At 31.7% G+C, this 71,651-nt stretch overlaps 8 protein-coding genes across 11 annotated transcripts in view; 1 reads left to right on the top strand and 7 right to left on the bottom strand.

The window, feature by feature from the left end:
* Positions 1–4,446, bottom strand: part of LOC112755942 (carbon catabolite repressor protein 4 homolog 1) — a 4,842-nt gene extending 396 nt beyond the window's left edge. Inside the window, exons 1-11 of the mRNA XM_025804293.3 lie at positions 3,821–4,446; positions 2,857–3,601; positions 2,665–2,751; positions 2,497–2,580; positions 2,335–2,421; positions 2,157–2,243; positions 1,301–1,354; positions 1,121–1,212; positions 901–1,015; positions 633–777; positions 392–548 (exon numbers count right to left, since the gene is read on the bottom strand). Of these exons, the coding sequence (XP_025660078.1) occupies positions 400–548; positions 633–777; positions 901–1,015; positions 1,121–1,212; positions 1,301–1,354; positions 2,157–2,243; positions 2,335–2,421; positions 2,497–2,580; positions 2,665–2,751; positions 2,857–3,601; positions 3,821–3,978 (1,803 nt within the window). The 5' untranslated portion in view covers positions 3,979–4,446 and the 3' untranslated portion in view covers positions 392–399. The remainder of the gene's footprint in view (positions 1–391; positions 549–632; positions 778–900; positions 1,016–1,120; positions 1,213–1,300; positions 1,355–2,156; positions 2,244–2,334; positions 2,422–2,496; positions 2,581–2,664; positions 2,752–2,856; positions 3,602–3,820) is intronic.
* Positions 4,447–8,753: 4,307 nt separating this feature from the next.
* Positions 8,754–9,734, bottom strand: LOC112757871 (F-box/kelch-repeat protein At3g06240-like). The gene has a single exon (XM_025806421.1). It carries the CDS (start codon positions 9,732–9,734, stop codon positions 8,754–8,756), a length of 981 nt encoding a protein of 326 aa, XP_025662206.1.
* A 16,476-nt stretch (positions 9,735–26,210) lies between these two features.
* On the top strand, positions 26,211–31,319 carry LOC112755946 (uncharacterized). Its single transcript, XM_025804297.2, has 15 exons — positions 26,211–26,395; positions 26,586–26,767; positions 27,239–27,312; positions 27,394–27,529; positions 27,626–27,714; positions 27,799–27,928; positions 28,022–28,224; positions 28,398–28,570; positions 28,689–28,784; positions 29,165–29,286; positions 29,759–29,860; positions 30,088–30,197; positions 30,291–30,378; positions 30,478–30,683; positions 30,796–31,319. Exons 2-15 carry the CDS (start codon positions 26,657–26,659, stop codon positions 31,010–31,012), a joined length of 1,857 nt encoding a protein of 618 aa, XP_025660082.1. The 5' UTR covers positions 26,211–26,395; positions 26,586–26,656; the 3' UTR covers positions 31,013–31,319.
* Positions 31,320–31,344: 25 nt separating this feature from the next.
* Positions 31,345–33,616, bottom strand: LOC112755945 (pentatricopeptide repeat-containing protein At5g06540-like). Its single transcript, XM_025804296.3, has one exon. It carries the CDS (start codon positions 33,305–33,307, stop codon positions 31,448–31,450), a length of 1,860 nt encoding a protein of 619 aa, XP_025660081.1. The 5' UTR covers positions 33,308–33,616; the 3' UTR covers positions 31,345–31,447.
* Positions 33,617–33,706: 90 nt separating this feature from the next.
* On the bottom strand, positions 33,707–35,950 carry LOC112755947 (arginine-specific demethylase JMJ22). Its single transcript, XM_025804299.3, has 2 exons — positions 34,478–35,950; positions 33,707–34,187 (listed from the first exon to the last, which is right to left on the bottom strand). The coding sequence occupies exons 1-2, from the start codon at positions 35,809–35,811 to the stop codon at positions 33,947–33,949; spliced, it is 1,575 nt and encodes a 524-aa protein (XP_025660084.1). The 5' UTR covers positions 35,812–35,950; the 3' UTR covers positions 33,707–33,946.
* Positions 35,951–36,448: 498 nt separating this feature from the next.
* On the bottom strand, positions 36,449–38,547 carry LOC112755948 (myosin-binding protein 7-like). The gene is made up of 3 exons (XM_025804300.3): positions 37,144–38,547; positions 36,980–37,026; positions 36,449–36,804 (listed from the first exon to the last, which is right to left on the bottom strand). The coding sequence occupies exons 1-3, from the start codon at positions 38,398–38,400 to the stop codon at positions 36,696–36,698; spliced, it is 1,413 nt and encodes a 470-aa protein (XP_025660085.1). The 5' UTR covers positions 38,401–38,547; the 3' UTR covers positions 36,449–36,695.
* A 12,106-nt stretch (positions 38,548–50,653) lies between these two features.
* On the bottom strand, positions 50,654–56,101 carry LOC112755949 (strigolactones hydrolase CXE15-like). The gene is made up of 2 exons (XM_025804301.3): positions 55,367–56,101; positions 50,654–51,261 (listed from the first exon to the last, which is right to left on the bottom strand). The coding sequence occupies exons 1-2, from the start codon at positions 56,035–56,037 to the stop codon at positions 50,958–50,960; spliced, it is 975 nt and encodes a 324-aa protein (XP_025660086.1). The 5' UTR covers positions 56,038–56,101; the 3' UTR covers positions 50,654–50,957.
* An 8,578-nt stretch (positions 56,102–64,679) lies between these two features.
* The window catches only part of LOC112755950 (D-lactate dehydrogenase [cytochrome], mitochondrial), a 7,685-nt gene continuing 713 nt past the window's right edge, over positions 64,680–71,651 (bottom strand). The window contains exons 2-18 of one of the 4 annotated variants that reach the window (XR_011862710.1): positions 71,530–71,623; positions 71,101–71,201; positions 70,705–70,753; positions 70,468–70,560; positions 68,452–68,566; positions 68,297–68,357; positions 67,966–68,002; positions 67,828–67,889; positions 67,205–67,301; positions 66,815–66,889; positions 66,634–66,709; positions 66,355–66,464; positions 66,074–66,136; positions 65,733–65,768; positions 65,500–65,630; positions 65,292–65,335; positions 64,680–65,033 (exon numbers count right to left, since the gene is read on the bottom strand). Coding sequence is in view for 2 of the 4 variants with exons in the window: in XM_025804302.3 (XP_025660087.1) it covers positions 64,914–65,033; positions 65,292–65,335; positions 65,500–65,630; positions 65,733–65,812; positions 66,074–66,136; positions 66,355–66,464; positions 66,634–66,742; positions 66,815–66,889; positions 67,205–67,301; positions 67,828–67,889; positions 67,966–68,002; positions 68,297–68,357; positions 68,452–68,566; positions 70,468–70,560; positions 70,705–70,753; positions 71,101–71,201; positions 71,530–71,623 (1,441 nt within the window). In the remaining 2 variants the exon portion in view is untranslated. Of the gene's footprint in view, positions 65,034–65,291; positions 65,336–65,499; positions 65,631–65,732; positions 65,813–66,073; positions 66,137–66,354; positions 66,465–66,633; positions 66,743–66,814; positions 66,890–67,204; positions 67,302–67,827; positions 67,890–67,965; positions 68,003–68,296; positions 68,358–68,451; positions 68,567–70,467; positions 70,561–70,704; positions 70,754–71,100; positions 71,202–71,529; positions 71,624–71,651 lie in introns of all 4 variants that reach the window. The other 3 variants (XR_011862709.1, XM_025804303.3, XM_025804302.3) reach the window with 3 other exon arrangements.

The raw sequence follows: 71,651 nt of genomic DNA on the forward strand, positions 1-71,651 counted from the left end.
AAAAAAATATCAATGGCATATAAGATAGGGGAAATCCTTCATCACACCAAGAGATTACTCCAGCTGATAAAAGTCCTTCAACTTTTAAAGAGACTCAAACAAAACTGGTACATACCTATTGGGCTCAGTGTTCATATTTAACAAGAGGAGAAAACTTAAGAGATTGCCAGTCATTAAGGGTCTATCTATGTGGGAATTATGATAAAATGGAAGGAGAAGTTTTAGGTCTATGTCCCCTACTTAGCACGTCTCTCAACATCTAACAAAATTATTATTTTTAAAAAATTATGAATAAAATAAAATATATACACCAACACAAATCAAAACATAAGAGGGTGTAAAGGACAATTCATTTATCAAGGGAATAAGGAGTGATATTAGTAAATAGTACCTTATGAGTCAGCGCCTAGATCTATTTTTGCAGCAGCGGAACTCAGCTAACAGAGCTATATGATCTGAGGACCATTCGGGTGAAGGAAGAGCTGTATCCTTCCTCAAACTTTCCTCGTCCAATAGCTCCAACAACGACTCCACAACCAAGGAATCCGCTGAAAAAACAAATGATGTTACTTCACAAGCAAGAAACCAGGATGTTAGATTTATTAGTAAGATAATATGGCAAGATAGCTTACCTGTGTAGAATATGTAATCTAGAGATCCAATAAAATCTCTAGTGACATTGGTGAATAAAGGTTCATTTGTTGTGCTGTCCAATCTCCGTCTATGCTGCTCATACCCAACACCAATTGTTCTTGCAAAAGATGAATATGCACTGACCTAAAACAGAAAGGATGCCACACCCAAAAAGTTAAAGTTAATAAGAAAAGTTGACAAGGAAATACAGAATTAAAGCGAGAGAGATTATATATAACTTCAAATATACTTGAACGAATGCATTACCAGTGGCAATTGGTGAACCAACTTGGTACGAGGGTGCAATATAGTAAGTGGGTCAACAGCTAAATCAGGATGTGAAGGATCTACCTTTCCCATTGCAAGAAGAGAATGAGGAGCACTGCAGCAAAGTCAGAATAGCCCTTAGGAAAAAAATTACTGACACCGATAAAATGGCCCTTGAAGAACTTTATTGAACATTAAATGTAAAGGGAAGGAACCAAACCTTCCTGGAACTGAGTTAAAGTCTCCACAAACCAACATTGGAATGTCTGCACTGGCAGCGATTTTCTCCAATCCTTTTAAAAGTGTATGCACCTAAAAGAGAGGAAGAAATTATTAAAGATTGAGTTCGAAGTACACACTGTTTCCTATTCAATATGAACAAGTCAAAGCAATTACTAACCTGCCAGAGTTTGACATCCTTTAAACCGTCATGCACATTGACATGTGTATTTGCCTGAACTCCACAAATAAAAACTAAGATTTAGTAATAGCTATTAGATATTAGTTAAAAGAAATGAAGTTGAACATAAACCAACAGTAGTAAAGGTAGGGAAGGGGGAGGAAAAGCATATCTTTAATAAAGATAAATCCAGATAGTGATTTCAATAAAAAAAATTGAAACAAGACAATTATGTTGGTCATTTTTATATGAGGTTTCAGAGTTAATTCACGGGGAAAGAAAAAAAACACTAACACTACTGCGTCTACTGATGACAGACATCGTTTGGCTCACCAATCTTGTAAATTTAATAACCCCAATATGTTGAAAATATCCAAGAACCCATCTTGTTTGGCCAAGCCAAGGATACTATACTAAACCTCTTATTGTTAAGAAAATTTAGGTGAAATAATAACAGACCTTATTATAGAGAATTTCAATACAACTCAACTAGGTGTGACAAGGTGTTACAATGGTTTATTTATATGCTACCCAAATTTTTATTAACAGAGCCAAAATCCACGAGTAAAACAATAAACCATAAGAATAATGATTAAAAGAAAGAGGCCTTAAACATATATCAGGAATGATTAGCCTTAATAATAACTGAATACTAAGAACAAAAAAATGTCCATAGAGAAAAATTCAAAAAACAGCCCAATCATCAATTAAATATTGCAAGCATAACACAGAAATGGAAAACAATAAGAGAAATCCATGCACAATTTGTATAAGTAATATTGGCAACAAGAACCACAAAGGAGGACCCACGTAAGTGAGCAAGGGGGATGACTAAATCAAAGTAAGAAAAGCATACCACACAAAGAAGCTGTCTTTTCCCAGGATTGTCAACAGGCTGATTGTTTACCTTTGCTTCTAGTACAACTATTAGTGCAACATTATCCTAAAAGAAAAATAAAGGAAACTTGTTAAGCAACAGCTCTATTACAGATAATTTATTCATTCAAAGTATCATGTTTCATGCAATAAACAACCTTAACCAGCCGATTCAAGGCAGTTTTCCTCTGAGAGGTTGGAATCATTGCATCTGTTAATGACTGTGCAGCCTTATTAAATTCAACCTGCATGCAAGAAAACACCATTTTAAGTTGTATAGAAACTTAAGAGAAGTCTATACCCATAAAATAACTCCTCACCTCGTATTTTTTCACATGTGAAAATCTGTCTCTACGAAAAAATGTCGCACAACCATCAATTGTATTGGCATTACCAAGGAATACCTGCAAGACCCCCATCATCTCAGCTTAACAACAAAAGAAAAAACTTAAAATTATGTAAATAACGAAGTAAAGTTCAACAACAACCTCATTTGTTTTTTTCTTGTAAAGACCATAATAACCATGTTTATCCAGTTCAGGGGCAAAAAATTCCTCATAATGATCACTTTGAACCTGTGGTTGACATAAAGAGCTATTTACTCAGAACCATTCAACGAATAAAAAGTTTAAAAAACATTAAAAAAAATCATCATCGCATCTAACAGCACATGAACATACCTCCTGAAGACAAATAATATCAGCACGGTAACCAACTATTTCTCGTAACAAATTTTGCCTGCGATAAGGCCACGAAAGAGCCCACGAAGGGCAGTAATTGTATAATTCACTTGAGGCATATGAATCAGACAATATGTTGTATGATAGAACCGTAAAAGATCCTGAAGATGTTATACGCCCTTCTGCATCTAAATGCCCCATCCCATCAACAGGTATCATTCGACGTGGACTAGGCGAAGGAGCAGGAATGACACGGGATGTTAGTAGAGTGCTAGAATGCCCCACGGTAAGTTTTGTCTCTGCATCAACTACAACACACTCGAACTTAAGTACATGACCAATGTCATCAGCAGTAGGGGTGTATGTCTTAGAACGTCCAACTTCAAACCACGTTTCACCACCACTTCGTTGTGTAATTGCTGCCGGATACACAGGTGCAGCTCCATTTGTCAGGCTAGCACTTGAAGCAGAGGCAGATAAGGTGGTATTGGAAGACCCAGAACCAGAATTATTAAATCGCCCAAATAACTCCTCCTCTTCATTTCCGTTGTCATTAACTGCGCTTGCAGCACGGTCATGTAAGACACGATGATGCTGCCATGCATCTGAAAAACACTTTGGAGTGCAATGGTAACTTTTGGCAACAGGTATTTTAGCCTTAACACAACCTAGGCACTGCAGTGTGGCCTGCTCGGATGGATGTATGCTACAAACAGCAACTTTTTTATCACTTTGTACACGATACCTGCCAAAAGGAAGGTCCAAATGGTGATCTCAAATAGCAGACACTAAAAGATTCAAGTTTAATACACCAAAATAGCTAAATGAGCTAAAACCTAACAGCAAAAACTACATACACCCACTTCTAAGAAACAAGAAACACAATTCAAGATCATCAAGAAAGATAAATAATTCTTTCACAATAGGGTAAAAAGAAGATGCGAATAGAGGGAAGTGCACTAACCACTTGTAACGCAAGAAATGGCCATCTAAGGGGTTGATCTCGGAAACATCATCGGTGGTAACGGTCCTGTCAGGGCGGCGGAGGAGCACATAAGGTGTTAACTCACATCCTACGATGGGAATATCGGAAGGGAGGTGCACTCGCACCACGCTCAGCATGCTTCACTCTTCGCAATCTTCACAGCTCTCTGACCCTATCAACACCACTCTTCTCCTTCTGCTGCTGCTTCTGCTTCCTATGCTACCGCCCGTAACTGTATCTATAACTGTAACACAACGCTTGCAGGGGCGGATTGTTGGCGGATCCGCCATTTACATGACCCGGGTAGCCGCCAGCCTTGACGGAATTTCAATCAGAACAAACCCTAGGAGGAAAATTGGTGGCGCAATAGGAAAGCTTAGCGATTGGGGAGCGGGGATTTGATGGGCGAAGCGATCTGGAGGATCGGATATTAGGGTTTTAGAGAGAGGAAGAGGAGAGCGATCGAAGATTAGGGTTTTTACTACTGAGGATGTGAAAAAATGGTTTCTTTCTTTCTTTCTTTCTTTCTTGGCGTATGGTTTCTTTCTTGGCGTCTGTGTGTGAAAGTGAGTGTAAATTGGGGGGAAGACAAGATACGATTATTTAATCTTGTTTTGTTTTTCATTTTCCTTTTTGTTTCTTTTCTTTGTATTTTGTCTTCGTGTCCTTAGCTGAATTTACTTTACTTTTTTTATTTTTTGTCACTAATTTACTTTAGTTAAAGAGATATTATATTTACATTATATAGTTTGTGCGTGTGAATAAAATAATCACTAAGAAAGGGTAATTCACTAAACTTTTTTTCTTATAACACATCAAACAATCGCTTGTTATTTTTTATGTGGGAGAGAGAGAAGTGTATAACAAGAAGCTGTGAGCAGAAGTGTGTTTCACATTGGTATGGGATGTACAAATCGATTTGTTTGTTTTATTTTTTTTTTTCAAACAAACAATCACAAATCGGACCGTCCGATTTGTGAATTCGAAAATAAAAAAATTTTTAATGTTAAAATCGGACCGTCCGATTTTTATTTTAAAAAATAAAAAAAATAAAAAATGCAAAACGGACCCTCCAATTTGTAGCTTATTTTTTTCTCCAAACAAATCGGACCCTCTGATTTGTAATTTATTTTTCTCTTCAAACAAATCGGACCGTCCGATTTGAATAAAACACCATATCAAAAAAAAATACCTAATCTTCCAATAATGATGTATTACACATATATTTAAACAATATAAAAAAAAATTAGCCTCAAACAATCCACTTCATTTTTTATAATAGGTTAAGTGCGGAATTTTTTTTTAAATAAATAAAATAAACATTTTAATTACTAAAATATGTTATTTTTAGAGTTTTTTTTGTGTCTTATCTTTTTACAGTATAAACGAGATAAGACACAAACACGTGTCATCACAGCATTTCTGGTCCCATCTTCTTCTCTCATTTATCTCATTTTTCTCTTTTTCACAATATTTTTTTGATATTTATTAATTTTCCAGACGTTATGGCACATAACACTGACATCAATCGCCTAAACACTAGTTGGTACATTGCGGGAGTTATGAACTTTGAGGTTAGTGTATTTTTTATCGTTTAAATTAATAAGTTTATGCGATTTTAAGTAGAAAACTTTTATAGAACTAATGTTTTAACACATGAGTAAATTGGATGATGTTTAGATATCACAGAGTAGGTTAGTTGTCAAGTTATTAATAATTCTTAGGTGTATAATTTATTCACAGTAAAAGTTAAATAGTTAATTACTTTAATTTGATTAGTTACTTAGAAGGTTTGATTATCTTTTTTTTTTTTTCGCAAATATTTTTTTGTATCATTTTTTATGTTGTGATGTTTATATGAGTTGTATTTTATATTTTTTTTTTTAGAAACGATTTTAATATGCTAAAGAACTTAGTACAAAATGGAATCTTCATAAAAAATTTTTTTTTTTTAAAAAGAGATCTCGCCTACTAGGCTGCTACTATCTAGGCGGATTAGTCATACACTTGCCCCATATGCCATTGTCCCTTTTTTGAGACTTGAAGGAAACTGGGTTCAGCGACACATTGCAACTCAGAAATTTTGTATTTGACAACTCTCGAATCACTACATTTGTAGAACGGTGGCGTCTGGAGACCCACACTTTCCACCTGCCATGTGGTGAGTCCACCATCACCCTGCAAGACGTTGCGTACCACTTCAGGTTACGCACAGGGAGCCACTACCACTTGCCCAAAGGAATGAGTCATTTAGCATCAAGTTGATGTGGCTCCGGGACTGAGTCCGGCACATGCCTCTACAGACTACCAATCCAACCACCTTCTGACAGTATCCCAGATGTTACATCATGATGCTGATTGGTGGCTATCTGATAACAAACAAGTCCAACAATAGGCGTAGTTTTTAAGATCGTAGTTTTTTTGTTCAAATAAAAAGTTTATAAATTATATGTATGGTTACTATATGTGACCAAAAATTGTTATATAAATATATTTTTTTACAAATTATGATTTATAAATTTTAGAATCCATTTAATGTCAATTTAGATTTTTTAAATTTATTATATTTTGAGTTCTAATTCATAAAAAAAATTTTTCAAATAGACTTATGGGTTTATCAAGTTTTAAACAGGCCGGATTTAAGCTTGAAAAAAGATATGTGCGAGATAACAGGTCTAGATTTAGGCCGTCTATTTATAACATAGGTCAGGCTTGTCAAAATCAAAGCTCAACTCGGCTCAGCCCATTTTTCTCCTAATTGTAAAATTTATCCTTAAAGTGAAATCGATTCTCTTGTTTTTTACTTTTTCATCAAAGTCAGAACTAGAAAGAACAAATAAATAAAATAAGACCAATAATCCATAGGAACTTGACCTAATATTACTATTTAGAATTCAGAAAACATGGAAATACATCATTTTACATCCCATGTAAAATGTAGCCGCATTATTACATTTATAAAAAGAGAAGTGATAACACATTTAGAGGTTCCCTCAACCTCAACTGTTATTAACAGGCAACAAAATGTTATAAATATTAAATAATTATAAACACGAAACAAGGAGCTTTCTTCAATGGGGACAAATCATTTCTTAAGTGATGATGATAATACACCTTGTTCAAGTTTATATTAGCATTTTGAGGAGGGTCTGTTTCTCTTCCTTCTTGTGCCATCACCATGGCCTCTCATATTACTAGCTGTTACAAGTTTATAGTTAGAAGGAAGCATTTCATTCATCTTGCCAAATCTTTTGGAGCTGTTCAAAGACAGATGTTTAAACAACTTTCATAAAACACCAACAAAACATGAAGATTTTAGATTTGGACATCTTGTTATGTACTAGTATGCTAGGAACTGATAGGGCTCATACTTTTCATAAACTTTTTCAACATCTGTTTGAATTGTTTTCAAGGTAGAATTTCTTGAATGAACCTACTGCAATAATTAACAAACCCCATACATATCAAGATTCAAGATCATTTAGCATACATTAAACAGGAAAAAAAAACAAGAAAACAACACCTGGATAAGCTTGCATCTTTAGAAAGTTCTTCAAGTTGTTTCTTAATAATCATCAACATACTCACATTCTAGTTATTTCTTAACTAAAAACCAAAATAACTAAACACTAAAACCAAATCTAATAATTATTACAACTCACATCAGCATCATCATCAGCATTTTTAATGTACTAATACCACTCTCTAAATTTTTTATTCTCTAGTTGAGCTCATTGAAAATTCCTTGTATAAACTAAATCATATATACCTTGTTGTTCTTTATATCTATCAGCCCAATGAAAAAAATTACAATGAACTTCAAACTACAACAATGCAAAAAAATCCATTGAATCAACAATCACCAAATCATCCCTTTAAACTCGTATCCACTTAATAATTCCATCAAATAGAGAATTTTACCTCATAGTTAGAACACTCATAAAAAGGTCTTCCTAAATTCTCTAGTTTCGCTCGGTACTTCATCACTGTATGCAACCTACAATTGCATAATAATACAATGTTCTTACTCCTAATTTAAATGTCCCTTACTGTAATTTCTTTTATTATAGTTGTTCTTGTTTGAGCTTTCTTGATTTCTATTATCACCACCCATCATGGCTCACTCAAAAGAATGAATTTTTAAAATTTGACAAGAGAATACTATGAACAACAGTAAAGAGAAGTGAAGACAAAGAAAAATATATGATGATGATGAAGATTTGGAAGTTAGAATTTTATAAGTGTGAATGGATCAATTTAAGTATGTTAACCAAATTTTAAATACCAATTTAAATTAAATTCATTGTATATTTATATCAGCGTACAATATCTAGTATTTTTTAGATTAACAAATATTTACTTTTCTTCTGAGAATAAAAATACATTTGGTCATTTAAAAAATCAAAAGGCTTATCTGATGCGTTAATAATTCTATCAATATGATCACAGCTTGCATTCTTTCAAATTAAAAGATAACATACACGTACATTTTTCTAACAATACATGTCATTTACGTGATTAATTAGTAGTATATGGTGGTTTAATTAAGCAAAAGCTAACTTGGCAGAAAAAAGAGGCAGGAGATTCTATTTATTAGTTTTGTGTATCATTTCATATTCCACTAATAACAATTTAACACTGCATGAACTTGAATATTTTTTTTTACAATTATTACCTAATAGTCAACCATATTGCAGCTAATTATATTTTAAATTATAACAGTTTAAAAAAACGAATTTTACTAACAGTTTTGCAAATACCATTGAATAACTAGAGACAATAATTAAGCAACCAAATGAGATGTGAGCATTATAATGTGAATCTAAAATAATTAAACAGAAGTTTTCTATTAATAAAAAAATATCGAAATGAATTTTTTTTTAAAAAAAACTTACAAACAAACATTTGAACCTTAATTTGGATTATCTGGTGAGTAAATATTCTGCACCTCCACATTATCTCCGATAATAATATCTTTCAGTGGGATAAGAGTAGGAACATGGTGAATTATTTGAAACTTGCCATGAGCCTTGAAATCACACCAAGGAGTCACAAAAATCCTAAACTCTTGATTTTTACGATCAAGGGAGCCAATGCAGCTAGGTAATTGAGATGTGGTTATGGAAGAATTAGTATATTGAAAAATAGGTGCCCAAGATTTTCCATCTCCATATCTTTTCATCATCCACATTGTGACGAGTAGATCATTAAAATATATCAAACAGAGAGAACCCCTGAATTCAAATATCCGGACTTTTGTACCTTGATCCTTCGGCGGCATAGAAAAGGATTGGAACCTTTCTGTGTCAAAATTGAAGGCCCATATCGAGTCATTTCCATCAACATCTATACCAATCCAATGAAGTGCTCCATTGAAATAAGCAGAATGATTTAACACATGTATCAAATTTTTGGGATAATCTACCTCAATATTTATCCATGTGGAAGTTCCAACTGTGTGCATTTCAACAACCATACGACGATCATGTTTAAAGATATATATTCTCATTACCTTGTATTGGTTTGTTTTTGGATGAAAACCAAAACCCCAAGATATTTGCTCATAGGGCCTCAGGATTGGAGGTTGTTTTGGAAGTCTTATGAACTCACCTGTTATTGGGTTGCAAACAAGTGAAATGTCTCTATCCATTGAACAACTCAAGTAGAAAAGACCATTACAAGAAAGCACATCAACATAAACTCTTCTACCCTGGATTGATTTGGGATCAGGGATAGGAATCTCAAATTTAGGATCAAGTTTTATGCTGTTACTACTGTTGGGATCCAGGACTTCAAACACACTGCAGCATAATGGATTGTTTCTCCTTTCATGCCACTCGATTCGGTCATATTCAACAAGGTGAAAGATTCCAGAATGCAAGTGTCGGATCATGGTACACGTAGGTGTATAAGTAAAGAGTAATTTGGCAAAGTTTGAATCATAAATAAATGTGTTCCAGTACTTGCAAACACATCTACAAATCAGAACAGACTTCATAGGAAGCCTAACAAAAATTTCGGTAATTACATCGACTGGAAGACTGGCAAAACAAGACTTTCGTTTTTGAAGTTTCCTGACAATTAATTAAGTACAAAATAATTCAGAAAAAAGAGAAAGGAAAAAATTCACGGTGTTGTTTTGTGTTATTCTATAAAAAAATAAACGAGGAGTGCTAGGGGTAAGCAGATTTTATGAGTTGTAGCTATCAATTAGCCATCAATAGTATATTTAATAGTATGAAATTTCATCTAATAATGGAGAATCACTCATTTTTGTTTTGCTAGCTAAATGTTGGCCAGATTTTAACAAATCTGCTAGTCACTAAACTTTTCTAAAACGAAATATGGCTTACCTCATCCGGCATACAAAGAAACATTGGAAGAGGGATCTGATCATTTTAGTCATCACTCTCAAGTAGTAATAATTATGGGGAGAAGACAAACACCGATTATTGAAGCAAGTGAAGTTGTTATTTTTAAGGGTGAAATTTGCTGATTTTATAACAACCATGCTAATTATTTTGATAACAACCATATTAGTGATATTTGAAATCAGTTACGAATATAAATTAAAATATATAATAGTTCATTTTAGGATTTTTTTAAATAAATAAAATATTTATTTTATTTATTTAAAATAATTTGTTAATTTTAATATGTAGATAATATTTTTATTTTTATACATATTATATACACAGGCTCTATTTTTATGTTATTACGAAATAAAAAAAAAGCAAAACACATAAAAAATTGCAATGAGAAAAAATGGATTTTACCGAACAAAAATACTACGAAGATGGTGCATTTTTGAATCTGATTTATATAATTTGTAAATAGACTCTTTAAAAATTCACAAACAATAGCATTCTCACATTATTTTCTGTTTTCAATAATCAAATTACTTCTTAAAAATAAGATTGGACTAACCTTAGGTTAAGGATATATGGCAAAATACTAAAATAAAAAAATAAAGTAAATTAAAATAAAAATAAGATAAAATTAGATAGAAAAAAATCACTTTACCTCATTAAAAAATGATTCATTTAGTTTTATTTGTGCATTGTATATATACTTGGTCACAAATGCTACAATAGTTTGATAGGTAATATTTATAGATTTTATATTAGGTTGAGAGAAAATCTAATCATAAATCTATAAATATAAAATTCAATCCTTTAACTAAATTAAAAATATATTAAATTAAATTAAATATCATAAAAAGAAACTAGCCTAAACTAAAATTAAATATTATAACAAGTAAAAATATAAACTAACCCGAGGCTCACCGAAAAAAAACATGTTAAATAGGGTTGTAAGTTACGCTTGTTTTGATTTTCTTCGATTTTTAAGGGAGTACCACTTCAAGTTAAACTTCAAATTACTTGATTTTGATTTTTTTTATTTTATTTTTAAATTTAATTATTATATAAACTTTTTAAATTTTTAATTTTTCCTAAAAAGGTATAAAAAAATTAAGGAAAAATTATTGTAAAGGACCGTCAAGAAGATTTAATTATTAAAAAGGACTTTTAATATTAAAATTATTAAGAAGGATCAAATCTTTTTATAATATTTAAGAAGAAGAACCAAATCATTCTATAAAGAGACAAATATATCTTTAATTATTTTTTATTTATTTTTTATAATTTTTATATTAACAATTTTTTTTCTAAAATTTTATTAATTTTTATTATTTATTTATTTATTTATTTACTTTTCTTATCTTTTAGCTTTATTTTTCTCGTTGGGTAAAGATCACAAAAATAAAAAAATAAATAAAAATTATTAATAAAAATTATTAAAATTTTAAGAGAAATAAAATTTATCAACATAAAGATTATAACTTTTAGAGACCCTGCATTTTATATTTTCTTTGGGGTATAGCATTCATGTTAATTTTTTTTAAGAGGTCTCTCCATACTCAATTAAGAGGTCGCGGGTTCGAGTCTCCTATCTTTGGTAAAAAAAAAAGCATTCATGTTAATTTAGCCATTGAATTATAATAATAAAACATGATATAAATTCAAAGGTAATTTACGTTAATAAATAGAGATTAAAATTATACAAATGTCCTACATAAAATTATTTGATTACACATATGTTTTAAATATATCTATATAAATTAAATTAGATAAATTTAATTTATTAATAAGATAAAATATCTAAATAAATCGAATTAGGCCATTTCAATTTATTAAAACAAGTGAAAAAATATATCGGCACTAAATACTTTAATATCTAATCAATCCAATTCAATTTATTATTATAGAAAATACAGGATAAATTGAATCAGTTCATAAACTCGATTTACTATAATACATAACACGAAATAAGTATTATTGTATAAGTATTTGAAGAATAATTATTAATTTAAAATTTTAGATGACCAATTTTAGAAAATAATATTTAGTAAAACTGTTATTAAAATTTTATTTTTTATTATTATTTTAGTAATTTTTATTATTTAAGGGAAAATTATAAAAAATAAATAAAAAATAATTAAAGATATATTTGTCTTTTTATAGAAAGATTTGATTCTTCTTTTTAAATATTATAAAAAGATTTAGTCCTTCTTAATAATTTTAATATTAAATGTCCTTTCTAATAATTAAATCTTCCTAACGGTCCTTTACAATAATTTTCCCTAAAACTAACATGAGTTAATACAAGACTAAATAAAAGTAAAAAATCAAGTTTACTCATTTTATGTTCGTATATATAATGCATGAAATAAATGAAACAACTTAATAATAATAACTTAAATCTATTATAGAGTGATAAGAGTATAATAGGTACTTCAATAATAGAAAAAGGTTAAGAGTGGTATCGGATGTTACAAAATAGTTATGAAGCTAGCGAGAGTTTCCTCATATTGCTGCATAGTTTTTTTTATATTGTTGAAATATTGTGATTTTGGTTCTTTAGAGATATTTTATCATAGATTTTAAGTGGATTCTATTCCAATTTCGAGTAAGTTAAGGTAAGAAAGTTCAATCCTTTCGTTATCCATAATTTTAAATAAAAATCCTAGTGTAAATGTTGAGTTAATTATTGTGATTAAATTATATGGATTAGTTTAACTTATTAGATTGAATTGGTATGGCTGCGAAACAATTAGTAGAGGTTTGGAGGATTCAGTTGAGGTTTGAGTATAGTCGAAAAGGAAATTCAAGGGTTTGGAACTATTGTCTAAGAGGTACGGGTTTCGATTTCGGGTAGGCATTATGTAAAGTTATATGAAAACCTAGGTTAATTACCTCTAGAATAGGATTGAATGAAATTGATTGTTGTGGTGATTAATTGGTTGAATGATAGTTTGAATTATGATATGTATATGTATGTATGATTATAAAGGTGTGATTTGGTTTGCCTATAATAGTGATTGTAGAATTTGAGCCAGAGGCTGAGATGGAGTGAGTGATTTTTTTCTATTTGGTAAGTTGAGGTAAGCATTAGTATATTACGTTATAATTTGCTTAGATAGTAATAATGAGTTGGGTGTATGATGATTTTGTGTTGATGCTGTGAATGAATATGCTTGATAGAATGAGTTAAAAGAAACAAAATTTGGGTTGGTTAGGTTTGGAATAGTTGAAAATGGATGATTGGGAGTAGATGATGCTTATAAGTGATTTTGAAATGGTATGGAATTGAAGTGGATTGAAAATTTGTCAAAATGAACATTGTGTAAAATTTGGTAAAAAAGCATAATTTTAGCCAATTTTGACGGATATAACTTGGTTCTCAAACCTTTGAATTTTGTGGAATTTATTTTAAATTAAAATTTGGTTTATCTATTTTGTGGCATTCAAAAAACGGACGAAAAACGATTTTAAACGAAAAAAGTTATAAAAATTTAAAGATTCGGGTTTAAAACTGAATTCTCCAGAAGTTGCAGAAAACTAGGGTCCTGCATACGCATAAAGGGTGTTATAGAATTGAAAGGGTTCCGTGCGTATAACTATGCATACACACGACTTGCATTTTAGAATTGAACCTTTTTCATGCATGTATCCGTGCGTAGACACAAAAGTGAACTCGTGCATACGCAGTCTACGCACAAGGCATGCGTACGCACAACTATCCTATTTTTCAAAAAATGTTGAGCTTTAACTATTTTAGCCATTCCAACTAGCCTTTTCACTTCTGTAACCCCTATTAAGGAACGATAACTAGTTTTTAGGTTTTGAAAGTAGTGCGAGTGTATTGAGTGGATTAAATTGGTAAATTGAAAAGAGGAGTTGGGTTGGAGGATCAAAGTTAATGATGAGTTGGTGAAAGCTTATGGCTAATGAAACTGCTGAGTACAAATTGAGTAAAGGCATGTATAATACTACTGATTGTGAACTGATTTATTGTACTGGCAAGGACAATGGTTAATCTCGCTTGCGTATTGAATTGAGATGTATTCTGGCAAGGACAGTAGTTAATTTTACTTGCATTTTGATTTATGTTTACTCTTGGCAAGGATGTGGTAAGGACAGTGGTGAATCTTGCTTGCGCACTGAGCTAAGTTATGCCAAAACAAGGACGGTGGTTGATTCCGTTTGTTTCATGATTTTCTCTGTGAGCAAGGTGGTAGGGCACTAATCCATGACTCTATATGATATGATCTTATATGGGAAGGTAGTAGAGCACTCTCCTTGAATTTATTCCCCTGATGTATGTCTCCGGGAGAAGGTGGTAGGGCATAATCCCTGGATTATATGCCTCCTGGAGATGCGCAAGCTAAGAGACAATGTCCAGGTTAGCTATCGGATGTGTCGGGTTCTGGCAGTGTAACTGACACGTGAACTCATGGCCAGTAGGACAAGCATGCATAATGTACATTTATGTGTAATTGCTTGAATGTGCATTTTGTACTTGAATTGCCTATGTGTATACCTCTGTTTGACTACTAATTACTTTATATGTTGTAAATGTTCTTAATCATATTTGCATCTTATTACTTGTGTTTGCTTCAGCTGAATATATTATTGAACTGAATGTTGTTGGACTGTTATACTAAAATGACAACAAGATTGAGATGTGTGTTGGAGAACTGAGGACTATGGATCACTGGTATAGCAAAGTATGTAGTATGACTATCCTGTTTGGATTAGTATGACTCTAGGCTTAGATCTTGTTTGTTTGGAGTTTATAATTGCCTAGTGGGTTAGTATAGTTTTATATTGTCTCTATTTGGAACTGTTACCCTATTGGGAATATTTGGTTCTCACCCATTTTAAAAATCTCTGTTTTTCAGATATAGGAAATGAAGCACCTCGCTAAGAGTGTTGGATTCTCTTTGGAAAGTGGAGACTCTTTTGGGCTTATGTTTTGTATTTTAGTTTATGTATACTCTCAACTTTTGTATATGTATCTTATATATCCCTCTTAGATGTTGATTTTGGAGAAACAATATTTATGTTTTGATTTTCTTTTGGACTGTATATATTTTTTAGCCGGCCTTTGCTTCGCAGGTCGAGACTAGTACTTGCTATATGTATCTCTTTTGAAATCTTATACGTATATAATTTAGTTTTCGGTATCGACGTTTTATATTGCTTAACGTTTTTTAGTAAGACGCGATTCTCGTTTTACTTATCTTTTCTTCACAGGCTCCTAGTTAAACTATCTTCCAAATATATATGTATGTACTTTTCGTTTAGGCTATGTTTGGTTGGAATGAAAAAATAAAGAGAAAGGAAATAGAAATGAAAGAAAGAAAAGGAAAGAAATTGAGTGGATTTTTATTTTCATTAGATGTGTTTGGTTGGAAGAAAAATAAGAAGAAAAGAAATATTATAAAAAGATAATTTTATTCTTATATTATAAAATATATTGAAAAAAGTGAAGGAATAATATTGGAAGTATAGAGAAAAATATTTCTTTTCCTTTTTTTTCCATTGGAAAAAAATTATGGTCTCACCTATTTTTTTCCATCATTTTTTCTTCTTTTTTAATTTTCCTGCTCAACCAAACAATAAAAAATAATAATTTTTCTTCCTATTTTCTTCCATTTTCCCTTTAAACAAGTATAACCTTAGAGGTCGTAATCTCTTACTTCGATTTATAACTTAAGCATAAAATTCTGTGTAGTAGGATATTATATATATATATATGAAGTCAGACAAAAAATTCATTTAATTCAACCTACTTTGTCATACATATCATGATACATAAATGATAAATGGAAAAATATTTATAATATAGATATTATGAACTAATACAATATAAAATATTAATTCAACTCTTGTGAAAAAAAAAAATCTCAAAATATGAATTGGGTAACAAACTAAATATTTTTATTAGTTTTGTTATTTTTATTAGTTTTATTTTGTTGTAAAGTGAACAATAAGTAAATTTTGAATTCTTTAATCTCTCTTGTACTTTTTTATTTCTAATATTTAATTATATTTTTATCTTTGTAGTAATAATAATAATAGTAATAGTATTGATTATTGAACACACTACATGTATGTGTTTTTTTAATTATTATTTTTAAAAAATAAACAACACATCTTTAAAGTGCATAAGCCTTAATAATAATGCCAAATAAGTATATAAAAAAATAATAATGTCAGATAACAGCAACTTGTAAGTTGTAACCCTTCCTAATAACTATTACAACCACTTGCTATTTCAATTTTCATCTATCACTAAGTCTTTAATCAAATCTCTTGTCCATGAGAAAATAAATATATGTAATTGGAGAAATAAAATAAAATAAAAACTAAAAAAAAAAAAAGTACTAGTTCAAGTTTAAATATATAAGAGAATACTATGGTGTTTGATGTTTCCATAATAAGGATGAATAGAGGTGAGCACGGGTTGGTTTGGTTTGAGTTCATGGTAAAATTAGAATCGAACCGATCAAAATATAATTAATTCGGTTTGGTTTGGATTTGTATTTTTTTTACATGTATCCGAACCAAACCAAACCGAGTAAGTACGGATTGGTTCGGTTCGGGTAATTAGGTACCCGATGACTTTGAAATTCATTAAAAAAAAATCAAATTTTTATCTTAAAAATTCAACAAGTACAATAAACATGTGACATTAATAAAAATAATTCAAACATGTTAAATACCAAATACACTAGAAACTAAACTCATTAAAATCTAAACATATTAATAGTGAATAACCTTTGTCTAATAGAAAAGTCATATATATATATATTTAATTAATATATGATCGAATTTGTGGGTTGGTTCGGATTCTGCACCCCCAAAATTAATACTCAAACCAATCACTAATAAAGACTATCAATTTGGTTCAAGTAAATCCAATTACCTGTTAATTCCAAGATTAATTTAATTAATTCGATTCGAATTCAGATAAGTAATCGAATATCCGTTATACGTGCCGAGTCTACTCACCCCTAAGGATGAGTAGGAATGACCAAATTCAGTGGCTACACTTAACTTCCGTATTACCGGTGCACACTCAAATTTATGTGAATCACGGACACGTACTAATTAGGGATTGTCCTTACCTATTTTTGTTCTTTTTGCCATTGTTATTTCTGTGTATAACAATATTGCAAGTTTTACTTGAAAAAATGTTTATTAAGTACTTAAACTGCAACGCCTATGGGGACCATTATTTAATAATTTGCCACACAATTTAAACAAATACTTAAACTGTAATTGATGTTGCTTGCTTAATAATATTTAAAAAGAAATCGGTTAAAAATTAAGTATAATTAACATATTGTTGCGATAAGGATAAAAATGGATGACCATGAGCAGATCATATTTTCCATGCTGAATGGCTACATTATCAATGTCCTTATATTTAATGATAGTTGAAAATTATAGCCTCCTTGCATGTATAAATAGACATCCTTAGTGCATGATATGGGCACACAAAAATAAATAAAAAAATACTCTCTTTTTATGTTACAATCAAATACTCTTCTCTTTATATTTCTTCTACAATTCTTTCTCTTCTTTTATTTTATAAGTATTTTAAATTCTATTTCCTATTACTCTTTACATATAATATTAATAGCAATATTAATCATCTTTATTATATTGCATTTGTAATAATAAACAAATGCGATTCTCTCTCTCTTTATTTTTAATACTTCTTTCTATCTTTGTATATATATACACAATACAACATATAATTATTATATATATATAAATTATTATTGAGCTAATTATTTTAATACTAGAGTCTTCTATTTATACATCTTTATTTATATATATCTCTTTTATTTTACAACACGTTATCAGCACGAGACTCTGATCAAATTTTTAGGAAGACTCAGGTAACAAATTTTCATTATGTCGAAGCTCTCTCATCTTGAATTCAATGCTCTCGATATATCTGGAAACAATTATTTATCATGGATACTAGATGCTGAAATCCATCTTGATTCAATGGATCTTGGAGATACCATTAAGGCTGAAAATAATGCATCCCAGAAGGATAAAGCTAAAGCCATGATTTTTCTCCGTCGTCATCTTGACGAAGGATTGAAAAATGAGTATCTTACATTAAAAGATCCTGCAGATCTTTGGAAAGACCTTGAAGAAAGGTATAATCATCAGAAAACGGTGATACTTCCTCAGGCCCGATATGAATGGACGCATTTGCGTTTACAAGATTTTAAATCTATAAATGAATATAATTCTGCAATGTTTCGAATCACCTCACGAATGAAATTGTGTGGGGAAAAAATAACTGATCATGATATGTTGGAGAAAACTTTCTCAACCTTCCATGCTTCGAATGTGCTCCTGCAGCAGCAGTATCGAGAGAAAGGGTTTAAAAAATATTCTGAGTTAATTTCTTGCCTTCTTGTTGCTGAACGCAACAATGAGTTGTTATTAAAAATCATGAAGCGCGCCCAGCTGGCGCCGCCCCATTTCCTGAAGTAAATGCGGCAAATCATTACCCCAGAAGAGGTAAATGGCAAGCTTTTAATAACAAGAAAAATTATGGAAGGAAAAAGAATTATGTTCAAAAGAGAGGATCTCACCAGAAGTGGGACAAAGAAAAGAATATCGGGCAGAATAAATCAACCGAGGAGAAGTGTTTCCGCTGTGGTGGAAAGGGCCATTGGTCACGTACCTGTCGTACCCCAAGGCACCTAGTCGATCTTTACCAGACATCTTTGAAAAAGAACGACAAAGGAAAGGAAACAAATTTTGTTTCAAATGATGCTGAGAACTCCACCACTCATTATGATGTATCTGATTTCTTTGAGGACCCTGAAGGAAATATTGGTCATTTGATCAATGATGGAATAGTTTAATATGTGGGATTGTGAAGTATATATGTAAATAAATAATGTAAAAAAAAAAACTTATTGTTAAGTTTTATTTTCTATGTATTTAAGTTTCAAATGTGATGTACATAAATAATGAAATATTAATGAATTGTGAAATTATTAAATGTGTCAAATTTTAAAATAAAATTTTAGTATATGACATTATTTTATGTACAGTATTTCTTAGAAAAATAATTCTGATCAAGTATTCAATTTAACTGTGCATACTACTCATTTAATTATTATTTGTTTTTGAAGAGAATGGCAAGGATATGTAATGAAGATGTATGCCTTGCGGATAGTGCAAGTTCACACACTATTCTCAAAAGTGATATATATTTTACCCATCTTGTGCCAAAAGAGGAATATGTTAACACTATTATTGGCTCAGGCAATGTGATAGAAGGCTCCGGAAGAGCTATAATTTTGTTTCCTGGAGGAACAAAATTTATAATAAATAATGCACTATTATCTACCAAGTCTCTGAGGAACTTGTTGAGTTTCAAAGATATTCGCCGAAATGGATATCATGTTGAGACGATGAATGAGGGAAATCATGAGTATTTATGTATAACAACTCATGATTCAAATAAGAAAGTTATATTAGAAAAATTACCTTCTCTTTCATCTGGGTTGTATTATACTAAGATTAGTGCAATTGAATCACATGCCACTGTAAACCAGAAGTTTACTAGCCCAAATGAATTCATAACTTGGCACGACCGTTTGGGCCATCCGGGAACAACCATGATGAGAAGAATTATTGAAAACTCTCATGGACATTCACTAAAGGACCAGAAGATTCTTAAAACTAGTGAATTTTGTTGTGCTGCATGTTCTCAAGGGAAGTTAATTTTAAGGCCATCACCAGTAAAGATTGGATTTGAGTCCCCTGAATTCCTAGAAAGGATTCAAGGTGATATATGTGGACCTATTCATCCACCATGTGGATCTTTTAGATATTTTATGGTCCTGATAGACGCATCTTCGAGATGGTCACATGTGTGCTTATTATCTTCTCGCAACCTGGCGTTTGCGAGATTACTAGCTCAAATTATTCGATTAAAAGCACAATTTCCAGAAAACCCAATTAAAGCAATTCGTCTTGATAATGCTGGTGAATTTACTTCCCAAGCTTTTGATGCTTATTGTATGGCTAATGGAATAAGTGTTGAACATCCAGTAGCTTATGTTCACACACAAAATGGGTTAGCAGAATCACTTATTAAGCGTCTCCAATTAATTGCTAGACCCTTGCTTATGAGAACAAATCTCCCAACCTCGGTTTGGGGGCATGCAGTTTTACATGCTGTAGCACTTATTCGTTTGAGGCCAACGAGTTACCATCAGTTCTCTCCTATGCAATTAGCTTTTGGCCAGCAGCCAAATGTTTCCCATTTAAGAATATTTGGGTGTGCGATATATGTTCCCATTGCGCCACCTAATCGCACCAAAATGGGACCCCAAAGAAAATTGGGGATATATGTTGGATATGACTCTCCCTCTATAGTGAGGTATCTTGAGATACAAACTGGTGATGTGTTTAAAGCCCGGTTTGCGGATTGTCATTTTGATGAATCAAAATTTCCAACATTAGGGGGAGAGAATAAGTTTCCTGAAAAGGAACTTAATTGGAATGCATCATCATTGATGCATTTAGATCCTCGATCAGGGCAATGTGAACTGGAAGTTCAAAAGATTATACATTTGCAAAGAATAGCAAATGAATTGCCCGATGCATTTTCCGATACAAAGAGGATAACCAAGTCGTATATACCAGCGGAAAATGCCCCAATTCGAATTGATGTCCCAGTAGGACAAGTAGCCACTGAAGCAAATTCACGCCAGAAGCGTGGCAGGGCGGAAAATGCCCCAATTCGAATTGATGTCCCAGTTGGACAAACTGCCACTGAAGCAAATACACGCCAGAAGCGTGGCAGGCCTGTCGGTTCCAAAGATAAAAATCCTCGAAAGAGAAAAGAGGTAAATACGATTCCTGTTGAAAAAGACATAGTAAAGACACCTGCAGTTGTCCAAAATTTTGATATAACGCCAGAAGACGTTCAGGTACCTGAAAATTGTGAAAATGACGAGATCTCGATAAATTATGTCTTTACAGGAGAGAAATTGGACCGAAATAAGACAATTGTCAATGAAATATTTGCATATAACGTGGCATTAGATATCATGCATGAAAGTAAGGATCTTGAGCCAAGATCAGTTGAAGAATGTCGACAAAGAAATGATTGGCCAAAATAGGAAGCAGCCATGAAGGCTGAATTAGACTCACTTGCAAAACGTGAAGTCTTTGGACCTGTAGTCCGTACACCAGAAGATGTAAAACCTGTTGGATACAAATGGGTATTTGTGAGAAAATGAAATGAGAAAAATGAAGTTGTGCGCTACAAAGCCCGACTTGTGGCACAAGGTTTTTCACAAAGGCCCGGTATAGATTATGAAGAAACGTATTCCCCCGTAGTGGATGCGATAACCTTGCGTTATTTGGTCAGCCTATCTGCATATCATAAACTGCATATGCATTTAATGGATGTGGTAACAGCCTATTTATACGGCTTATTAGATCGTGATATCTATATGAAAGTCCCCGAAGGACTAAAGATATCTAAACCATCCAATGAATATTCGCAAGGGTTATACTCAGTCAAATTGCAAAGATCTTTATATGGTCTAAAGCAATCTGGACGAATGTGGTATAATCGTCTTACTGAGTATCTGGCCAAAAACGGATTCAAGAATGATGATATCTGCCCGTGTGTTTTCATAAAGAAATCTGCATCCGGATTCATTATAATTGCTGTGTACGTTGATGATTTAAATATCATTGGAACTCCTGAAGAGATTCCAACAATTATAAAAATTCTAAAAGAAGAGTTTGAGATGAAAGATCTTGGAAGAACTAAATTTTGTCTCGGCCTGCAGATTGAGCATATAAAAAGTGGGATCTTTATTCATCAAACAACATACACAGAAAAGATCTTGAAAAGATTTTATATGGATAAGTCACATCCATTAAGTACCCCAATGATCGTAAGATCTTTGGATGTGAAAAAGGATCAATTCCGTCCTAAAGAAGAAAATGAAGATATCCTTGGTCCTGAAGTACCATATCTTAGTGCCATTGGAGCGCTAATGTATCTTGCTAATAATACGCGACCCGATATATCATTCGCGGTGAATTTACTAGCAAGGTATAGTTCCTCTCCAACCAGAAGACATTGGAGTGGAATCAAGCAAATCTTTCGATATCTTCATGGAACGGTTGATATGGGATTATTTTATCCCTACGGATCCAAGTCACAACTAGTTGGCTATGCAGATGCTGGATACTTGTCTGATCCACATAAAGGGAGATCTCAAACAGGATACCTGTTCACATATGGTGGTACAGCTATATCATGGAGGTCCACGAAACAGACGATTGCAGCAACCTCCTCTAATCATGCTGAAATACTGGCGATTCATGAAGCTAGTCGTGAATGTTTTTGGCTGAGGAGTCTGATTCAATATATTCTGTCATCATGTGGACTGATTGATCATAAGATAGCTCCAACTGTCCTGTTTGAAGATAATACAGCATGCATTGCTCAACTTAAGGGTGGATACATCAAAGGTGATAGAACAAAGCATATTTCTCCCAAATTCTTCTTCACTCATGACCTTCAAAATCAAGGGACAATTGATGTCCAACAGATCCGTTCAAGTGACAATCTGGCAGATTTATTCACAAAGTCACTCCCGAAATCCTCCTTTGAAAGATTGGTACATGAGATTGGGATGCGCCGATTTCGAGACATTAGATGATGTCGGCAAGAGGGGGAGACTGTACTTTTTTTTTCCTTGGTCAGGTTTTTTCCCATTGGGTTTTTCTTGACAAGGTTTTTAATGAGGCAGTCCCCATCACAAAGGATATTGTACTCTTTTTCCTTCACTGAGGTTTTTCCCACAGGGTTTTCCTTTAGTAAGGTTTTAATGAGGCAATAATCCTTAATGGTCATCCAAGGGGGAGTGTTGCGATAAGGATAAAAATGGATGACCATGAGCAGATCATATTTTCCATGCTGAATGGCTACATTATCAATGTCCTTATATTTAATGATAGTTGAAAATTATAGCCTCCTTGCATGTATAAATAGACATCCTCAGTGCATGATATGGACACACAAGAATAAATAAAAAAATACTCTCTCTTTATGTTACAGTCAAATACTCTTCTCTTTATATTTCTTCTACAATTCTTTCTCTTCTTTTATTTTATAAGTATTTTAAATTCTATTTCCTATTACTCTTTACATATAATATTAATAGCAATATTAATCATCTTTATTATATTGCATTTGTAATAATAAACAAATGCGATTCTCTCTCTCTTTATTTTTAATACTTCTTTCTATCTTTGTATATATATACACAATACAACATATAATTTATTATATATATATAAATTATTATTGAGCTAATTATTTTAATACTAGAGTCTTCTATTTATACATCTTTATTTATATATATCTCTTTTATTTTACAACACATATCATCAAACTAGATATTTATATAGTCACCAAAAAAAAAAAACTAAATATTTATATCGTATGGCTTTTAAATAATAATAAGGGATTAATTGTTTAATGATTTAAAGTAATAATACATAATTGTGTGTGTGTAAAAAATATTTTATATTCAAAATAATTCCTTGAAGAATAATTCTGTTTCTGAAGACTAACGTTAGGGAATCAATATTATAATAGTTAATTTCAACTATTATTATAATAGATTATTAAACAAATTTAATATGAAATTTATTAAATATGACCTTTTGTTAAGTTTAAATTTAAAAATATTTTTTTTAAGGATTAATTTCTACATACAAGTGATTTTGTTATACAAGTCTTACAAGTCCTCTAATTGATATTACGCTCAAACGCACTTGTTATGCACATATGTTTCACGCGCCTCTAACAGATTTTTAATTTTTGAAATGATTCCGTTTCTTTTTTCGAATTTCTTGCCTTCTCTTTCTCCTTCTTCATTTACGTGTTTTTCTCTCCCTGTTCTCTTTCTTTGTTATTCTCGATTTCCATTATTTTTTTGACATCAAGCTTTGAAATCGTTTTTGAAGATAATGGATAATTCAACTTCAGATTGTCAGATGAACCAGTGCGTGAACCTTGCTTGTGAAATTTGCTGTTAATTATTATTTGTTTGAATTGAATCTAATGTACTACTTCTGATTAGAATTAATATAATCTTGTCAATTTTATATCAGACGTTCGGATGTATATCAGAAATATTTGGGTGTATTTTTATAAAAGTTTGGGTGTATTTACAGTTTATGACTTTTCATCTGATGGAGGGTGAATTGTTTTATTCTTTTAGTTGAATTGTTTTAGTTTCTGTTTAGTTACGATTCATGAATCTAGTTTTTGTTATTTTTTATGATGGTTTTATAGTTGTATTTGTATTCTATAGTTTATGCTTGTTTTAATATGGTGTATTTTGGGTGTATTTTGCAGCCTTTATGTGGTGTATTTTGGGTGTATTTTGCCGCCTTTGCTGACTTTAGTAGCTGATTTTAGTGTACACGTAACATAACTCATTTTTTGTATCTGCAGCAAATTTGGATGTAAAAACGAAGATATTTGGGTGTATTTTTATTCTGATGAGTTCTGCATAATTCAGAACTCTTCCTCTTCCTCCTCCTCATCTTCTGCTGATTCTTCTTCTTCATCTTCTTATTTCATATTCTCATAATTCTTTTTGGGAGGAAAAAATCAAACAAAGAAGAAAAAAATACATAATGTTGCAAAATCAGAAGAAGAAGAAGGAGAAACACGACGATGAAGATGAAACACGCGAAGAAAAAGTAGAAGAAACACAAAAAAGGAGGAGAAGAAGAAGGAAGAAGAGGAGGAGGAGAAACACAAAGAAAAATGACAGTTGTGGTTTTCATTGAAGAAGAAGAAGAAGATTCATTCATAATGGTGAGTAGCGCGCTTTGGAAACAGAAAGTGGTTGAGTAACGCGCGTGTATTTACTCTTGAATGTGGGAGTGTAATGCGCGTGTATTTTGTTGGGCTTGTGCCAACTTGTAAGACTTGTAAGCCGAAAAAGCTTGTATGTATAACATACCTGTTTTTGTAATTAATTTTTATATATTTTTATTTTTAAAAAATTTATATGTTTTTTATATTAATCTAGTTCATTTATTTTGTCCTGAAATGATATTTAATTAGTTCCTTTATTTTGTCCTTCCAAAAGTTCACTATTTTTAACTGGCTTTCTTATTCTAGACTACATATTGGATATAAGACAAAAACTATACTCAAATACACATCTAAAATTATTAAAAAGGATTCTTAAGTATTTCATCAACACATCCAAAAGTCATATAAAAAAGACAAAATTCAGTGTTCACATCATAAAGTTAAACATAGAGTTTTGACAAAAAACATTTCTAAAATTGAGGGAACAATATAAACACATCCTAAATTATAATAATCCACGTCGAGGAATGGCGATAACAAAGAGGAACGCAATAACGAAGATAAGCGCCAAGGAGGGAGGCAGCGCGAAAGAATGGCGACGCGAACGCTGAGGATGTTGCGGCGGCACGAAAGAAAAAACCCACAGAAAGCGTGCACCTCTAATTTTAGCCGAGGATGACAGTTGAAATCTGATTTTTTTTAAGATTTTATGTAGTGTGGGTTAATAAATAGAAGTTTTAGGATTTATTTTTGAATTTTACTTAATTTAATTTTTAGATGTGGATTTAATTTTTAAATTGTAATCTATTAATAGTTAAAAATTTTAAAATTTAAAATTTAAATTTAAATTTTATTTACTTTATATTTTAAACGTGTATTTAATTTTAAAAAAAATACTAAATCTATCCAAATGTGTTTGTTTTAATTTTTTTAAAAGTTATTACTTATTACAATAAAAAATTGAATAAAAGACTACTTTTAAATAATACTTACTGTTGAACAGTTGAACTGAACTCGAATTAGGGGAAAGCACAAAACGACAAAACGTTCACTAACGCCGTGACAAACAGGAGGGAAATCAAATTTTCGTTTTAAAATTGTAAACGCACGTCTATTTACCGCAAAAAATTTCCACATTGGTCTCTCGGTTTCATGCGCGGCCCAAACACAACACTCGCAGTCTCGCACTCCGCCCTGCCAGAAACCGATACGACATCGCTCTCCGCTCAATCTCGTCGTTTTGGCTTTCCCCTCCGAAATCCTCTCATCGTCGGAGACGCGAGACCTTCAACGGTACACCATATTCTCCTTCTTCATTTCCCTTCCTCTTTTCTTTTATATTTTGTTTTCATCCGATTCCATTCAGCTCTAGTTACGAATTTGTGCATTCAGGATCACTTGATATTTTGCTCGTTCTTTGATTGTACGAGTTCTGATTTCCTCAAATCTAATTGAAATTCTTGCATTCTTACCAAATCTACAGTCTCTTCGATGCATTTTGGTCGGTGAAGCAGTTGCAGTGGCGCCGGCGGTGGAGTTTCTCTGAAATAAGGGATGGCAAAAGTGGCTACGGCGAGTTCTGTGCCTCCTAGCTCACTTGGAATTGGCTCTGTGCCTTTAAAAGCTGGATCCATGGCTAAAAGAAAGACACCGTCTGAACTTAGGGTAAGTTCCTTCCCAATAACCTCCTCCTCAGCTTACTTTCTGTGCACCTGGATTCTGCATCTCTATTCAAGAGTTCAATAGTGTGATTATAGTAACCTACAATTGAAACCAGATTGTATCCTAATGTTGCCAGTTAGAAATAGTTGGTTATTGTCTAGTTGAACTCACTGCTAAGAGTTATCACTTAGCAGCTATGACAGCTGCTCGGGTTTGATTGTTATAGCAGCTAGTTAGAGTTATCTTCAAACTAAGATGTTAGTTATGCTTATGCTTGTGACTGAAATAGTCTAAGGGTATAAAATATTTGTTATTTTCATATTACTCTAGTTTATTCTGCTATTCTAACACTGCGCAACCGTGTATAGCTGTAGAATAGTTTAAAGTTTCCTAGAATAATTACTTTTCATACCGACAACTAGCATGGAAATGTCTGCGGAGGAAAAAATTCTCACATATATAGATGCATGACAGGGGGAGCAGTTAAAGAGGGCAAGTGTTGTGGATCATACTGATGAATCTTCACAACCCTCCGCAAATTTGACTAAGTAATATTCTTCCACTTATTCTCCTCCTTTCACTATATTCTTCCATAATCTGCTAAGAACTTGCCTTATTTATATTTGCAGCACTGCTGGGGTTGAAAAAAGGCCTAAAAGACTGGGATTGACAGGGGCCCCAAGATATGTGGAGACACGAGTTGATGGAGTATTTCCTGCCAAAAAGTCCAGGTTTAGGGTTGTCTCTGGAAAGGACAATGCAAAGGTTAATAGATTTCCCAAATTAAGATTTATTATGTTATTGTTCCCTGGCTGTTGATGTTGTTGACACTTAACAAAGTAAGCTTGTTTCTGTGTTCAGGAAAGTCCATCTTTGGAGCAAACCAACAACCTGAATAATATTGCAGCTTTTTCTGCATCAGATACCAAGAGACAACAGGGAATTTCATGGTTTGCTTTATGCTTTATGCTTTTTCTTTATCTCCTGCCTGCGGTCAATTTTCCTCCTTTTACTCTATTTCTAATTGTTGTCAGTTTGGAGAATTCTGTTGCTTCGCAAACTTCGCAAGCAAATGAGAAGTGCAGTCAAGGGAAGTTTCTTAATGTTGCCGAGCTTTCATCAGCCGCTGACAGATCTTCTGGCTCTGCAGCAACTATTGACATGGTATATAATGGCAGATGTTGGATGTTTACTTATATTTCAGATCCTGTAGGCTATATCTTAGCTAAGGCTTCACTTTTTTCTTTTCCCCAACAGGGCAAAGCATTAAAAGGACTAGCTGCATTTGAACCTCAGGCATCGAGTGGTTTAGCTGCTAATTCTTCTGAAAAATGTGGTGATCTGTCATCAAACTTCACTGGAAATTTTGTGTCAGAATGCCAAGTACCTGGCCAAAAGGCTCCTCTGGATCTTACTCTAAAAACCAGTATTCGGGTAGTATCCTCTTCTTCAGTGAATTGGTGAGTGCTTAGGATGCACTGGAGTGGAGTGAATAAAAATGATCTTAGACTGGGATTCATGGTTTCAATATTTGGGTCCATAATTACCTGCTTGCTTCAGTTTCAAGTTTCAACCATCATCTATATCCTTTTTTTGTCTTTTTGATTTGGCTATTGTGGCTTTCTAATTTCAGGATACATAGGTCAGCTGTATGCGGTACAATGCCTTTCTTCCAACATTGTTTCTCCACTAATCAAAACATGACAGGTTCCCAGGGCTTTAAAGGTTTACATTCCTGGATGTATCCTCAATCTGTTCTACCACCGTCTCTCATATCAGCCTTGAGCTCATCAACTGCAGATGGAGGTGAACAAGCATCTTTAAACTTATCCCATTTCATGCCTCTTCTTTGTCTTATTCCTTTTCAATTTCCCTTACGTCTCTTTTTTTCCTCATCTTCTCTCCTCTCTTTTCTTGTCAATAGAATTGGACTTCTTAAGTAAACGGCAATCAGCTTGGGAAGAGTCCTTCCGAGATCTCTATTACATGCTTCGAAAAAACATATGTGGCCTTTTTTATGGTAATTAAACATAACTATATCTCTTTGTAGTCTGATGGTGCTTGAATCGAAATTTGTTTATAGTTATGCAATACCATTTTCATTGCTGTTTATCTTCTGAATTCTCTTTTCAGTGTCCATTCTTTTGAAAATGTATTATGTAATCCAAATTGTTTCTGCATTATGATCAATTAACATGATAAAAACTTGCGTCCTTCTACTGATGTAGCTTACTATCTTCCTATGGTTAACTAATGCATAGACTTGAAAGTTTGCCACACTCTGAACTATTCTGATTCATTAAGCATTTTACTTATTTCTTTAAGAACCTTAACATATATCTATATTCATATAGGAATACTGCATGAAACTTTCTCAAGTATTTTTTTCTTGCTTTCTAGTTTGCACTTCCCAGTTTGTGGTGATGTTTATTGGTGGCGATGGCTCGGGTAGCTCCAAATACTCGTGCAATGCATATATGTCTCAGTCAACCAGAGGTTTAAGATCATTGTTGAAAGAGCATGTAAGTTGTACCCATATTATGTACAGTTATTCAGACACACTGATCTCGATTCAACATGGCTGTTTGTTTTTTGAATAGATCATGGGTTGGAAAATAATTGGGGATATTCTAAAACTAAAATTTATTATGAGGCATCTTAGAAAAAAAAAAAAAAAAAACCCTCATGAATTATGCACTTAGTATGCAATACTGCTTTAACTACGTATATTCTCAATTTCACATTTTTCTTTGCTTAGCAATATAGTTCTCTTATTTTCTGGCCCTTAGTGCCTTTTTGGGTCCATAGTTTGACTGAAGCATCCAAGGTTAATCCTGAGTTATGCAGTTTATCTAAAACTACTTAAAACTTTAGGTATTCTTTGTGCTACCAGAGCTTGCTTTTTATCCAAAGGGTTGTTTTAGTAGCTTATTGTACTAGAATTTCCAATTACTATTTATTTTGGTGAATAACCATTATACTTATGGCAACTAGGATGTTTGTTTCTCGATGCCTCTTTGCCGTTCGAAAGTGGAACAAGCTAGTACTGAAGATTTGGTTGAGCTCTCGGAGATAGAGAAGCAAAATCTGGGGCAGGTTTGTATCTATATGCTATTTGTATATAATTTGTCTGTCATTGAACTTGAACGATTTCCTGACATATTGAGTTTATCTCTGCGATTTATGGATAACTTTATACTCATCAATTATTACTGATAGTGTAACAGTACAGTCTCTCAATGGTTCCTAGTTTGTATTTGTCGCAATTAGTCTTGACCTACTTCTGGGTTATTCACTGGTGTAGTTTATTTGAAATAATGCAGACACGACGATTAAGATCGTTCTCTGATGTTGATAACAGCCCAGAATCTTTGCTGGTTTTCAGTGGCAACAATGATGTACATGGTTTATATGACCTTTTACTAAATTACAGGTCAATAATCAATGGGTTCACTTGTTAGATTTCCAGTTCCCGGCATATTTCATTTTTAATATGTTGCTGACTTGAATTGTCTGCACACTGCAGACCTCTCTTGACTTCACTGTCTGCTATGGATGTACCTGTCTTGTGCTCTTCTGTGCCCTTCCAAAACGCTGCTTTGTCCTCCCCTGATGTATGTCATAATTCCGTTTGTTTCAATCAGCAATAGTTGCTTTTATTTTGTTAGCTGTGAAATAACACTTGTTGGAATCGTTACACTTCTGATTTGCAGATCAAATGTATGGAGATGAGAAGAGCTGAACACATTGCTGCTTCTTATAATGGATCTGATTGGAGAGATGGTGATGGTGAGCCTGCACAAGGATCACCAGATGGTCTTAGTTGCAGCCTTGAAATCAGCGACACGTTCCTTCCACCATGGATTATTTGTGGTATATGTGCATTGCTTAGTTCTGAAGGAGGAAGATTTGAGGCTAGGTATGGGTAGCCTTGATAGTACTTGTTATATGGTATCTAATGATTAACCAGTTGCATCATGCATTGCTATTTTAAACAGAAATAATGTCTTGTTTTATCTTGTGTCGTACAGTTTTGTGACGGAACCTAGTTCAATTGGCTTGAATGTTGCTCTTAAATCAATTTGTGAGAAGTTGAAATCTGAAGATGTCAGTAGTGAAAGTATGCAAAACCGCAGTAAGATACTCGGCATCCCAGAAGCTGCGGTCACTTCTTCCTTGTGGTCAAGTTCATTAAAAGGCTTAAAGTACTGTGATGGTTCTTATACAGCTTCTCTATCCCCTGTATGATCCTCAAGAAGGAACTCATCATCATATTGATTGTTAATTTATATTGATTACCTTAACTTCCAGAAAATGAAAAACAGTAGGAATTTTGTAGTCTTTTCCAGTTTGGAGGAGCATATTTCGGACCAAGAACTGTAATATCAAAGTTAATTGTGAAATCTAGCAGTTCGTTTGTCAATCACCTCATTGAAGGGGAGATGAATCAATGACTTCATTATATCTTTAAGCCTAGTCACTTGGACATGGAATTTGCCATTTGGACATGTAATATCTTTTGTTCTGATCACAACATATTTTATCTTTAAGACTACTTAATTTTCTCTTGTTCTATAATAAATTCAAACTACTAAATGTATTTAGGACTATGATAGTCATTAACCTGTAGTTTTTTAAGTGAGTTCACGAACATTTTTCATATGAAACCAGTTATATAGTTCATCACCAGTAATCCATACAAGAACACGTGCCTTCTTTAAAGTGATGGAATCGGTTTCGATCTCTCACAATCAACTCTACTTGGAAAACCTTTGAAATCAACTTTGTAGCAGTGTGACAATCTTCACAAACCCGCAAGTTCTTCACAATCCGAATTGGTGAAGGAGGTCGAATCTTCATAATTCCATATGCAATTGCCAGCTTCTCACTATGCCTGTCAAGTGCATCTTCCTTTTCTTCCTCATCTATGTCAAACAAAGCTTCATCAGTATTTCCAATGTATCCTGCCAGCCTTATTTTTTGCAGTATATCTTCCCACATTCTCTCTATTTTCTCAATTTCTGGGTGTGATTTATCTCCAATTGTAAATTCATGAACTTTTCCATCTACCTCAATGAGACTATACCCAGGAGGCTTTCTTACTCCTTTTTCCTTCATGAGTTCTCTCATAATGGTAACATCTCTCCACTTGTTTGTGCGAGCATATATGTTTGAAAGCAGCACATAGTAACCACTGTGTTCTGGTTGCATCTCTATCAAAATCTTTCCAACTCTCTCCCCAACCTCTGCATTTCTGTGAATCCGGCAAGCTCCTAGCAATGCTCCCCATATCGGAGCATTCGGCTTTATGGGCATTTCAAGAACAAATTTCTCTGCCTCCGCCAACTTCCCTGCACGGCCAAGTAGGTCAACCATACATCCATAATGCTCCAATCTTGGCTCAATTCCATGATCATGTTTCATGCTCTCAAATATTTCTAGGCCCCTATCTACCAATCCTCCATGGCTGCAAGCTGTCAACACCGCCGTAAATGTAACGTCCCACGGAACTAGCCCGGATTTCACCATTTCCGAAAAATACCAAAGCGCTTTCTCTGCATGGCCGTGCATGGCTAGTCCAGCAATCAAAGCTGTCCAACAAAGTGTGTCCTTCTCGGCCAACTGCTCAAAAACCCGAATAGCTTTCGCAATGTTTCCACATCTCGCATACATGTCAACAAGAGCTGTCCCAAGAATCAGATTCAAAGACAAGCCATTCATAACCACATACTCATGAGCTTCCTTCCCCATAGCAAGAGCACCCAGATGAGCACAAGCGGATATCACCCCCACCATGACAGGCTCATTAGCCATCACCCCTTCACTCCGAAGAACATGAAACAGCTCAACAGCCTTATCATACCTATTGTTTCGGGCATACCCACTAATCATAGTGCTCCAAGTCACCAAATTTCTCTCCGGCATTATATCAAACAGTTCGCGTGCAGAGTCAACATCCCCCCCTTTATGGTACCCAGCAATCATGGAAGTCCAAGACACCACATCAAACCCAGAAATCTCTTCAAAAACGCATCTTGCAGACTTTGAATCTTCAACAGTGGCATACATATGAACGAGGGAGTTCTGGGCATAGCAATCGCGTTCAAATCCATGCTTTATGATTTGACCATGTGCTTGCGTGCCCATAATAGCATTCTCAAGTTGAGCACAAGCCTTAACCAGAAACGGGTAAGTGATGTTATCAGGCAAGAGACCAATGCGCTGCGATTGGATGTAATAGCGAAAGGAAGCAGCGGGGTCATCGCTGGTGGAACAACCTCGTATGAGGGCGTTCAAGATGAATAGGTTTGGGTTTTCGATTTGGGGGAATAGCCTTATGGCGTAGTGGAGAAGGTTCTTGTTGGAGTCTGTGCAGAGAGCGATGAGGCGACTGACGGCAAAGACGTCGAAGAAGAAGTGGGTTCGGAGCATGTGGGCGTGGATAATTGTGAGGTCGATCAGGTTGCTGCATGATTCCAAAAGCACCAGCTTTGGATTCTTCAGCCTCAGCGTTTTCAGAACCGAGTTTGAAGCAAACGCCATTTTCCCACCCTCTCATGTTCTCGATTTGGTGGAGACAATCATAATGCAATGCATCTAAACTATAATTTTCAGGAAACTAGCATTGTTACCCAAGTTTAGAATGTCGTTAAATCTGTCCATACAAAATTAAATTTGTTTAGCATTTTAAATTTTCATAGATAAAAATAATAATTTACTATACAAAATTTTATGCCTTCATGCAGAAAGCATGACAAATTTGGAGCTTTCTTCCTTTCCTTATTATTACTGGATGTGTATTTGCTACAATATCTACCCTGTTATCAGACAAGTTTCATAAATCAAAGTTTGAATTTTTTTTTTCCATTTCTAAAATTTGAACTTAAAACCTTGATAAGGAACAAACTTGCTGGGTTGTGAAGACCCCCTACTCACTTCAAGTACCTCAGGAAAAAGAAGTTGGGTTCATAATGACAATTAATTCATGGTTCATCCTCCATCAATATATGGATAGAGGAATCCATGTTTTTTTCAGCTTTGATACTCAATTAGTACAACAGGTAGCCAAAATGGAAGGTTGCCAAGACAATGTAGCACCTAAAACAATTGAAAGAGTACAATCAATGAAAAACCGATCATAATGTCAAAATTGATCGTCGGAATTCAGCAAAATGTATCTCTCTAGAAAGAGAACTTGAAAGCTCCGGCATTGGAATCTGAGACAGAATCCCAGAATGAGAGTTTCTTCTGCTGGATCTTTTTCTCTGCTTCTTTTCTGGCCAGTTCATCCATTTCTCCAGGAAAAGAAGCCTCAATAGCATTCTTAAACTTATCATACAAATTCACACGATCCCTTGTTCCAGACACCAGTGTGCTAGCATTTGGCCTATTAAGAAAATCTAGCACATTTAACAAATTTCTCCTGCAAAAACATTCAATCAACATTTGTGATTGGAATTGGATTATCCAAGGCGCATGCAAAATACAAAGCTAGCCCAAATTTCAAATGGTACATATTCAATTCATAAGTGATTTAGTAATAATATATTACATATAGTACAAGCAAGCTGTTGTTAATAGGATTTGTATTTTCAAGAATAAATCATGCAAGTTACAATCAGCCAATCACATACCTCTATAAAAGTTCAATTAGTACTTTGTTTATCATAGTTCTGAAACCTCCCGAAAGCAATAAAAAATTAAAAAGCTTACCTACTAACATAATTTTGGGTTATGGCAATGGACTCCTCCAGGTTGATCACCAAATGCCACCATCCATTAGGTACGAAGATAACCTCTCCAGCTTTGCATACACACTCAACAGGTTTCTTTTTCCAATTCTTTGTTGCACCGTAGAAGTTCATGAACCACTCAATTATCGAAACTGGCGATGCAACCTCTGCACCATCAGGACTAGGATGAACGCCTGGCGGGATAACATCAGGAGGAAATAGTATCCATTTCTTTGATCCCTTGATCACTGCATTCCAAGCTGAAGTTGAATTCGGATCAACATGAAAAGATGATCCGGACCCGGCAGGACCAATAATGATCCACCTGTAGTCAGGTCTCTCGCTGCCTAATACACCAAACAAATCCTCTCGAAAATACACTGGGACTTCATATTCAGAACCTAATTTCGGAACTTTTTCAGCAAATTTCGGATCAAACAAATACAATGGCCTTTCTTCTCTAACTTGATCTGAGTAGCGAAAATAGTCTCCAAGCTTCATCTCAACTGGCCCAACTGCAAACTTAACATCACCAGACAACTGCATCAAATAATCTCTATCCCAATTCTCCAGTGCATCCCAATTATCAATACACCCTTCCAACAACACCGGTTTATTAGGCTCCTCGAAATTCAACACAAACTCTTCAACTGAAATGCCCCTCTTCCTAACAATATTATCCCTCTCCAACCACTCAGGTTTCATTTCAAGATTAGCACAGAGCCAACTCTGAAAGAGATAATCAGAATAAAAGTCTCTAACTTTAAAGCTTTTAAGTGCGTTACTTGATATATCAAATGAAGGGTAGGAAGCAGCAACATAAGTTGATTTCCAAGCCCCATTGAACTGAAACCCACCATTGAGATTCTCCAACACAAGGTTCCTCCAAAGAGGTTCGTGGTTTGTGAAAACATAAAAGGACTTACTCACAGTGGACAAAACCCCCAAATTAGTACTATCCAAGAACCCTAGAATCTCAAGAACAAGCTCGTCAGAAAGGGTATGAAGGTTACCTAAGCCTGTGTCTCTGGAGTTGATGGAACCTGGGTTGAGGTAGAGGTTCCCCAAGGGTTGAACGCCATGTGTGAGTAATGGGGCAGAGCTTTTGAGCTTGAAACCTTCTTCAGCGTTCTCTTCTCCTTCTTCATCTTCTTCTTCATGGGGAGAAGGCAAGTCTTTGGGAATGGAAATGGCGTTCTGGTTTCTAAGATTGAATCTTTTTCTGTTCCTGTGTTTGTTAGTGCTAGTTTTGGTTTTCTTTGAGGAGTTTCTGATGCGAGACAACAAGTTCGTCATCTTCAAGCTCCCTTTCATGGTTTCAATTGTTGCCGCCACCCTCTCTCTGCAGCGACGGCGTAGGGTACGAAAGCCCAAAGTCCTAAACCCAAAGAAACGCGTTTCTTCTCTCTACAAAATAGAAACGTTTCGAAAACCCGTTTCTCTATAGAAATTCGCGTAAGGCCTTTTGTTTTTTTAATTTTAACTCAAGTAACATTTTTTTTTGTTCTTATTTCTAATTTTACTTCTTTTTTTTGTTACCCCTTTTTGTTTTAGAAAAAGAAATTGCAGAAGATTTTTAAAAGTGGATTTTTCTCCCATGTGTTTTAAGAATAATGATAAAATTACTATTAATAATTTTTTTAATAAATACATAATAACAGTATTATATGATTAATATAATTTATTATTTTTAACCAATAGTTAGTCAATAATTTTATTAATATAAAAAAATTTAAATACATTAGCAGAATGCTAATAGAAAATTATAAATATAATACCGACTAAAAATGCTGACTTCTATAAATAAAAATTACTGGTCTATGAGCTCTTTTTCATAATATATGTATTAAAAACTTAACTTTATATTTTATTTTAATTTTTTCATTGATAGCCCTTAAAAAATTACAAGAATTTTGTATGAAGCAAGGCAATATAGAAGTTGCGTGGGAAATTAAGGAACGCATGAATCCAAGTGGATTGCTCACAAGGGCAAAGCATGACCAACTTTCACCGATCAATCAACAAATTAAATTGAATTTCTTTGGCAAAAGGGAAAAAAAGTGGGGAAAAAACTATGGGGGGAGAAAAAAAAGAAAGAAAGAACAAAAAAAAAAAGTTTTTATACAGTGTGATTAAGGTTGAGTTGGTGATCCCACAGTGAGGCTATACCCTGTAAGAATCCAACTGGAATTGGAGTATTAATCTTCCAATTGTGTTCTTGCAATATATCGCCATGACTTTACACGTGGTTCCTTGTTAATTAGCATTAGCAATCCAACACTCTCAGATGGTACCCCGAATATATACCTACAATCATCAAAACCAATCGTTCAAGATTCAACCGCTACAAACTACTATGCATAATCAACATTCAGAACAAATTAAATTGAAATTTTGAATTTGTTAGAAACCATACACTTTGTGTGTAGGGATTATGCATTAATATATGCCAAGAAACTATGGTTAATTATCATCCACTTACCTGATCTCATGAGATTTCTTCCTCCAGAAAACAATTGATACGACCCACTGTACATACAAAAACAAAAATGAAATTGAATGCATAAGTGCCTCTATCAATATTCAACAATGATATGACACCAAAAAAAAAAAAAATCTTCAACAATGATAGAGTGATATAGTTACCTTAAAAACCGAGGAAAATGGAGCCATAGCTGACTTTCTTGCTGTCCTTTTTCTCTGTGGTGACATTTCCTTGCACAGCTGTTGAGCTATCTCCTTCAGCAGCACAAGCTGTGCTTTATCAGTGCGCATTGAAATGATTGCTTGCCTCATTGATTCCCTGTCAGCCTCAAGTGCCTGAAGCCTCATGTAAAGTTTCTTAATGTAAGGATCTTCAAAATCACCATGAATGTTATTCCCAAAATCTCTTGGAGTGGTTACAGGAAAATCATCATAAAGAGCACCTTTAAACTGATTGAAACAATTGTAACCAGAGTCAACTGTGTAAACCTTGTCATATATTTCATCACCTGCTTCTGATGCATTATTCTCTACCTTCTTCAAATTGGAAAATGGCTCCTCCTCTATCTTGCTAAAGTTACCACCAGTGATCTTTGGAGAATCCATCAGAAGCTCGGGGCCAAATGAAGCCGAATCAAAGGAATACTTCCTTCTGGATCGTCGCGGCGACTGTCCAACTACCACCTTCTCTAGGAAATTCTTGCCTGGAAAATCCCCTTCCATCTGGCTATAGGTGGGACTCCTCTCCATCTGAGAGATCCTATTCTCCAAATTCCTCAAACGATCTCTAGGAGTTTCCCCAAATATATACTTCTCAACATCAGCATCATTGTTATCAGCATTGGCAGTGGAATTCAGTATATTGCATTTCAATTGAGGATAATCAAAAGAGGCAACCTGGAATTCTTCACAATCTGCCTCAGATTCTGTGAGGCCAAAACTCATTAATCTGTGCTTATAAGCCTGAACCTCACAATTCAGAGATTGAATTGTTTGTTCCCTTTTATACAACAAATCCTCCAATTCCAACAATTCTTTCTGATCATGAGAGCTTCTCTCCTCCACGATGCGCTTGAACTGCCTCGCCTCCATCTGAACCTCCGCCTTCTCCTTCTGCAGTCTCAGTATCATCGACATTGCCTCGTTCGCCGCCGACGACGCCGCGTTCCTCTCCTCCTCCAATTCAGCCGCCAAATCTTTCACCGCCTGCTGCTGCCGGCTAAGAGCCTCCCGCAGTGCGCTGCATTCGTCCAATGTTTCAACCTTGGCGACTGATTCCGGCGATGCAGGTCGAGAATCATACCTCCGCTTCGTGCTTCGCGAAGATTGAAGTGTCGCCGCCACAGAGCAATCGCAGCCGCAGATGCAGTTCCAGCACTGGCAACATTTTGCCGAATCGGTGCTAGTTTCCGAATCCATAAATTAAATCCAATTGCATGCAAATTATCAACAAATTTTCAGAAGAAATTAAAACAACAACAACAAAATATATCAAAAGCGTTTTGAAGAAATGAAAACAAAAAATTGTGGAAAAGGAATTATTCTTCTCTTTCGTCCCCTCCCTCCCCTCCAAGCCAAGAAGCACTCATCTCCGATCGATAAACACAAGCCTATTAGCAAATTAATTAACAATAACCTATTAACAAATTGATTAAGAATAAAATCATCTAAATAATAATATAAAACAAATCAAAATTAAACAATGTAGGTTATTAACAGAGGGATTATTGAATAAGAGAGAGAAGAAGATTGACCTTAGAAGGGAGAAGAGGGAGCTGAACCCGCTTTCTTGGGAGGAAAGAATGCGGGTGCTTTTGTTTTTGGAGGGAAGACCAACACAGGAAGAATTTAAAAAAAATGAAAAGAAAAAGAAAAAGAAAAAACAAGCAACTTTGTTCGTATTATGTCGCAGCTAAATAGCAAGTTATAAAATCTATTTATTTATTTACCGCGTTTTCTTTATCCGTTTATATTATTACAAGTTTACAACCCTAATTTACCGCCCTTTACTAACTATATATCTTCTTCCTTTTCCTTTTCTAGGTTGGAGGATGCTACATTCACTAAATTCTTCTTCGTTTCTTATTATTATTAAATTAGTCTAGTCACAAAAAAATTAGTCTAATATAATAAAAATTAATTATGACTAACATTATTTCGAAAATATTTGGTAACCAAAGAAAATTAGCCAAAAACAGCTATAACTTGTCTTATTTAATATTTATTAATTGTTGCGATAATTAATTAATGCTAAATAAGGCAAATTTTGACTTTTTTTTGTCTAGCATTACCCCATTATTTTAAATTTTATTGTTTAATTTAATTTGACTTAGTTTATAAAAAGCTTGAATATGTAATATTATTTTTTTTTGCATTGCACACTTGTAATTTGTGTTCACAAATTTTGTTTTGAAAAAAAATGTGAAAAAATTAAATTTTAGAAAAAAACTCAAAACAGTCATTGACAAGTACCTCGAAAGACAACGAGGCCCTTGACAAAAAAAACTCAACTCGGTCTTTGACAATTACCTCGAAAGGACAACGAAGCTCCTGTGCCAAAAAAAAGTTAATGTTATTTTTTTTTTGCACATAAGTTAATCAGTCCAAAAAAAAAATTAGTGGCTGAATTGGGTATTTTTTTTTTGAGCGCGTCGTTGTCCTTTCAAGATAATTGTTAGGAGTCAGTGGGTATTCACTCTAAATTTTATTTTGTAGAATTTTCATTAAGGACGTTTACTTTTAATTTTTTGTATAATACAAACATACATACAAAATACAATCCTAGTCTACTAGAGTTAACGAGATATAATAACGTAACTAAATTTTATAAATGAGAAATAGATAAAATTGAAAAACTAATAATAATAAAAATAATATGACTAAATGGTAAGCATTATCATTTTTCAAAATACAACGAAAAGTCTATAATAATTTTTTACATATTTTAAAAATTTATATAAAAGTATTACACATATACAAAATTTTACTAATTTTCTCTTACATTTTTACTCACTAATTTTATGCAAAATTTGACATACATCAAAAAATGTCGTAATCAATAATTACGATTTATTAGAAGTAACTACTAGAAAATAAATAAATCATCACTTGTTCAAACTGTCATGATATCAAATTAATAAATATCAACTTAATTTTATCAAATTGTTATGTTATTTTGTATAATTTTATAAGTTGTATAATAAATTGATAAATATCAATTTAATCTTGTAATCATGTATAATTTGTTTTTAATATATGATTAGCTGGCAACTTTTTTTTGTTTGACTAAATAAAAAAAAAACTCAACTAATAAGCTAGTTTATCAAATTTTAACCAAGTCAAAATTTTATCCAAACTACTACCTTATTAGCTTGTTTCTTCTAAGCTTGTCAAGATACATGTTTGGTAATTTTATTTTCTTACACTTATTACTACTTGTAATCACACCTTTTGATTTCAAAATCAAAAGAAGAATTTTACATCTTTTTCACAATAAACAAGTGGAAATCGATTAAAGACAGGAAAGGGAAAGAAATGAAGATAAGACATAAGAGATTCATTTTCTTCAGCATAGCTGTACTTTTAGTTTACTAAATAATTAAAATTTTGAGGTGTGCATATATATATTAGAACAGCTTCGCTCAACTATATTAATCGCAGGTTGTTTCTTTTTTATCTCATGTTTGTAAATTTGACTGCTCCAATTTTAGTATTTTGACCATTTTAGGAACTAATTTGAACTTTGAAGGCACTATAAAATTCATCTATTTTTGCTTATACTTTTTAGATGATTGATGAATTCTTTATGCGTATAAATAAAAGAAATCTCTATTTTCAAAAACAAATAATAATGACATCATATGCCTTATTTTTTTAATTATTAGTTAGGAAAAAATTAGGACTGTCCAATCCATCCTATAAAAAAATAAAAAAGTTTGTAGATGGAAATTCCAACTACACTATATGATTTGGCAAATATAGTGTTCTGATTTTTTTTTTGTCATAAGAGAATATAGTGTTCAAAATACCAACAATAAATACTTGTTGGGCTTGCAAATTGGACTTTATATATGTGGACGACTTTTAGAAGACATATTACGAATTACCAAATAAAAAAAGAAGACATATTATTAAGAGAAAAAGATCCTCTAAAATAACAATATTAGTAAAGTGTTAAAGTGATATTTTAATCACCTTTAAATTTGTAATATTTATTATCTATGAGTCCCACTATCTTAATTCAGTGGTAATTAATGGTATACTTTTATATCTAAAGTGACAATACAATTTTAGAGGATCCGGATCAATTACTAAAAATGTTTGGGTCAAAATATTATCTCTTCGGCTCTTCCTCCCTTGATTATTTTTGTTGCATTTCCTTTACCGCTGAAAGGTTTCTGAAGATTAAACTAACTTACTTGCTCGACTAATTAGTTCTTTCATCCGTTTAAGTAAATATTAGAGGTTTGAATTCTATTTTGTACATGCAGTAACTCATTGACAAGCGATAAATCTTTTATCTTTTTGCACACTGTCACTGCACCCAACATTCATGAGTTTGAAGCTTGTCACAGTCATCCCTTCCCAGATCCTACTCAAAATACCACAGACAAGGTTTAGACTTTCCGGATCCCAAGAATGCTGCCAATTGGTTCTAGCCTCTACCACGAAGATTCTAACCTCCAGACTCGGTCCGTGGATTAGAAACCCAAGAGATACGCACTCAAGCTGTCGCCCAATGACTACGTTGAGCTAAGATAGAACGGGAGTGGTTGAGGATAATAACAAGGATAATGATGAGTGTCACGGATCATCATATTCTCTATATTGAAGTACGAGTGAGTATCTTAGAATAGAATCAAGCGTGATTGAATAGAAAACAGTAGTAATTGCATTAATCCATTGAAACACAGCAGAGCTCCTCACCCCCACCTATGGGGTTTAGAGGCTCATGCCGTAGAAGATACAATATGAAGTGTAAAATGTCATAAGGTACAAAATGAATCTCTAAAAGTAGTTTTTATACTAAACTAGTAACTTAGGTTTATAGAAAATGAGTAACTAAGTACAGATAGTGCAGAAATCCACTTTCGAGACCCACTTGGTACGTGCCTGGGCTGAATTTAGAATTAAAATAATTGATGGCTATTTATTGAAAAAAATTGATTTCCTAGTTAGAAGAGATCCTTTAATTAATTAGTGGCATGGGATATTTTATCTTTTGGTTCTTCCGATTTGTTTTACAAAAAAAATAAAAAAAAAATATTTTACTATAAATTGAATTCTCTAATTTGGTGCATTATGAAATTTGATCTTTAGATTTAAGTGTTTGATTTGTTATTTAAAATAAAAAAATTGAAATATATATTAAAAAAACACACCAATTAATTATGATACTGAATTACACAATTTTTTTTTTATTTTTTAAAAAATTAGCCACGTATAAATAGTCATCACTTTAGCTTTGTGATGACTTTTCCTTGAAACAAAGGGGGGTATTATGGTATTTTTGATGCTCAAACATGTGAGGCATGAACATGGCATGATTGCTCTCAAGGATATTTTTTTGTTCATGTGGATCATCCTTGTTGACGTTGGAGAACACAAAATTGTACACTGATTTGATACATTGTGACTAGCCAGCAGAGTGATGAATGAGTTGACCAAAGTGCTCATTCCCTCCCACTATATTGTGTATTTGTGTGTACTTGGATTTCCAATTGGAGAATGGGGATGCAATAACTACATATATTATTTGACTTACTATTGCACTGCATTGACTAGGAATAGGGTTTCTCGTGCGCCAACTACTCTGTAATCTCCTTACAAACTCTTGTATGTTTCTTAACATATCGTCTTTTTATTGCCGGAAAAAGGACGCACAAACCCATGTGATGCCTTTGCCTCCTCCACAGTAACTTATGTCATCCAAACTATTCATCTGCAAATTAATCATTATAGTTTAATTTAAGAAAAAGTCTAGAGAATCAAGCTCAGTTAAAAAAGTAAATTATTATAATAAACCAAGTTCAATTCAAAATTACTTAGATTTTTTAAAATGGAATAGACTACTTGAATATTTTAAGTTGCATTTTTATATAAATTGAACTGATTAAGTTCGATTTATGTAAATATGTACTAAATTGAATCCATCATATTCGAACTGCATGCAAATAGAATTTGTTTAAAAATCGAAGCTAATGACTTCGAATTAAATATCCACACTAAATCGAAACAATGAAATTCGATTTTTATTTGCATGTAAATAGACACAAGAATAGCAACCCATGGTAAATCGAAGCCAACAGTTTCGATTTACAAGTAACATCTCCCTCAAGTAGTTCAAATCCAATGGCTTCGATTTATGCTCAATGTTGTTATATATACAAATCAAATTTCATTCATTCAAACTACAAAACATACAAATTTCACCCCATCCCACCAGCAGATCCGAAATTATCGAAAAACCGCACAGGAAAAATCGAAGCTGGACACATGGAGGACGACTTGAATCGTCTATATCGGTTAGATGGAGTCGCGCATATTACTGGTGCCATCCACCTCGAGGTTAGTAAAGATATTTTTCTTTTTTAAACATAGATTAGTCATTCTAGTAATGTTAACATAAATCGTGTGGTAGTTGGTTAGGGAAATTTTTTTTTTTAATATAAGTGTATGTTAGAAGTAATAAGCTACTAAACTATTAGGTGGTTAGATTTTGATGAGTTAAAATGGTACCTAAGAAGGTTGTTTTGGATTGTAGGATATGTTAGATTTTTGAAGTTATTAGTCTTATATGCAACAAGACTTATTTTATGAGTAGCGATAGCTATAAATTTCTTGAGTTATTTGAAAGAAGTAATATAAATATTTTTTGTAATTGCGATTTTTTGAGTTAGATGGTTATGATTAGAAATGTTAGGTGTTACGGATCCAGCCCACGGATCCTACACCCGGAACGGTCCCCAAACTCAGTTACCAGGGTCTGACCCACTTTGCCCTTCCAGAAGGCCTGGAACCAGCCCACTAGAGTTCCTAACCAACTTTCGAATTCAAACGTCTCCCTTATAAGATAAGATAATCCAAACGTCTCCCTTATCTTAGCCAAATAAGATAAGATAAGATATTCACCATCACCTATAAATAGAGGACCCAGGTATTCATCCATTCCTCACACCTTATACCTCTTGGATCCATTTTGACTTAAGCGTCGGAGTGTCTTTGCAGGTACCTCCTCCCATTGCTCCAGTCAAGTGATCCGGCATCTGCCTCAACCCGCAAGTTCTCGATCCATCTCTCAACCCGTACCAGAGACATCTTGTACATTGGCGCCGTCTGTGGGGACTTTGCAGCGTTGTGGCAGCATGGCGGATAACCCAGAAGAGCAATCATCAAATTCAGATACAATCAGATACCCATGCACCGACCCAACGAGGAGAAGACGGCCTTCATCACTCCCGACGGCACGTACTGCTACACAGTCATGCCCTTCGGCCTAAAAAACGCCGGAGCCACTTACCAAAGGCTCGTCAACAAGTTTTTCCAAAACCTGTCTGGGACCAAGCTGGAAGTCTACATAGATGAAATGCTCGCCAAGACCGAATCTGGCGGGCAACTCATCAGCGACCTTGAGCTTATAATGAACACCCTAAGAAGACATCAAATGCGCCTCAACCCGACAAAATGCGCCTTCGAGATGGAAGCAAGAAAGTTCCTCGGTTTCATGATCACGCAACGCGGGGTAGAAGCTAACCCCAAAAAATGTAGATCCATCCCCGAAATGGCAAGCACAAAAAATCTCAAAGACATCCAGAAACTTACCGGCCAACTAACCGCACTATCTCGTTTTCTCGGCGCGTCGGCCCAAAAGGCGAACCCTTTCTTCAAACTTATGAAGAAAGGAACCCCTTTCAAATGGGAAGTGGAATGCGAAGAGGCATTCCAACATTTCAAGAAGTCCTAGCAAAACCCCCGGTTCTCGCTAAACCCCAAACAAGAGAGGTCATCTACCTATACCTATCTATAATAGAGGAAGCATTCGCAGCAGCGCTTATCCGAGAAGACGAGAATAAGGCCCAACGACCCATATACTTCATAAGCGAAGTGTTACAAGACACGGAATCACGCTACTCACGCCTCGAGAAACTCACCTTTTCACTCCTCACGACATCCCGTCGTCTCGAACAATATTTCCAGGCTCACCCCATTACGGTCTGAACCGACCAAGCGGTCAGGCAAGTCCTGCAAAAGCCCGACCTAATCAAAGGAATAATCGGGAAAGGAGCCTACAAGTTCAAAAAACTCGACGGAACCGAGATCCCGAGAACCTGGAATACCGCCAACTTACGGCGATATTACACGTAGGAACACTCCCTCCCTTAAAACTATGTCTTTCACTTATATTATTTTATTTTATTCTCCTTGTATTATTTTAGGGTACTCTTCCCCTACCTCCAAAACGGAGGGTTTTAACGAGGCCCAAATTTAATAAAATTTCATTTAAAAACGCACTTGCCCTGCTTCGTCCCATATTGTCGTAACGGCAAAAAGAGTAAAACGGCCAAACACCCGGGAATCGATCACCCCAAAGCCAATAAAACAGATATCCAAACAACAAAACGGATATCCAAATAAGTAAACGGCTACTTGGGAATCGATCACCCCAAAGCCAATAAAACGGATATCCAAACAACAAAACGAATATCCAAATAAGTAAACGGCTACTCGGGAATCGATCACCCCAAAGCCAATAAAACGGATAAAACAGATATCCAAATAAGTAAACGGCTACTCGAAAATCGATCACCCCGAGGCCAATAAAACGGATATCCAAACAACAAAACGGATGTCCAAATAAGTAAACGGCTACTCGAGAATCGATCACCCAGAGGCCAATAAAATATATCCAAATAACCAAACAGATATCCAAATAAGTAAATGGCTACCCGGGAATCGATCACCCCGAGGCCAACAAAACAGATATCCATAAAATAAAACGGGTATCCAAACAACAAAAAAAATGACGGCCCGGGATCGATCACCGTGAGGCCAACAAAACGGAAATCTAAATAAGCTAAATAAACAAAGTCTTGAAATCGGTCCACCAAGAGGTCTAAAATAAGTTCACAATAACGGCCTAGAAAAGGCCACACAAAACAAGCATGAGCTGACGGTCTTCCAACTCGCAGAAAACCGGACTGACCAACATCCCGCCAATCAGTGCAGGGTGACGTCACGCCCTTTCTAGGCTCCTCAGAGTCTCCCGAACTACAGAGAATTGGACTCTCCAAACAACTTAGCATTGAGACCAAGTAAGCATGCTCTCATGCTCCAGGGAAAACTGTTCCAGACCCGATATCCGGGCCCTTCCTCGGAACGGTCATCAAACCCGGCATGTGATGAGACGCACAAAAAACGCAGTCCTCGCCTGACCATGAAACGGCTAGAAACTCCCCAAAATTCTCGACCTTGATCGAAAAAACCAAACAACGATCTCCTTGCCAAACCACAACGGCGAGGAAAAGGTTCCTCCAGCGATGAGACCGAGCACCTTCACTCTCTCGCTCTGGGGGCAACTGTTACGGATCCGGCCCACGGATCCTACACCCGGAACGGTCCCCGAACCCAGTTACCAGGGTCTGACCTGCTTCGCCCTTCCAGAAGGCCTGGAACTAGCCCACTAGAGCTCCTAACCAACTTTCGAATTCAAACGTCTCCCTTATCTTAGCCAAATAATATAAGATAAGCTAAGATAAGATAATTCAAACGTCTCACTTATCTTAGCCAAATAAGATAAGATAAGATATTCACCATCACCTATAAATAGAGGACCCAGGTCTCTCTAGGTATTCATCCATTCCTCACACCTTATACCTCTTAGATCCATTCTGACTTGAGCGTCGGAGTGTCTTTGCAGGTACCCCCCATTGCTCCAGTCAAGTGATCCGGCATCTGCCTCAACCTGCAAGTTCTCGATCCATCTCTCAACCCGTACCAGAGACATCTTGTACATTAGGATATCTTAGATTTTTTCATTTTTTAAACATTTTTGTATTCTCTATGTAAATTGAAATTGAAATTGCATATACTTTTAACATTCACAACTAAAGGGTCATCATGCAGTTGGCTGTTATGTTATCACCTTATCATTCTCATTTGTTATGTCTATATCCAAAGATCCAGGATCGTCTTAGTTAAGACTTATTTCATCCAAACCTTCTACAAATTCTCTATTATTGTTGATATTCCGTGGTTGTTCATAGTTCTGTATTATTACATGTAATTAATCGATTTGTATTATTCTCATATTGTTTGGATATTTCTTATAACATGTAATTTTAAGATTTTTTAATTTATTTATGTAAAAAGCTTATAACATATGTTTTGGAGATGTCATTTATCTCAAATTTTTATATCTTTTGGACTATTACATTTGAGCATTGGTGTCCTGTAAGTACGCCCCTACATGTATTTTTGTAATTAAGATGTGAATCCGAAACAAAAAAAATCTATTGTAATCTCATATTTCAATTTTATAATTCAGTGTTCTAAGACTACGAGGTTATCCTAATTTCTCTTTTGAAATAATATTAAATCCAATATAATGCTTGCCTAGAGATAAGTTTGATGCAAAAATGACTTTGCCTTGTTCACCTTTTATTTAGTCCGTTGACTGGCGTGGCTATGAAATGATTTCAGCATTGACCGTTTATTGTTATCTATTAATAATTAAATTTTGGATAACTATCTATAAAATGTGGTGAAAATTTGATAATCAAATTCGAGTCTTCTAACAAAAAAATTGTGCAGCCAAATCTGGTTTTTATAGTGGACATTAGGGGTTATCCCACTTAGATTAATTGTTGTGATGATTATTTTTGAAAAGTATCCAAATAATATCATCAGTTAGTGTAATAATTACAAACGTTCCAAATAAAGAAATTAAACTATTAAGATAATTAAACATATCTACCTCATCTCTTTTTGGATAAAGGCCAAAAGCTCTTGGAATAGCATTGAGGATAAAGTGATCAACTATATAATATATATTTATTTTTATATTATGTGAGTTTGAAAGAATAGTAACTACTACTATACTTTGATCTGATCAAATAAATAACGTGTCCGAAAAAGATTCATTGAACTAACATATATTGATTTAAACCCGGAATTTCGGGTGTTTCACTTACCACCAAAATTTGATGTATCTTTTGGAGTTAGCATTATCTTTTTTATAGAGAAAGAATTAACAATTAATGTTTACCAAAAAACATGGACATTAAATTAACTCTGGCTTAGTAAACATGCATGCATGGGACACAAAGTGCCACCATATAAATAGTATGAGAAATGAAGGTAGCTAGATTCAAGTCATTTAGAGACTCTTGGACCCACCAAATCCACGCAATATTATTATTATTATTATTATTATTATTCATTAAAAGTTAGATAACATTATGCAAATGGAAACGTCTGTAGACGCACGTGTAATACGTGATGGTATATTGTTCAGTTTAATTTATCGCAAATACTCATGTGTATGTAGTTGCATTCATATAAAATTATTAACTGAAAATTATTAAATAATTTAATATATTTAATTAAATTATTATTTAATAATTTTTAACTACTAATTTTACATAAAAAACATGAATTTTTACTTAATATATTTGTATTATCAAAGAGTAGACTCAAAAAAAAACTGTTGTATAATTTGGTTGTTGATAAGAAGATAATAATAAAATCTTTGGGAGTTTTTAATGCATTATTGAAAATACTAATAAAACTTAGCTTGTCCTTTTAATAATTTATTTTTAATAAATTTGTATGGTATTTTTAATAAATATTTTTAGAGTACATACATGTATAATTATATTTGTTATTCTTTTATTAACAGTTAAACTAATCACATAATTATAACAAAACAGAGAAGGATAAACAAAAATAATATATATAGGCATACAGCAGTGTCCAGTAGTGGAACTTATTTAGATACAAGATATTTTTTTCCCCTCATCACTAAGTTTTGAATAGAATAAAGAAACTGATGTTATTGCTGTTATTCGTCAGCTTTGTGCACTATGTGATGCTTCATTGCTTCTAATTTTGTACAGACATGAATGACCTTAAGCTTCAAGATTCCTACTTACTTCCACAATCTGATCCCTATATATATATATATATATTTTCTCTTGTTCTATCTTTAGAAATATCTTTATAAACGATGTTTGGTAAGTAGGAATGATTATATCACCAGGAAGAGAATATTTTTAATTAAATTTTTTATTTTTATTTTTTAGTATATTTAATAAATTTATTTATATAAAAGTAGAAGTATATAAAATAAAAAATTATTTTTTTAAGCTATAATTTTTATCTTATTACTTTTCTAAAATTTAGAAAAAAGATGTTTAAATATAACAAAGTAAATAAAAAATATTTTGTATTATTGTATTCAAATATAATTAATAAATTAAAAGGTACTTTTTCATAAATATTTAAATATTAAATTATTATTTTTTAATTATTTTCAAATAATATTACTTAAAAATATTTTTAAGATTAAATTTAAGAATTAAAATTAAAAATTTTTAACTAATATTAAAAAACTGACTTTCTACTTCAATTCTAATTATTATTATTATTTGGAACAACGCTATTACTCTTCTTGTTTATAAGAATTTAACTAATTTTTGTTCTAATGATACACTTTAAAAATATAATAATAATTTTTTAATATTTTTAATATATTTAATGCATAAAAAACGTGAAAAAATTAATTTTTATAAAATATTTTTTTATATGATATGTTTAACCTATGTTCCTAGGCACAAGTTAACAAAATCTTATATATAATGGGAGAACCAATTTAAACCACCACCAACTTTTGTTAAAGTATTTTTCTGTCCATAACAAATTGTCCATATAATAATATAACAATATTGTTATAGCAAATATTAAATATATAATTATTTATATATTTTTATTTATTAGTTTAAATTTTTAGAGTAATTAATTTTATAATATAATATCAAATGTTTTATAATTAAAATGACCTAAAATTCGAAAAGTTAAGTATAAGATAAATTAAAAATAAAAAACAAGAAGAATAATAAATTATCATTGCATGTATAGTACTTCATAGAGTAGTGCCAAATTAGCCTAATAAATTATAAGAATAGTTAATGAAGTATGGACACTTAATTGAGTTGTCGTTTTTGCTGTTGAGCGTATCTTGCTAAAAAATAAAAATTTTTTTTGGATACACTTGAACACACTTAAATACTATCACGTGTCAGCTTGTTCAGTCTTATTCTTAATATATATTATTGAAATAAATTTAGATATAGTATATATTATTATTTATTAAAACAAAAAATATTTTAAATATTTGATATAATTAAAATAAGACATTAAAAATAATTAAAAAAATTTATATTTTAATATAAAAAAAATCAAAATATCATTACGATTTATTTTAAAAAATATTTTATATTTTATATGAATAGATGTCCCCGTGTCTGATAAGATTTTAAAATTGGCGTGTGGACGTGTTACGTGTCCGTGTCCGTGTCAGTGTCCGTGCATCATTTACATCACTAATAAGATTGGACTAATTTTAAATTTTTATTTTAAATAGTATAAAAATAAAATTCTAATAAAAAACATTAGCTTAACAAAAAATAATATTAGTACTCCAATATTTCTCCATTTATTTAAGAAATTAAAGGTCAATATGCATACCAATACAATTGACATAATTCATTCCCACAAACTACCTTAATAAGCTTGATCAATAACCTATATACCATGATATGCCCATGAAAGTGATATATAAACTACGTACTTTATGTACTAAAAAACTACAAATATTATGGCTTATATATTAGGTGCCTTTGTTTGATTATTAATTATTTATTTTGTTTCTTCTTTTGAGGCCTGTCTTCAATAAATTAATTTCTTGTTCTAACTAGAAATTAATTGAGTTGAAACATGAATCTTGTAAGGATTTGGATGACTTGATTTGCCACTTGAGAGTACGAATGATGAGTGAAAAAACCATGTTGGCACCCTTCAAACTCAACATATTCAATGTTCTTCCCGGATTCTTTTAACTTGTTTGCATAATCTTGTGCCCTATCCTTAAGCAATTCATTACCACCAACCATAACAAGCATAGGATCAAGCTTCAATTCTCTAAGATTATTTCCACAAACTCCAAATGGATTTGCAAATGGATGGTCTCTGTTCTCTCCAACAGGCAGCGAAAGCCTCCAAAATCTGTTTTTAATTATTGAGTAAAAAATTATCAACACTATCATTATCACTTTAATACATCTGATGACTCATCATAACACAATACTAAATAATAATAATAATAATATTTAATTATTCTATTAATCTAATTTCACTAAATTTCAATTAGTTTTTTTTAATTGAATTTTTACATTATTTTTAATTTTATAATTAGATCCTTTTTGGTGTAAAAAATATTAGCGTAAAAATTAAAGTTATCTATAATTAAAAATCTAATTAGATTTTTTTATCACATTTTTTTTAAAATATTCTATTAATTTTAATATTTTTGACATAAAAAATACTTAATTATAAAATTAAAAGCTATATAAAGATCTAATTAAAAAAAATATATAAAAATTTAAATAAAAATTTGATAAAATTATAGAGACTAATATAATAATAATAATAAATAATTACTTTAAATACTCATTTAACTGAATTTTATATTTTAACCTCAAAAGTTATATGCTGAAAGAGGCATTCTTCTAGTAAATATTCATATTTTATTTAATATTTAATAATATAACTAAAATATGAGTAAGTATAATATCTAATAAAAATTAAAATTTTTATGCAGTACAAATAAATTTATATTATTATCTAATTATTATATTTATTTTAAATAATTATTATTTAAGTCGTGGACGAAAATTAATTTTATTTTTTTATATAAAGTTACATAATTGAATAGAAGAAAAGTTAATCTAAAAGATATATGTGTACAGCACTAGACATTTTATTTTCTTCTGATTTTCAGTTATTGTACAGTTTTACTACTCTTAGTGTCAGAATAATATAACTTGATTGTTTTTTCTTCCAAAATCACCGTGATCTATATTGCTAACTTTAGATTTCATTGTCACTTTCTATATAGAATATATTATATATGTAAGCTTTATAATATTAGAATTTATTTGAAGCATATTGGATAAGGTTCGGAATAAAAAATTAAACTACGTACAATTATATGCTATATGTTGGATTAGGTATATCCTCTCTACAAAGTGGGAAACCTTCTAATGGATTTTGTTATTTAAGAATGGAATCTAAAGTTTTTGCTGATGATGGCTTATTGGATTATTTCGTTTGTAAGGAAATAATGAAATAATGACTTTCATACCTTTAAAATTTAATAAAGTATATAGAAAATATATAATCTCATTTTTTATACGATTTAATTAAATAATTACTCTAATTAAAAAAAACAAAATCAGTTCGAAGAAATATAATTAAAGCTTTTATTGTATGAATAACAATAATGACTCATCACGTATGGTAATAATATCCATATATAGTACTTTCTAAATAAGAATATTTCAAGCTATACCAATTTTGCCCACACTAAAATTTGATTAGCAGTTTCTTAGTAAATTAAAATAGTGTTAATAGTATAACTTTTCTTTTAGTATTATATAATATATATAAATTAATAATGAAACATAAATCCTTCCAAAACATTTTAATTGAAGTCCTTTTTGTTGCTCACTTTAATATTTGTAATAGATTTTTTCATACCTATTTTTTGTTTCTCATATGGTGGATAATAATAAGGGTTCAACTACAAAGTCAATTTTTTAAAATTAATATTAATTAATTTTAAAATTTTAAAATTTAGAATATAAATTTTAAATCTTTATTAATTCTAAGTAAATTCTACATTATAAATTTTAAATTCTCTAAAAATAAAAATTTTATAATTAAAAAATTAATTAATATTAATTAATTAAAAGTTAATGTTCTATGCTTTATTTTCTGTCCTTTTTTTACCACTTTTTCTCTGGATGACATTGTAATTTCTAATTGGACTGTAACCCCAAAAGTAATGGAAACCTCACTAATGAAAAATGAATAAAAAATGAAAGCCTAAAATATAAAAGAAAAAGGTTTTGAAAATGACGTTTCTCTTCTTCTCCACAATGTGATAGACAAGTTTCTTTTGATTTGGAATTATTCACGAGGCACAATGGCACCATTAGCCGTATAACATTTAAAAGGGTGCGATAGGCACTGCCCAAATGTTATCACTAATCACTTTAATTTCTATGATTCATGTCCGTGAATTTTGGCCTTTCAAGCAATCATTGCCATTTTGATTCACTCATCACATCTCAAGTGCAATTATTACGCAGTTTCTTTCAGTTTCTTTATCGATAAAAATTCAGTAAAAATTTATATATGTAAAATTATTTGTTGAAAATAATTAAATAATTTAATATATTTAATTAAATTATTATCTAATAATTTTTAATTATTAATTTTATATTAAAATTACTGTATATGAATATTCACTATTTTTATCAAGCATATAGAAATTGAAACAGTGAGATGATGAGTTGACCTGTTAGAGTCAAGGTCAAGGTAGGTAACAACGTTTTGAAATCATTATTTTACATGTAATTAGGTAACAAAAGTTACAGAACTTGCATTTTAATGTAATCATTAATTAAAATTTTTATAAAAGTAAAGATTAATACGAAAATCTGAAACCTAATAAAATGAATATTCTCGTACAAGATTTTTATACATTGGGAATAGAATTTTTCAAAAGAAAAATTAATTCTTTAATAAAGTGTAATTTTTTATTATTCAATATTTTTTTTATATATTTTTTTGTCTTACTTAAAAAATATATAATAAAAATTATATTTTATAAAACAATTCAGAGAATTTATTTTCGTAAATAGTCTTAAGTATAAATCTAGCTGCCTAAATATTGGACGTGGAAAACATTTGATAATTAATTAAGTGGAACACCAAATTTATTTAAGATCACATATCACTATATATACCCTACAAGGAGTCCAAAACTAATGAATTGAGTGGATTATATAATTATATTAGTTTCATTATTATTCAAAACCATATTCACTAATGGTAAAAGCGAATTTCTCCACAAGGAGTGGAACCACTTAGCTTCCAAGTTCCTATATTCTTAAAGTGCTCATCTGAAACCTAATTTGGAAAACCCACATTTAACCCTAACAATATAGACAAATAATTGCATGTCCATGAATAACTCTGCCATATTGAGTATTTACATTCAAAACAATATAATGCTACTTATTACTTGTATGAATTTTGGGTTGTGTGTTAGTTAAAGTTTACAATAAAAAATAGTAGTTATTACCAAAACGATATAATATATAATTTAACACCAAATTGAAATATAATATTGATATTATCAATAGATTATAAAATAATTCACTGTCTTCACACTCAAGGTATATAAAATATTCTATAATATCAGTGGATTAAAAATTAAACTATGTACTTACTTGAATGAATTTCTATAAACATATCTTCTTTCAAGTAATTTTTTAAAAAGATTTTTAAAAATAAAAATAAATTTATATTTAAATATTTGATTTAAAAAATATCTTTTTATTTAATAATTATATATTTGAGTACGATTATATAAAAATATTTATTTATTTATTTATAATATTAAAAGTATCTTTTTTTCAAATAAAAAAATATATTTAAAAAAATGTAAATTGTAATTAATAAAAAATATATATTTTAAAATTTTTTGAGTACTTTTATCTTTTATACTAAGATTTTGTCATACATACTACAAAATAAAAAAAATAAATTTATTAAAAAATTTTTAACAACTTAATAACACCCAAACAAATTCTATATATATTCATCACAATGTAAAATAGAAAATTTTTATTTGTAAAACTTTAAAATTAATAAATGATTAAATAAAATATTTTATTCATATAATTAGTATATAATTAGAGATGAGCTACTCTAGATAAAAAAATAAAAAATAAATTAAGTGAGAAGCTATAATGAACAAGACTAGTCTACAAAATTTAACATATATTAATATAACGAAAAATCATGCAAGTAATTGTTAAAAAAATTAACATTTACCTATAAATTATCTTTATATAAAATTAATAATTAAAAAATATTATATAATAATTTAATTAAATTTATTAAATTATTTAAAAAATATTATATAATAATTAAAAAAATTTATATGTAATATTTTATCGTATTAAAATATATAAAAATTTATTTTTTAATTTAATTTAAACTAATAAAAAAACATGATAAATTTGAGTGAGAGAGTGACCTGTCAAGTAAGTCAAGAGTGAGCATGTGCTCCGATGGACCCTCCTCGGACTTGGTCCGAACAACCCCGCCAAAAAATGGCGCCAACAGCACGTAACCTCGTACTCGAATCGGTTTAATCTCCTTCGAACCGGGTCTGAACCGAACCGCTAGGTGGTGCGCAATGTTCCCGCCACTCGAGTCACCCACTATAAAAACGCGGTCAAAGTCAACGTCACCGTTACTCAGCCATGCATCGCCACAAACACTCAGGGCCTGCTTTTGCAGCCACCTCACCGCCTCCACGGCGTCCTCCACCGCCGCAGGTAGCCGGTGCTCCGGCGCCAGCCTGTAATCCGGCGTGACCACCACCGCCTTTAGCCCCGATGCGAGGCGCATGCAGCAGTTGTGCACGTGCGGCCACGTGCGTGACCCAAAACAGAAGCCTCCACCTCGGAAGAACATCACCACAGGCAGCTTCGAATTTCTAACAACGTTGTTGTTGGACTGAGGCTTGTAGAGGCGGAGAAAGAGGTTAAACTTTTTGTCGTAAAGACAGTCTTTAAATGAAACGGTGTCGTCTTCGATTGGAGTTTCGTGGAATTTAATGTCGTTGGATCGAAAAATGGAACCGTCACTGTAGAGTTTGAGGAACCCCATGCAGTCCTCTACTATGTTCGGAAGAGAACCCATAATGTTAATTATTTTTACCAGATCAATTGCCGGTTCGAGTCTGATACCTATAACACTGGTCTTGCCGCAACCACCAAGGAGGCAGGTATTTATAGAGCTAGAATGGATCTGAGGTAGGGCATTGTGTTGTTATTACCATGCCATGTTAAGGGCAATTTGATAATTTCAGTGTATTATTATTGAGTTTTGGTGGCACATGGCTATTGGTTAATTTATTTCCTTTATTTTTATTCTTCTTCGCTTTGAATATGGACCTTAGTTTGGATACTCGTTCGTCATATTATATATTTAATTACTTAATTTGTTGGATACTCGTTCGTCATATTATATATTTAATTACTTAATTTGTTGAATACTCGTTCGTCATATTATATATTTAATTACTTAATTTGTTGAATATTGTTTGTAAGAGGATGGAATGTATTAATGGATAATTTAAATATATATAAAAATATTATATAATTTTTTATTTTAATAATAAATATATACAAAAGTATTTTTTGAGTACTATATTTATATTTATATTTATTTATAAAAATATATTAATAATATTTTTATATATATCTAAATTATCTATTAATAAAATGAACATAATTAGTGAAAACTTTTTATTATATACGTTGGTAAACTAGTTAATATGATGTGTGAGTATGACCATGCAATATGGCTGTCAATTTCAGGGGACTGTGTGTTTGTCTTAGATCCACGTTTCTATGTATGTGGTGATGATGCTGGTATTATATAGGAATAGTTATTTATTTTTTCAGACATTCTAATTTCAATTAGTTATGTGTTATATAGTGAAGAAAAAATACATAACTTTTTAAAGATTCTACCGTGATGAAATATCATATACATTAATTTTTTGTATACTTTATCTTTTTAGTTAATTATTTTTGTCAAAAAAATCGCCCTCCTTCAAATTTTGTGAATTATACATGCACACTTGCTATTTATTTCGGGTATGACTAATTTTACATTATCTATCAATTAATGTCAAATTTTTATCCAATTTATTTTTTATCAATTACGTTAAGTAACTAAGGTAAAAGTAAACAACATAGTCTAATTATTATTATTATCTAAAAACTTTTTTTTTTTACTTTTGTGAGAGTGACTTTTGTCACAGCGTCATTGTCAAAGTATCTTTTTCTTTGTTTGAAGATTATCTTTTTATTATGTTTTACATATTTTTTTGTTAGGTTTTAGATGTTACTTTTTATTAGATTTTGAATTGTTCTATTTTAAAATAATTTTAGATGTTCTTTGTTATTAGTTTTTGAATTTTTTTTGTTAAATTTTAAATTTTTTTAATAACTTTAAATATTTTTTTAAGTTGATTTTTTTTCTCGTCTAGCGTTGCTGTTTATCGCCAAAACAACAGTCGTTGCTGTGGCACAAAAAGCATCCCTCGCAATCGAATATGTTGTTCTTGCCTCTAGCATACAATAGTTTCTGAATGCGTTGTTGTTTATCGCCAAAACAACAGTCGTTGCTGTGGCACAAAAAGCATCACTCGCAATCGAATATGTTGTTCTTGCCTCTAGCATACAATAGTTTCTGACAAATTCAGATGTTCTTTCTTAATGATTTTAAATATTTTTTTTAGATTTTGAAGGTTATTTTTTAATAATTTTAGATTTTTTTATTAAGTTTCAAATATTTTTTTTTGTTATAAAGTTAGCTAATTAGTTAAAAAATTGACTAAAAAAATTAGTTATTTAATTTTTTTATAATTAAAATTTATTAATTTTTATATTTTTAAATTAAATACTATTTATTTATTTTTTTTTACAATTAAGTACCAATTTTTTTAACAATATAACAAACACCTTAAGTAAATATTCAAAATCATAGTATAGAATTTATCAACAAATTAAAGTGGCTGCGTAATCGATATACACATTTATTGTATACTCTACAGGTCAGACACTATCTGAATTTGCTCGTGATTCATTCAAAATGTAATTAAGATTGGTTTGAAATCATAGAATAAGTATATATAATTTAATTAAGTTAATAAATTGCCAAAAGATAATGATAGACGATAGTGCCTCATTATTTGGATATATTTACAGTTTGTCCGCTAAGAAGATTGAATAAATATATATTCCTTGACATTGACCACAACTTTTATGATTTGATTTTTGCTTTTGCATATAAAACAATATTAGAAAAAAGGTGTGAAATTAAACTAGTTCCTAAGTTTTGTTATTGGAATTTTCTTACGACAAACCGTGTTGTGCTGTGTTATTCTACTTTTGTTTAGTTATTATTCTTTTAATTTCCTCATATTTTTTCTTTGGTAATTAATTCTTAATTTCTACATTAAATCTTAATACTACTACTATATTATTATATATAGTCGTACTTTTATATTTGTAGAGATTTATTGAAACACAAAGCATATCAATCCATGTACTCAATCCATAACATTATAGTTAATAAAAATACAAAAACATTCAAAACAAAATAAAAAATCAGTCTAAAATAATTTAAAATTATTTTATTTTATATTCTTTAATTACCTCTTATCTTATTTTATATTTTTTAATTATCGCTAGAATATATAAAATTGTGAATATTAAGTTAAATAAAATAATTTTAAATTATTATCTTTTTAGTATTATCAATAAAAATAGTTACAGAAATGATAATAAAATTAAATATCATGCATGATCTTATGAATATAATAATTACAACTGATACCTTACTTAAAGTATTTATAATAATTACATTTTTTGAAAAAAAGAAGTGTTGAATAATGAATACTACTACTTACAAATATATTGAAGAGATAACAATCTCAATTAAAATAAATCCAGTCATGATTTGCTACTAAAATGGGACTGGAATAATATATGTATCCATGAATTATTGTGAGGATGATTCAACCAAAATAGAGAATTAGAACTAGCTAGATCAGATAGAAACACTAAAAGAGATAGTGATTGGTGCTTTGAAGCTTGGAGTTGGATCCATGTAGGTATGTTCCATTTTTTATGGTGATACTAATAATAATATTGCTATTGTTAGTGGCTGCTGTAGTAGCCATGAAAATAGCTTATCCTAATGATCTCACTACTACCAACGTACAATAATTAATTAATGAAATAAGCCATTTAATTAATTAGTATATCTTTAAGTGGCATTTATTATTGCCATGACTTATTACATAGGCACAATAATAAATCATCCTATCTTCAAATTAAGGATATTTGCATCACTTTACATCAAGATTCAAAAAGTTAATCTAACCAATTACTTGTGTAAAGATGGTGTTAAGTTTTATTGTAAGAAGAATATTTTTTATGGTTATTAAAAAGTTATTTACAATTTTTTATATACTTAACTTACCATTAATAATGGTAAAAAAAAATATGGTTTATTTAACAAAATAGTTTTGGTCAATTGAATCCTTAAAAGATCAAATACTTTAAATTAATTCTTAAAAAATACTATAATAAATTAAATTGGTCATTCTACTAATTAAATGATGATATGGGGTAAAATAATTATACTATATGTTATTATCTAACTGATAAAATAACTAATTCACTCCATATTTATATTTATATCTTTTAATGATGATTTTGACATTAATCCAAAAAGTATTAATAAAAGTGTTGTCAAAGAATTATTTTTTCTTCCTGATATATTAATATTGACTGTAAAAAGTTAAATATTTTTTGGCATTCTTTTTTATAATTATTAACATATTATTAATCATTAAAAATACTTTTAGTATAATTTACTTCTAATAAAAAATATTCAATCAAAATAATTCTACCCATAAATGAGAAGGCACATGTAACTTGCTTGTAAGCATAACTACACAGTATAGTTAGATTAAGTAAGTGTGTGGTAGAAGTGGTAATGAACATGGTTGGGTAAGGTTTGGATCTAATTCTAACACTATTTATGGGTTGAAATTTTTATATAAATTCAACCTTATCTTATTTGCGAGTTGAGAATATATTAACTTTAACCCTACTAGTTTTTAACCTGCGAGTATCTTACCTGCGGGTTACAAAAAAGATGAAACATTATTATAAAACTTAGATAAAAAAGTATCAAATTATCAATTAATGATCTTCTTTTAATGGGTAAGAATCTGTTGCATTTATTGAGAAGTTTTTGGTTCAACATCCACTTGAAATATATTTTTATATAAATATATAACATATACATATATAGAGTACGGGTTAATCGGGTAGGGTTGAGACACAACCCGTACTCTACCCTATTCGCTACGAATCGGTTGACAACCCTACTCGACCGGGTTAGATTGGGTTCGATATCTGCGGATTAATTTATTAACCAACGATAAACTCTTAAATAAAATTCCAATGCGTGACGAATTAGTCTTTAACTTTTCGGATGGAGAGATACCGTGGAAAAACAAAAAGATAAAGCATACTAAAAAAACCAACTTGATATATATGCAATTTACATGTTTAAATTTTGTCTCAAACCTACTTTCTTCAACTTTTATTTTTGTCTCGTCTTGATTCAACGGCAGCCTTAGGCTACGTTTGTTTTTAGTGATAGGATATAATAATAATAGTTAAACATATTTTTTCTGTATTTGTTTTTCTCTAGACTTGTAACCTATTTTCAAAATTAACCAAACATAACATGGGATGATAGGCATAAAGATTCAATGTGACTTATGGTTATGGACCAAGAAGAAGACAAGCACAATCCACATGTCAATGCATAAGGGGTCAATGAGGCATCTGAGCCACAATAACAATAGTGTTATCTTTTTCTTCCAACATATTTTGGTGTACAAGTGAGTTCACTAAACTTCAATTAACAACATTTATTTATTTTTGAAAAAAGAAAAAGGAGGATAGGGGTCGGCTGGATCCTGTTTTGTCCTATCGATATTGTAGTCTAAGATCCTTTTTCTTTTTAATTTTAATTTTTTATCGTAGGGAATTTGTCTTAGAAAAGTGGAAGAATCATGTTCCATGTATGTGTGGAATTGGACAGGAAAAAAAAAAAGAAGGATAAAATAGAAAAGATCCTGATTAGTCCAATATATGTTGCCCAACATGATCTGCCGCTAAAAGCTATGTCATTCAATAACTAATTAATTAATTGAAGGTCGTTATTGGATTTGTGAATAAAAGATGGCAGGTAAATTTAACCACATAACTCTCCATTTTCTAATATATATATATATTCTAGAAATTGACTGATAAATTATTTTCTATCAATGTATTATTATACGTTTTCATATATGAAATAATAATAATAATTTTAATCAATCGAAATTGTAGTTTGGACAAAAATAAAGGTTTAATAAACTAATTAATTGTACTTTAAAATTATGCAACTATTTTACTAGTTTTATATATTACTATAAGATCAGTAGAAGTAACGCAATATGATAATTAATTACATTTTAATTCAAGCATTATAATATGCGTTCGAGTTCAAATAAAATACACAACGAAATTTATTTCGCGTCCGTGTTATGTGTGTATACAATTAAATCTAGAGTAGAGTGAAATAAAAGAATATTAACTAGGTCTTTTATAATAATAAATGATGAATATGTATATTTATGATTTTGTTATTTACGCAAGTGTATATCTTGTTGCTGGCACATAAATATAGAAATAATGTAGTTTTGAATAGTAAGTATTTATTATTTTTTAAGTTTTTATATAATCTTTATCAACGGTTCTTTATTTATTATGATTTTTATCCAAAAAAAAAAATTTTGTTCCAAAAATTGTTATTTACGTAACGTTCTTTTAAATAGAGACGTCACAGTAATTAATAGTATATATAAGTACAACGGTTAAGTTTTATGTAATGAATTGATAGAAGGACATAATGAGTCCATAATTTACTAATAATTTTTTTTTCTTTAAGGATAATTAATTTAAAATCGAAATTTTCATATATATAATTGTCACCGGATAATTTAGCCCTTGAATTTTGGGCTAGTTAAATTAACCAACCATATATAGTAGCTGTATTAGAATTTAGATTACTAACCAATGTGAATGTGATGCAACGTTAATGGATCTAGACACAACTTGCATTGAGAATTACAACACATGCATTTTATTACAAGAGAGAGAGAGAGCGCATTAGGTAGCATTTGTTTTAAGGTATTGAGACAGAGACTGAGAGACTGAGAGACTGAGATTTAGTATCGTGTTTGTTAGTTCAGAGACTGGTACTAAAATTTTTGTCTCTATCTCTAAAATTTTAGTATTTTAGTACCTTCAAAAAGTAGAGACAGAGGACTGAAATTTTTAGAGATGGAGACTGAAACTTTAATAACATTTTATACCTAAAATACTTTCATTTCAATTAATTAATTCTAATTTTACCCTTTGTGCAAATTAAATTAGAGTTTCATTCTTGTTTTAATTCCTATCTCCCATTTTGCACCAAACAGAATACTGAGATTTATTTCAATCACTGTCTCTCAGTCTCTATCTCTCGTCTCTCCACCAAACGCTACCTAACGGATTATTCTAAGAATCAATTTGTAGTTCATGCTTGTCTCCTTAATTAATAAAATTGTGCAAGTGGCTAATTCCTCGTTAACTTTATAGAATCGTCTTGTGTGTCATGATATGGCAACAGATTAATTTACATGCATATTAACTACTCATCATTCATTGTTGAAGAAAACAATAAAAATGAACGAGTTATTAATTAGTTGGTTTACCTACGCCATTGTTTATAATTTTAAGCTACCTTGTGTTAGTAATTTAGTATCTTAATTCCTAATCTTATCCACACTTCATGGTCTCAAAGTAATTAGTCACGACAAATGTATAAACTCAGAAGTAGCCACAACTAAAGTATTATCTTTATTTATATATTGGTGTTAATTTATTCGTAAGTTTCTATAGTCAGTAGTATTAGAGAGTTAGTATATTTTGTGATTTATAATTATTAATTAGTTATTATTAGTATTTTTAATAATGTGAAATTACATCTAATTATGTGAAATTATACTCTTTTTTGCTAGTTAAATATTAGTTAAATTTTAATAAAAATACTGAGTCTTAGACTTTCTCTTTTATAGTTTTACCTAATCTTTAATTAGATCTATATAGTTTTAAAAAATATCTATAATCAAGTATTTAAATAGAATAAAAATTTCAAGAATTTAACTAAAGAATCAACTATTTTTCAACTAATTTCAACAACTTTTTAAAAATTACCCTTGATTCGTTAATAAGAATTATAACCCAACCCTAATTATCATTCATTTTTATTTTTCAACTTGTAACCGACAGTTTTATTAATCTTCATTGTCAACCTAATGACTAAACAGTAAACACAGGGACGGAGCTTAGTTGAGACAAGAAGGGCCATGTCCCATACTTTTATTAAAAAAATTAGTAATATTTTTTCAAAAAATAAAAAATAGTTCAATTGGCTCAAATCCTTTATTATGACTTAAAATACCAAAGTTCAATCTTCATCTCTTGTTTTTATTGCACAATAATTTTTAGTTTTAAACATTCAAAACATGTTGGATTTGGATTGAACTGAGTATATTATTTCGTAGCTCTCTATTCAATAAGTAATACTCCCTCTACCTTTGAGTTCAAATATAAAAAATTAGGTATTTTCTATTTATGTAATTTAATATTATTTTATATTTTACTGTTTATTTAATTTTATTTTTTATATGATAAAAAATATTAGAATATTTAATAAGTATTGATATTATTGTATTTGTATAAATTGATAAAAAATTCAATAAATATTATAAATTTTAATATTTGTCCTTCTAACTTTTATTTTACATATTTTACAGGATATATATTCAAATTTTTATATAAAATAATCATGAAAAATCAAAGAATTGATGCATTTTTAAGAGGAAGGCTAATATTCAAGAAAGACAACACATAATTTTTACAATATCAACACCTGTAGATAGTTCTTCTACTTTAATAAATCACGAAGAAAGAAGATATAACCTTCAAAAGTTCAAAGAGTTGCATCTGATGAGTTTAACCTTAATTCGTTGGAACGAGACCTTAAAAAACGGCTTCAAATTTGACAATATCACTCAAATAAGAAAGATGAGATTAGGCGAACTTATTTTAAATGGGATCCATATCAAAAGTATATTGACAATTATCTTCTATGTGGCCCCCAAAATTTTATTTCAAGCTCCATCACTGACTAAACAAGTCATAACATTAAATATTATTGATCAACCTAATGTCTATATGAATCACATTCTTGACAAGCTATACGTTGAAAAAATATTACTAATACCAAACATTTCTTTTACTCTCAATTCTAAAATCTAAATCTTAAATTATAAACTTTAAATCTTAAATTCTAAATCCTAATCATATAAATCTTAAACTCTCCAAGGAGTGAAGGTTAAGAAAAAACTAATTTGAGAGTAAAAAAATTAACCAATGATGTCTAATTAAAAATTACTTCTTTATCTAATTAAGTCTTTATAGTATGTAGTATATATTTGTTTTAATTTCTTTTCATTCTTTTCTAGATGTATTCACTAATCACTAACAAATAAAAAATTACACTACTTTGGCTATTTCTCAATTCTAATATCATATTAAAGCTCATTCAACCCAATTTAGTTGGGCGTAATTAACATTAAGGACCAAAAAAAATTCCCAAAATAAGAGAAGCTCTTAACTTCATGTTTATTTTTCTCACTTGAAAAGTAGATATACAGAAATTCCTGAGACAAAGGAGAAACATAAGACCACAAAATCAAATGGCCTATGAAGCATTTCTTATGAACAAAACAATAGAGTAAACTAAAGCCCTTATATGGTACAAAAGCGAATTCTACAGATATGGAATTTGAGAAGAACATACTTGGAGTGAATGATGATATATCATTACAAGCAAACATGGGGAGGGATGAGCTTTCCGGGATTCATGATATTGTTGGGATCTAACACTTGTTTTATTTTCTTCATTGTCCTTAATGCTTCCACTCCCAGTTCTTCTTCAAGGTACTGGTCAAAAAAGGAAAAAAAAAAGTGGGGAAGCATGAGATTTTGTTATTCTAGAGCTGAACTCATAAATTCAAAATAAGGCATAACATACTTGAAAACAAAGTACCATGACCATCTAATTAACAATAAAAGAAGTTTGTTCCTTGCCAATCTTCGCATGTAAATTATGACTAACATAACATATCCATAAGCTTTAACATTTGTTAATGTTAGCTTATGTGATGTTGGTAGTTTCATGAGTAACTAACATTCCAGTACCTTCATTTTCCCAGTTCCAACACCATGTTCACCGGTACAAGTTCCTGGTTAGAAGCATCATAATCAAAATTTACAAAAAGTTACTGGTTTGCCAATGTCATGGTGAAGAAATTCGAGCAAACAATATAGTGAATACCAAAAGGCACCTCATACATGATACTAATGATGCAATAGAATGTGTCAACAAGTTATTATGTTTTATGAATACCTTCCAATGACAAAGCAGCATGAACCATAAAGCTGTTGAGTCTCTCTGCCTCCTTCCGATGTTCTTCTCGGCTAGGGTCAAAGAGAATTACCGTGTGGAAATTACCGTCCCCAGCATGAGCAATTACCGTGCTGGCAAGAGACAACAGGTACACGCATTGAGCATCAATCTATTTGATCATCTATCATCATCAACTTCATCATCCAGAATCACATAACATTGATCAGACATACCAAACCAGTGGTGATGCATCCAACTCCTTTTTAGACCTTGAAATTAAATCAGCAAGGTGAGATAAGGGAACACATACATCCTGCAGAAATTAAAATTGAAACAATAAAATACACAAAATAAAAGTCTTGAAAAAAAATTAAGCACATTGCATTCTAGATCCACATTTGGTATATTATCTTTATATTAAGTCAAATCAAAATGTTTTTGTAAGTGCTTGAAGAAGCTGCTTACTTGCTTCCTATAAATTGAAAAGGTATAACAACAAAATAGAAACCCTCCTATAAATTTAATTATAACCCAACTATATAGAAATCAAAATAAATATTTCATAGTAACTCACCGAAATCATTGCCTCCATATTAGGTTCCATTGCAAAACAAGCCCAAAGTGCCTCCTTCCTTACCTGCACAGGAACAAGGAATTGACTTAAATGTACAATTAATTAGATAACTTTTAACACATCTCAAGGAACAAGATAGATTGAAAACTATGAATCGGGGAAGGGATCTCACTAACTTCAAAAGATTGTAAGATGCCATCACAAGTAGATATGTCTTTGATGAAACATCATATACATTAATAAAATGAAAAATGTTCTCTATAAAAGAAATAAGTTACTACCTTCCAAAGTTCTTTTTTAGCTTCAGGTTCTTCCGCGAATACAAAGTCCGATCCATTGTGCTTAGAAACAATTCCCCGAACAATTTGTGTTTGCTCACGTGCATATGCCTCTGAAAGATATCATCAGTAGGTTAGGAATTATCAGTATTTGGGAAAATCTGGCACATCCATTAAAAAGGAAAGTGACGTGTAAAATGATTTTTTCTTTTTTTTGAGAAAATGTGTGAAATAATTACTAACAAAGAAAATAAAACAACAATCAAATCTATATAAAGTCACCTGTTCCTATAAATTCAAACATTAACGTTGGACATTCAGGGAAATTCTTCCCATTAGCAACATTGATGGCTTTCACCTGAACTTCATCCAATAACTCAACTCTTGACACCTAACTAGCATAAACAGAATTTTCACAATTAAACTGCAAGAAATATCAAAACATTTGAAGTCAGAATCCTACCTGTATACCAGACATCATAGTGGCAATAGCAACATCTGCTGCATCCTTAACAGAAGGGAAATTGCACATGGCAACCTGTACTTTGATAAGTTAGGTAATAGGTAATCCATGTAATTTCATACAACTTAGATGATAAACATGAAGCGGCAGCTCAGAATATTGACGCATCAACTTTGCAGGCTGCACTGATTATCATCTCAGCTAGTTATATATATTAAAAACTTTACATCACAGATACCAGAAACCGTTGAACCAGCAAGTTTTAATGATCACTAAGAAAATAGAATAACAATGAAATATAACATATAGATGTCATAAATTGATCAAAGTAAAAAGGGTCAGTGGATCTGAAAAGGAGAGGTATAAAAATGAAAGAAAGGATCAACCTACCACTGAATGCTGGGGAATTTTCTGAAGTCTTAGTGTTACTTCTGTAACAACACCAAGTGTTCCTTCACTTCCAATCACCAAACGGGTCAGGTCATACCTACAATAATTTAAAGAAAATAACTCAAAAAACATGCCATTTCTGTCTGCCTCAACAACACGTTGTGTAGCACGCATTTAAATGATCAAGCACATCTATGATGAAGCAGGGACAATGTTCAGACACACTGGTGTAAGTTTCTGATACAACATAGGTTTTAATCATGGTTCAACATTGAAGCCCATCATTTTTTCATTACTAAAGTTCAGCTCAATAAGTAGATTCAATGTTAAGTGTGCATTATCTTTGCTGATGATATCTTATTTGAGAGTGGATAATGAGTGAAATTTCACAAAACTGAACTGATCAAAGATAAAATATATTGATTTAACGTGCAGCCAGCAAAGAGGTGGGTGATAAGACAGTATAGAATAGGCTCCTGTACTGTCTTGTATTCCAAATATACCAAATTTTTTGCCTTTAAGTTTGCTTATACCTTTTGTGTAAGCTCTCAAAATGATCATGAAGGGGAGAGAATTACAAGTGATATTGATTTAATATTTAAAGAGATACAAATATAACAAACCCTGCAGCACTCTTTCTAGCACGAGATGCAGTCTTCACAATATCTCCATTGGCAAGAACTACCTGAAAACACAATCAGCAGAATAAATATATCATCGCATCAATACATTAGAGACCAAAAACTGAGACTAAAACAAACCTTGAGACTGATCACATTATCACGCATAGTTCCATATCTGCAAATTAGTAAGAATAACATGTCACGCCTAATAGCATAGAAGAACTTTAAAGTTTTTTCTGAAAAAAAAAATATTGCATATTAATTCCATACATTTGGCCAATAAATTACATCAAATCAAGTCTAATAATCATTAATGATTAATGAACCAATATGCCTCAAGCAAAAAAGCTTAGAGCCAAGTATTAGACCTTGTGAACTCCGACATTTTTGGCAACCAGACAGATGAAACATTTAAACCATGTGTTTTCCAGTGATAAATGAAAAAATGAATATAACAAAAGTTGACCACCTCACAGCTAAAGACCCAGAGCAGCGTGTAGCACACATGCCTCCAATGCTTGCACCAGGACCTGTTGTTACAAGTAAAACAACATTATTTAGAAAAGTATACTTAGATATCAAATTTCCTAAACAAAATGAATTACCATGGTATATTCAACTAACCTGGATCAAGTGGAAAAAATAGACCATAAGGTTCCAAATACTCATTAAGTTCCATCCATCCAATTCCAGGCTCAACAATGACATCCATGTCATCAACATGTAATGCCTTCACTCTCTGCATATTGAACCAGTAGTCAGTGTATGACACCAAAAGGATATGTTCAATCTGTACCTATATGAACACATGGACCATAGTCTGCACGTTTAAATATGTTGCAGTAGATGATGAGTCTAAGTAGTGGTACTTGCACAGATGAACCGAATTATTAAAACGATACTGCAGTTGAAACTGCATTAACAATCATGAAATGCAGAAATGCATAAGAGAAGCAACTTGATACGTGCTTCAAATGTTCGTGATATGAAGAGTTCAAGAGTTATTTAGAAGATATTTTAGTTTATATTTTTAGAATATTTTATTTAATGTATTTTGATTTTGTTTATTTAATTACTAGATTGGGCCTTATGTTTATGGGCTTTAGGGTTTTCTTTGTTTTAACCTAATAAGAGGTTATAAATACCTCCTTAGCTATTGCAGTCGTAGCATAGAATTTTTAGAGGTTTCAAAACCCCTTTTTAGTTTCGTGATGAAACCATGATGTGGACAATTGAGGTTGAGGAGTCCTTCTCTTGTTGCATCGGGGAATTGGTTAGAAGGTTGAGGAGTCCCTTCGAATCAATTTCCGAACTATGGCGTTGACATGTTAGGTTGAGGAGTCCCTTTCTTGTTGCGTCAGGAAATTGGGTAGAAAGTAGAGTGATTTTCTTTGTACTCAATTTTAACTTATCTTTTTGTTTCTATTTTAATTTCAATGTATCTTTTTATTCAGTTTGAATCCTTATTTTCTTGTTTATCTTTTATTTCTTTATCATTTGATATCAGAGTTCAGGTATTAGATTAATTCTTATTAATCTATATTTGTTCTTCTTTTATCATAAAAAAAAAAGAGTCCAGTATTTGTCGCGTCTTTCATTTTGTTCTTGTGTTCTTGTTTTCGTTTGTGTTTCATTATTTAAAAAAAAAAAAGAAGAAGAAGAATAAAGTGAAAAAAAAAAACAAAAAAAAGAAGAAAAAAACCAAAAAAAAAAAAGAAAGAAATTATCTTCCTTATAATTATTGTCCTTTTCATATATTATTTTTTTTCACCTACAAGATTCGAGGACGAATCTTTTTTGAAGAGGAGGAGAATGATACGTGCTTCAAATGTTCGTGATATGAAGAGTTCAAGAGTTATTTAGAAGATATTTTAGTTTACATTTTTAGAATATTTTATTTAATGTATTTTGATTTTGTTTATTTAATTACTAGATTGGGCCTTATGTTTATGGGCTTTAGGGTTTTCTTTGTTTTAACCTAATAAGAGGTTATAAATACCTCCTTAGCTATTGTAGTCGTAGCATAGAATGATTTAGAGGTTTTAAACCTTTTTTTGGTTTCGTGATGAAACCATGGTGTGGACAATTGAGGTTGAGGAGTCCCTCTCTTGTTACATCGGGGAATTGAATAGAAGGTTGAGGAGTCCCTTCGATTCAATTTCCAAACTATGGCGTTGACAAGTTAGGTTGAGGAGTCCCTTTCTTGTTGCGTCAAGAAATTGGGTAGAAAGTAGAGTGATTCGCTTTGTACTCAATTTCAACTTATCTTTTTTGTTCCTATTTTAATTTCAATGTATCTTTTTATTCAGTTTGAATCCTTGTCTTCTTATTTATCTTTTATTTCTTTATCACAACTTAAGTGATGAAAGCAAAGAGGAAGGATATGATATCCTCATAATAGTTTGTGGAGAGAACTGAAATGGGAGGAAAGATAAGGAAAACTATATATTAAATACGCCATCCAAATCCCATAAGGGCATCATAAACTTTCTGATGAATTCTGGAACATATGAAGTCAAGTATATTCATCAATTCATGAGTAGACAGGGACCTATATATTTAATAATCATAATGTTCCCACTTGAAATTTGAAACAGTTATGAATGGATATTCAGGTACCATAACAGAACATGTACATACTTTCATTAATGACATGTCAATGCAAACCCCTCCGTGAGGCGATAAGGTGTGACCCTCAATTGATGTAGCTCCACCATAAGGTACAATAGGAACCTGAAAAAATAAGTAAACCATGATTAACAATTTCTCAGTACTATAATATTATTAACATTTATGCACCCAATATTTTTTTTTCAAAAACCAAATAGTATAAGAAATCAATTTTCCCTACTCAAAGTGTGTGGGAGGAACTCAAACCTTATAGTCGTTACATGATTTTACAATCTTGGAAACTTCTTCTTCAGATCTGCATATAAGTGCACAATGCAAGAGAACAATTATATGTATGCCTTGAATTTTGCCACACACATACCCCCCCCCCCCCCCCCAATGCTCATTCACATCCTTTCTAGATTCTGTGGAAATGTATTTTTTACATATGTTTCAGTCAAAACAATAGATAAAATAGATGCATACTTTGAAATCAACAGTAACAAGGAGAGTGAAAAAGATATATTTAAGCCTTATGAAACTGCGTCTTGAAAATAATGTCCAAAGCTAATACATTGAATTGTGGCAGCATTTCAAGAACTATGAGGATACAAATGATGAAGCAAACAAAAATGTCAACTACAGATTCAGAGATTGTCTCACCTTGGATAAACGATAACATCTGGGATATTAACAGCCTTATGAAAGCTGTTTTGTGGTTTTCCATGGTGGTATCTTTCATCATAATCAAGTGATAAGTTATCCTGCAGAAATAAGTATTGTGAAAAGCTGAAGCTGAATGCTTGATAGTCACACAGATGCAGCTCCAAATTGCAAATGATATGAGTTTATTATTATTTCAGTAAAAAACAAATATTATTCTTAAACACAACCAATTAACTCAGAAGGGTGGCCTGCTTTCCTAAAATTCTCTAACACGATATTACAACCAATCATCTCAGTAAGTTTTAGCAAGAGCAAAAAGAAAATTTCATCTAACTGCCATGCAAATCAGAACCAGCTCGAGTATTTCTTAGTGCTTCTTTCAGTGATCCAAATTTCTGAGATATCAGAGAATTTTAGATTTCATACCTGACAGATGAGTTTCAATTCGTGGAGAAGCTCCTGCGGAAATTCTTTGTGTGATCCCTTAACGGCATACTGGGTGCTACCTTTGCCCCCAAAGCTAACAAATATAACATTCAGTACAAGAA

Source organism: Arachis hypogaea, chromosome 6, assembly GCF_003086295.3.
Source record: "Arachis hypogaea cultivar Tifrunner chromosome 6, arahy.Tifrunner.gnm2.J5K5, whole genome shotgun sequence".
Taxonomy (NCBI): domain Eukaryota; kingdom Viridiplantae; phylum Streptophyta; class Magnoliopsida; order Fabales; family Fabaceae; genus Arachis; species Arachis hypogaea.

Excerpts from the sequence above, each read along its gene's own strand:
- LOC112757871 (XM_025806421.1), bottom strand. The coding sequence starts at position 9,734 with ATGATCCGACACTTGCATTCTGGAATCTTTCACCTTGTTGAATATGAC.
- LOC112755946 (XM_025804297.2), top strand. The coding sequence starts at position 26,657 with ATGGCAAAAGTGGCTACGGCGAGTTCTGTGCCTCCTAGCTCACTTGGA. Across the intron at positions 27,929-28,021 it reads CTGCAGCAACTATTGACATG|GGCAAAGCATTAAAAGGACT; the intron begins GTATATAATGGC and ends TTTCCCCAACAG. Across the intron at positions 30,684-30,795 it reads GGAGGAAGATTTGAGGCTAG|TTTTGTGACGGAACCTAGTT; the intron begins GTATGGGTAGCC and ends TGTGTCGTACAG.
- LOC112755949 (XM_025804301.3), bottom strand. The coding sequence starts at position 56,037 with ATGGGTTCTCTTCCGAACATAGTAGAGGACTGCATGGGGTTCCTCAAA. Across the intron at positions 51,262-55,366 it reads ACTCTTGACTTACTTGACAG|ATTTTGGAGGCTTTCGCTGC; the intron begins GTCACTCTCTCA and ends AATTAAAAACAG.
- LOC112755945 (XM_025804296.3), bottom strand. The coding sequence starts at position 33,307 with ATGGCGTTTGCTTCAAACTCGGTTCTGAAAACGCTGAGGCTGAAGAAT.
- LOC112755948 (XM_025804300.3), bottom strand. The coding sequence starts at position 38,400 with ATGGATTCGGAAACTAGCACCGATTCGGCAAAATGTTGCCAGTGCTGG. Across the intron at positions 37,027-37,143 it reads CATTTTCCTCGGTTTTTAAG|TGGGTCGTATCAATTGTTTT; the intron begins GTAACTATATCA and ends TTGTATGTACAG. Across the intron at positions 36,805-36,979 it reads AAGAAATCTCATGAGATCAG|GTATATATTCGGGGTACCAT; the intron begins GTAAGTGGATGA and ends TGATGATTGTAG.
- LOC112755947 (XM_025804299.3), bottom strand. The coding sequence starts at position 35,811 with ATGAAAGGGAGCTTGAAGATGACGAACTTGTTGTCTCGCATCAGAAAC. Across the intron at positions 34,188-34,477 it reads ACCCAAAATTATGTTAGTAG|GAGAAATTTGTTAAATGTGC; the intron begins GTAAGCTTTTTA and ends ATGTTTTTGCAG.